This window comes from Seriola dumerili, unplaced genomic scaffold (genome assembly GCF_002260705.1).
Source record: "Seriola dumerili isolate Sdu_G_001 unplaced genomic scaffold, Sdu_1.0 BDQW01000025.1, whole genome shotgun sequence".
NCBI classification, from domain to species: Eukaryota; Metazoa; Chordata; class Actinopteri; order Carangiformes; family Carangidae; genus Seriola; species Seriola dumerili.
Window position 1 is genome coordinate 5,789,673 of NW_019174280.1, and position 72,089 is coordinate 5,861,761.

Consider the following 72,089-nt stretch of genomic DNA (forward strand, 5'->3'; position numbering starts at 1 on the left):
TACACAATCAGTCAGAAATGCAAAAGGTGAGTTTCCCTCAGGCCAAGTCTTTGACAGCTTCAACTCTCACTGCTATCAAAATACATTGGCTTTTCCTGGGCCAACGGCTAAACACAGACAAAGTCGCCCAGACTCCTGCATGAAACATTATACAATAGCCAATAAATTCTGAACCTAAGCCTTGGCCTTAAAACCTTAACGCATAAATGTAAAACGACCTCACTTGTCAGGAAACACCCTTTTAGCACCGACGGGATGAAGTGGGTGGGTGGGAAGGAGTTGTTGAAGTCAATCAAATAGACTTGCCAAGGATCAGGCCTTTCTACAGAGGAAAACAGTTGGTCTGCTTGGTGTTCATTAAGATGTGGGTCAGTCAGTCTAAAGCTTTAGTGCTGTGCTAATGTCTAGTTATGTAAATCTAGTGACTCAGAACATTATATTAAGTACAAAAACAAACACTTATCAAAAGCTTAGGTTAGTTTGGAGTGACAAGAGCTGGATCTATCAACCATTTATGCTTTTACCATCTATTACTTTTAGCAACTGTTTTTCCAATACTTTTACCTAACTATTTTAACTGTTTATCCATAGCTTTTAGTTAACTTTTCAATGGTTTATCCATTGCGTTTAGCTAACTTCAACTGTTTATCAAACTAGCTAATTATTTCAAAAGTTTATCCATAGCTAACAATTTCAACTGTTTACATTTAGTTAACTATTTTTACTGTTTATCCAATACTTTTAGCTATTTATTTCAACTTCATCATTGACGGTAACTGGCCGTTTCAGTTGTTTATGTATTAAGTTGAACAAATAATTTCAACTATGAATCTTTTTTTGGCTAATACTTTCAAATATTTATCCTCTGTATTTAAACCACTTATACATTATTTTGGCTAACTATTTCACCTTCTGTCCTTACTTGCTAAATAGTTTTCATGCCATCTCTATTGTAACATGTGGCTTTAAGGCAATGGGAAATGTCAGGTTAGTAAGAGGTGTGTAGTACCTACTGCAGCTGGTAGCTTACTGGTTATTCTGACAATATGAGTAGCATCACACCAATTCGTAATCGTATTTGGATGTATTTTTCTCCCAAAGAAAATAACATGGAGATTTTTTTTAATCTAAGCATAATTCTTATTTTGTCTAACAAGCTGAGTTACTCCAAAATATTTCCACGTACCCCCTGGCAGCTGCAAAAGTACCCCCTTGAGTATCCCTGGTTGGGAATCACTAATCTTTCCACCAACTGAGCAAACTGAAACTGACTCGTAGCTTCATCCTCTGGGAAATCGGCGAACAGCAATAGACATCAAATCACTTCATGCCACATGTTCTATGAACTGACACCACTGATTGGTTTATAAGACACAGGCGTCCTTTAAGACTCTAATATGGGAGTGGTGCAGTGGTATACTGCCACAGGGCACCGTTCACTATGTGTGAACAGCAACAATAAATCAGCTGCCAACTCTTTATCTCTGCACTGCCACAGCCGTTAACAGGATTGGAGAGTGACAAATTCCATGTAGCATAATTACATCAATCTGATTACAAATTATGTTAATCCTATTACAAAAAGTGGTAATGGAGTAAAAATGGAGATACTTCATGACATTCATTTAACGCATTTGAAGAGCTAAAGGCACACTGATTGTGATCTTTCATGGTTGCAAATATTGACAAAACTATTCTGATTACAGTCTGAAAATTGTGATGATAAATCTATTTGCCGTTTTGGACAATTTTCTGTTCAGACTACCTGCTCAAATAGGATTAATCTAACACTCCTCATCTGAAATGGTCTAATAATCCTGGTACCATGTAATGTTTAAGCAGGTAGTAGCGCTAAATTTCATTCTGAGAGTGACCTTGCCCTGTTTCGGCCCAGCAGCTGCTCAGTCTGTCAGGCTTCTCTCCCTGTGCCACAGCAGCAGCTGAGGAGCCATTTTGAGGCCTGATGCATTCAACAGCTGGTGGTGCCAAGCCCAGGGTGGGCGTGGGGGGGGGGGGCGAGGTCGACTGTCTATCGAGCCGTGGAAGCATGGGACACAGAGCATGTCGGACGACAGGCACACAGCCAAATGGCAAAACAATGTTTGCAGGAGGCACAGGATCAGCACTTCACTCTCATCGCTCTTCCTAAGATACAAGGCTGACCTAAAATCACATTTAGCCTAAACTGCAGCTATAAACATGCCATCACTGAAACTACTGTGTGATGCATGCAATGAGAACACTGCATGTAACACATATGCCGCATGTTTCAGGAACAAAAGCCTCTCGTTCACAGCACTTTTGGCCAGGTATGCACGTGTGCGTGTGGACATGGTGCATTTCTGAGACATGAGCATGACTTGGATGGATGGTATTCCGTTTTTCTTACTTTCCCAGGATGTGTTTACATAAAATCAACCTTAGCGGTGTCAGGTAATGGAAAAATCTCTGCAGCTTTGAATGCTTACAGACACGAGAGGATATGAGAAAGGGAGTCGTTTAGCAAATGACCTTTGTCTTGAAATATCTCAAACCTCTAGCTGCACTTCACTGCAACTCACTCACTCTGTAATGACGATACTCATCCATAGCCAGATGTTCAAAGCACTACCCCCCTTCTTTTCTGTTGCTGTTTGGAGTGTTGCGGTGTGCACGGAGCATCGGTTTGGTTAAAATGAAGCAGAGAGAACGCCACATGAAGGTGGAGTTTCCTGTAAAGTTGTTTTTCTCAAATGTAAATCATCCTGCATCTCTGAAGTGACACACAGGGAAGAATTTCACTCTGGCCTTTATGTTTCTCTCAATCATGCAACCTGCTGTGTGTGTTAGAGTTTCTCTCTCGCCCTCAAAATTATGCACTCTGTGTACTCTTTGTGCAGTCTGTGAGTGTGTGTTTTAAGGAGAGTCTGCAGAGATGACAAGACAGCTGAACAAATGAAGAAAGAGATAAACATTTGGAAAGGACGCACCAGGTGGATGGTGAGTTGTATCCAGGCGGCACTGGGACGAATCAGACTGTGAAATATTGATACAGTTTGATACAGATCTCACAGGATAAACTTGTTTGAATTGGAGTCGATGCAATTAAGGATTTTAAGGAAAATTCTAATTTAAGAAACCGTCAAAGTCTATCAAAACAATTTTGAGCTGTTTTTGTAAGACCATGTTTGTATCCCAACATTTAAATGTATGGTATTTGCAGGCCATGATTTTATTCCATATGTCCTTCTGTGTGGTTATGTCTTCGATCAGGGATCATGGTGAGACTGTGACAGCAAAGTCCAACAAGGAATGAGCAGCCAGACAGTCAGACAAGATTAAACAAGCTACAGTTAATCATATGATCTAAATCACTTTGATTAAAAAGGTACATAGGACACCCAAAGTGTCAGAAAAATAGGCCTTTTATTGCAGACAATTTCACTTATAGCCAGGCCCACCAGAAGATGATTTTTTAAGTTACCCCAACCCATACAAATACAACATAGGCCTACAACAATACTACTACACACATACACACACACCAAAAAAAAAAGCAGCAGCAACAACAGCAGCAGCCAAGTCTGTAAAAAGGACTGAGTAATTCTATTACGCAAATATCTCACAATAATGCCATAACATTGCAATACACATGTCCAAAAGCCCATTGCGCACGGCACTCAAGTACATATCCAGATATGCACATTTTTTCAACAAAGGTATATCAGTGTGCTGTTAAAAGTAATTGACAGCTGAATATTAAACTGCTCGGCGGCAGCTTATAATAAACCAAATAACTTACCTTGAGCTGCAGACAATGTGCTCCAGTAGTTATAATGATCCAGATGTGGCCTTGCGTTCAGGTGTTGTGGAAAGCCTCTCATCAGGGCATGGATGTCCAATGAGTTCAAAATGTCAGGATGGACATGCATCAGGGAAAGGTGAGTCCGTCTCTTCCGGGTCATGGTGTTGCTGTAGCCATGTTTTCATGATGCAGGTGGAGAAGGTCTGCTCGGGTGAGGCCACAGAGATGAGCAGGCACAGACATAACTACGAGTTTTTCAGCTTCTGTAAACAGAGCTCTAGTTTGTGGATGGAGCTTAGCTAGACATGTTGCTTCATCTTAAACTGTGACACGAGACTCTCTGGTGGCGTGGCCTAGCATGTTGAGCTGGAGATCAGAGCGGCCTGGGTCCAGCTCCTCGGGAAGATGAAGGGGCACCAAATCAACAGGTGTCCCTCTGCTGCCTCTTCACGCAAGCAAAACACACAACCCGACCACACTCCGCCACATAATGAGGCCACTTCCATTTAGCAAACCAAGTTGGTGTAAATGAACGGCGGAAAGTTTCTTTCCCAAAACATCTGGCCGGAAAATTGAAGTTGGGTGGCTGGAGAGGCTCCTCAAATGCCGCCAAGTGTGTCCTAGCCTGACACCTGTTAGCAGCAGACCAACCAATGATGGCTGTGCTAGCGCTGATAGTATGGCGGGTGCCTGCGGCATCAGTCTCCGTCTCCGCGGAAAAAAAACTACAACCAAACGTAAACGATACAGGTGGAGCTGCTCTCCTGGAAAGGCTGGACTTCCTCTGTGCACTCTTTAGCTGGTGGTTTGCCAAAGACAATCTGCGATACGCTTTTTCTCCGTTGTGATTTTATCCTTCGATTAGCTACCAATGCTACAGCAGCCGGATGTGAACTTTCGAACCCTACTATTGACCTTTTGCATCTGACGTCACAATGTCTGTGCGGTTATACATTGTTGTACTACTGTCTCACTATCTTACTCCATGTATTTTATTTCATTGATTTTACTCTCTTCCTTATGACAATGAATTATTTTTCACCACATAGCCTTATACAATTCATGCGAACCCAACGTTGATAGGCAGCTCCTTATGGAAAGCAGTGATTACAGCAAAAAGCTATCACTATTCTAATTAACTAGAAACCAAACTTTTATTCATGAACCCTTGAATAAAAAAACTGCAGCTCCTCCGTTTATTCCGGTTTGTTTACACATCAATTATCTGTATTTTCAGTTTGCAAATAAAAACACCTGAGTGGAAAACAAAACAAATCAAAATATGGCAAAAAGGTTTTAGGTTCTGTGGCTAAGGTGGAAAAGAAGATGTGAAAGAAAATGTACAATGGAAACAGACTTAGTGAATGAATCATGATGTGCATAAAGCATGTGCCCAGGTCTCTATTTTACACTTTTCCAGCGTTGTATTTGAAGTGTTGATATCAATAAGAAGATATATTGGGAACCAAAAATCATCTCAATGTAGTCTTACATCTCCTCTCTCAGGCTTCTCTCTGGAGCTCTAGTAACGAGGCTCTGAGCCTCTCTTCTGATTGGCTGACCGTTTTCTGGGTGATCAGGTAAAATAGAGAAACCAAATTCTGAAGGTTGCATAGTTCCAGGTGGGCGGGGCTTGGGGCAGAGAGCTGAGAGCAGTTACTGCTTTGTTGTGACATCACAAAGTTACAGAAGTCCTGACGGCGGGTTTTAAGGCTCAGTTTCTGAATACAGGCTGTGTGCATTTCTCTGTGGACTGAGGCTTTGATACTTTCACAGTATTAATATAATATAATATATATAATATAACCTACACCTGCTTTATAATCAAACAACACATGGACATCTACCTTTATACAGTTTACTGTACAATGTCATGGAAGAGAGGAAAATACAAGATATAGCTTATATATCAACCAATGAGGAGACTGACACCATATTGCTGTGCTTTCTTCTTCAGCAATGGTTTATTGGCACCCATCAAGAGAATCAGTGACCTAATTTTGCATAACCATATGCATTAATTCACATTTCCTTTTACAAGTTTTCTGGGAAGCTGATTCAGATTATGGTACATTTAGAAGGACACTTGTGTAGTTAACCTTTTAACCTTCTGATTGCTTGTGTTACCTTCAAACTTCTTTCAGTGATGGTACTTTGTTTCCTCAAAGACTCAGAAATGAACTTGCTTGAGTACAAAAATAGGTGATATAAAACAAGAATATCCTTCCAAGGAAAGAAGAAGTCAGTATTCTGCGCTGTTCTTTAGAAAAACTGTACAGATTTTCTTCACAGATACAGGGACCTCACACTTAACTGTGCTTTTGTGCGTATTAGAGATAAGCATACAATATGTGCTTGAGTCATAGCCAACAAATAAAACACAATTTTACTTCAATCCCTGAATGATAAATAATATTCAGTCACAGAGATATGTATATTCAGTGGGTTTTGTTATAGCTCCTTTTACATGTAGCTTGAATGGAGGAGAGGACATATCCAGTAGTTAAGGGGGAAAAATAATGAGTGCAATAGTAGCTAGTTGGAGGCAAGGTCTGCTTCACCCTCTCTCTAATTAGTAAGTAAAACCAAACAGTGGATGTTGGCCTTATAAAACATGCAGTACCTATTTTAGAGTACCTATGGTGTATATTTGTATGAACTACCCAAGTGCTCCTAAAGGAAATTCTTAAATCTTAAGTGCTGTGAAAGGTGTTTTTCTGAATATGCATCTTCAACATATTCCTTTCCGTTTCCTTCATTTGAACTGATACACAGTCGAGGCTCAGTTTTTTACGATGATTCGCCGCGATTAGCTTTCATTTCCAAGGGGTTAGACGAACACTGCTGCCGTATCTTTATATGACACATTATACCACCTCTCTGGTGCACCCGAGGTGTGCCAATGAATATTTCAGCAAGTCAAAATGGATATTACTCCTGAGTCAGACGTGCTGGCACAGGCTGCGGCGCTACAGGTGGGGCATTAGTGCCATGCATGCTCAGACCACGGGGGTAATGTGCCTGGGTCACTTCTTTTCTTTTTTTTTCCTGTTCTGATAAGAGAAGGTCGCATGTGGGAGATTTAGCTGCAGTTACAGAGGAGTTCAAAGGGAAACGCAAACAGATGTAACAGCTTTTGACATTTGTTAAAGTTTCAGATGAGTTCAGATCTCAACATTGTGCTAACACTAGCATGAAGTTTCTTTGCATTTACAAGTTTGGTTCCCTCTTAAGGATTGTGCAGACATAAATTGCTTCATCTAAACACAGATGTTTCCTCCTTTGAGCACTCGAAATCACACCCATTCATGCACCTGCTTGTATATGATTTACATGTGGTATAGAGATCATGCTAACACTTAAACTTAAAGCTAGATTTCAGGTTTCTCAGAATCTAGCTTCAGCTGCTTATGTGTCATCCTCAGGGTTTAAGGCAATAGAGTCCTCACATGGCTCATCAAAAGATACGCTCCTCTTACAATTCTTGTATTTCAGCTGAGACCTCTCTTCCTACAATTATAAAGCTGAGCACAGGAATTGCCTTTAACCAGTCACTGTACAAATACTTTGACGTAAACCACGCATGAAAGAGCTTCTTCCCCCAGCAGTATTTAATGAAAGAGAATGCACAAGAGGAAACGTGACACTGTGCTTTTATATAAACCCCTGAAATCTATGCAGGCTTAACAAGTGATAACATTGGACTTGGTAAACTGTGTAGCCAGGATCTTATAAGGATGTGCAAAGCACAGCAGCCATTATTTGGACATAAGAGGCACATTATCCTTGGCTGCCGGCTCTGAATTTGCAAGAGGCACTTTGACTGCAGCTACAAAGGGGCTATGAGCCCTAATCAGGGTTTTACTCATCCCTTTCACTCTTATTCATGACAATACATCTTATCGTCGAGTATCCATCCCCTTTCATGTCTCTCCTCAGGGACCAAACCAGTATCATAAGTGATATTCCATGCATCAAGTGTGGTTCTGCCAATTTATTTTCTATAAGACTGTGTCAGTCAGGCTCAAAAGTAATCAGCCAGCGCCTCTGGTACAGACATTTGCAAAGTAAATAGAGCCTCCTTTCTGACACCACAAATGTGTGCCTATGACTGCTGTCGCCATGGTGCCGCCTGTCAGCATCGTTGTCACCGGTGTCGTCATGGCAGTGTGGGCTGATGTTAATATTTTGGCGTGGATGTGGCAGTCTGTGGTCGGGCAGAGTGGGAACTCCAGCAGGGGTGTGGTAAATGTGTCAGTCAGCTCCTGTTTGGGCAAAGAACCAGAATGAAGACGAAGAATGAATTTGAAAGAGAAATCTTAATCCATTTATTTGTCTTACTTTGATTTACAAACATGTTGTTTCTTCTACTGTTCAAGCTGTATGTTTTAGTTTTTAACCAATTTAGCAGCGTTTGACCTCGACTGAAATATCTCAACAACTGTTGACTTCCTGCCATAAAACTTCCTGCAGACATTCATTGTTCACTGAGGATGAATTCTAATGACTTTGGTGATTTTTCTTCTTGCATCATCAACATGTAAACATTTCAGTTATCCAGTAAAATATCTAAAAATCTACTGGATGGATTGGCCTAAATTTTTGGAGACATTCATGGTTCCCAGAGGATAATTCTTACTGACGTTGGTGATCACCTCACCACACTGACTTTTGAAAAAGAAATTTTCAATACTTTGGTGTATGACCTAATACTTTACAAAGCTAATGACATTCCCATCACCTTCAGCTGCACTTTGTGTTTAGTGCAAAACACACAACGTGAATGTTGCATCAACATATTAAAATTGTCAATGTCAGTTATCTTTTAGGTTAAAGCCCCATCGTGCCTTTACAGCCTTATGGAGCAGTTAGCATGGCTGTGGACTCTCGGAGAGGCCATGAACTGATTTTATTCATCCAAAGAGATCACCAGCTACTAGAAGACAAGTCTCCCATTGACACCGGTCAGTAATATGAAAGACATTTTTCTTTTCTCCACCATTCTATTTGTTCAGTTTGGTCTGTTTCTCTCTCTTGGGGGAAGCAGACCTGAGCATGGAACACATCTGGGATTAGACAGGACTGGTCTGGTCTTGATGTACATATGTGTGTTGGATGGTGGGGTACCTGCTAGGGTAGACTGGGTGCTGGAGAGAATCACCGCTGTTTTCTTTTTCAGTAGCGTGCCCTGAGCAGGTTTACACTGTAGCTGTGCCATATGCTCTACCCAGGAAATGGGCTTTATTAATACGTTTAAAGGCACGTCAGGCTTTGGTGACTTATGGGATATGTAAGCCAGTGTGAAGGTGCATTGTCGGCAACTTTTCACAAATAAAGAAAAGGGGGGAAAAAAAGATGGAAAGAAAAACATTCTCAAGGGGCCTCTGTGGAGCAGGGGACCGGCTGGTTTCAGCCCTGTCGCGGGGGCCTCTGTGTTCCAGGTGTTGCTTTTTAATTGGCAATTCCGCAAGCAATAAAGCATTTCACTTACTTTCGCTTGTAAAGTGCTTTCATTCCATCTCCAAATGATGTAATTACCCCGCCGTCCCAGGCGAGAGGGGGCCGGGAGAGGAGAAGGCGTTTGCTCTCTGTGCAGCTCGCTCTCTCAGCAAGAAGCCTGGTGAAGGGTTTCATAGGGTATGTTTTCATTTAGGAAGCCAAACACCATAAAGTGAGTCAGTCGTTTGCACAATGAACGAACACTTTAATTTCGTTTGGAGCTCTCCCTGCTCTGTGTGTGTCTAATATTTATGAGAGCAAAAAAAAAAAAAGAAAAAGATATTAAAAAAAAAATATAGGTTCAGCGTTCTCTTTGATGTATGAAGGTCAGCGGGGGGCGTTTGTTCTTCGTTCCTGGACGCAGATGGCGATTGATTTTGTTTGTCCAAAATTAATCATGTATTGCTTTTCATAAGGCAGCAGGAGCATATTTTGTTTTCATCACAGTTTGAGATTGACTTCTTTAAGAGAATGATAGGTCTGTGTTTTGAACAGTTTTGCTTTCATTCGTGCTGCAACACATTTCTTGTTCACGACTGGTGGATCCAGGGCCAATGCAAATACGTTGGAAAACTTCACTGTTCTTCACCCTTCTAGTGGGGATTTTATTTTAGAGAAGGGCGAGGGGTTTACAATTACAAATATGCTAATGAAGTCAGCCAACCCAAGGGGTGATGTTATCATTTGAGATTTTATGGGAAGGGGAGAGTTTTAGAAAACATGTTTTCCTGTTTATGTAGTGTGGAATTCCCTCTGTGACACAAAAAGGTCAAAGCCAAAGCCAAGTGTCTGTCGGCCATGCGTGGGGAGACATGTAACACTAACCTGAAGTCATTTGACTAAAACGGATCTCATGATCCACCTGAGAATTGTGAACCCTCAAGAACAAGTTCAGCCTGTCAGCTTGTGGCATGGAGCAAGCGCTGAAACATAAACCCCACTTGATCAACATCGCCTACCGATGAAGGTGAAAAACGTTGAATTCCACTGCGCTGTATGACCAAATAACTCAGCATGGATGCAAAAACACAGTGGAGAAAGTCAAAGGGAAAACATTCTTCTCGCATAAGGCCTACCTGGCAACGTTTTTGCATATCAGACCTCCCCAGTGCCTGTCAGTATTCCAGCAGTGGCAACATTGCCAAAAAACACAAAAACAAGCTGTTCGCTATCACTGCTGTTCCCATGGGAACAGGCCCGCAGAGGGTGTGCCCGCTCCGACACTCATCTGCACAAACAGTATGCAAGCCTACTCCCCAGCATGCTACAAAAACCAGGAGGGGGGAGAGTGCCGCACAGCCTCAGCCACCTCCACCTCCACCACCCCCAGCCTCTTTTCTCCAAGAACCGGGGCCTCAAACAGAAACCCTGCTATCAGTGTAAGCGATTAGCTGGCCCCGCTTGTGAAAAGTGCCACAAGGGGAAAAAGGATCAAGATTCCTGAGATGTTGGGCCTGCAGTGCTCATTCGCACACTTCCTCTCCTTAATAAAGACCACACATTCCCAGCGGCTGGAGCAGCGCTGGGCCAGCGGAGCTGCAGTTCAAAGCCAGCCGGGGCTGCAGAGGATTGGGGGAGAAGTAAACAGCAAAGAGTCGACTGGCAAAGTAATAAACAAATAAATGCCAGGCCGCTTCAATCAGCCGCAGTTATTTTTGTTGCACTGCAGAGGGAAAGTCTTGACGATGGCATCTTGAAAAGGCATCGCTTTGTTATTTGCTTTTGTTTTTTGCAGTTGGCTTGTGTTGTCAAGTTAGCTATCGCAGGGAATTAGCAACCCCCCCCCCCACACACACACACACACACACACACACACACACACACACACACACACACACACACACACACACACACACACACACACACCTCTGCTGCACGGCCACAGGTGGCACAAACACTGTATAATTAGTAAAGATTGTACCTGCAATATATTTGCATCCCTTTTTTGGAAGCGAGTGCACCACAAAACAGGTGCCGGTGATTGTTAAGTTTTGAATGTCCTTATAAAGCTACAGCTTTAAATTATATAATCTGGTCAAAAGTTCACATTGAGAGAACATAAACTAAAAGTGGATTTTTTTTTTTGTTGCCATGGCTTTAAAGTATATATATATCCATATATATATAGATATATATATATTCATATGAGAGAGAAAAAGAAAAGTCCCATACATGTGATATACTTTATGCACACACATATATGTACATGTACCAAATTTATATATTTAAATATATATAGTATATATATATACACACACACATATATATAAACATATGTAAAAATTAACAATGCAAATTATATTAGATTAAATACTGTATGATTTTTTCATAAATAAAGTATCTATCTATCTATCTATCTATCTATCTATCTATCTATCTATCTATCTATCTATCTATCTATCTATCTATCTATCTATCTAAACCAAATCACTTTATTAACAAACTCAGTCACATAAAAAACACTGCATGGCCAACAACTGAATTAATGGCCTGGCTCATGTATGTTGTAAGAAACAACACAACACCTATAAGTTTTGATATTTCTGTCACTGAGATTCCCTCCACTCTGGTACGATGGAGGTGAATGAAAATGAGGTGCTCAAAGTGTTGAAAAATTACGTTAAAATTAAACAGCAACACCTCTTTCCAGCAACAGTGCCCCTGTTACTCTGGATAATCCACAGAGCACACTGTCAACAGTTTCCATTGGGAAAAGGCAGTTTTTACCAAATAAAGCCCCTGTGAAAACTGTTAACAGCGTGTTCAACACTTCTCTGACTCAGTTACAACAAACACTTCTGCCAGTCTTTTTTAGATCCGACTAGCTAAAGTCAACGGTCTTATACAAAAGCCCTGCAATAATGTTCAGTACATTCACCTTTAAGGTCATTCTGTGGGCTGTAGTTTGTGATGTACAGTAAACTGAGAGGTGATTCTAATATTTAGTTCACCCCATTTGTATTAATGAGGACAATCTGAATTTTGGAAACATTACTCAGTATAATGCACTTCAGACACACTGCACTCACACTAGCCTCTAGCTTTATGTAGCTTAACATGGCTACAGACGCTAAGCTAAACTTGGATTTCCATCTAGTATTATAGATTGCTGCAGCAACGAGCCCTAAACTCGTAAATTAGTTATCATTTTAGAACATCCAGTGCACGTGTACTGAAGTCGATGGGTCTTTGAATGGGTTTTTGGTTAAATGCCTGAAATAAGGTCTGTGGTTAAAACATCAGTATTCAATACCCCAGTCGCTAGTTTTTAAGCTCTTACATGTCTTAAAAAAGGTGATTGCTAACAAGTGGCCAAAAGAGACTACTGAGGTTGTCTGGGATGTTAAACATCATTACACCGAAAATCAATCTACTCACCAGTCCTCCTTTACAGCCTTGTTGTGTTTATACTCAAGCTTCTGCAAACTATTACTAACTGAGAGGACCGCCTTATGTAGAAGAAGTAACGGTGCTGGCGGTGCTCAAGTCATGTGACCATCGAGTAGTCGGTTTATAGCTTAACATTAGCTTTTTACCTCTGGTGATTGTATTTAGGCTTCAAAATTAATAAAAGTGGTTCATTTGTGAAGATTATCTTTCTGAACAAAACGTGTGAGTATCATAAACTCTTGTTTGTCACGAACCTTATTTTCTGCACTAATCCAAAATCCAATAGAAAAATCCCACTGTTTTTTCGTCAGGGTGACGCTAACTCCACTGTCAAAGGAAAAGAGCCGGTGTTAACAGAAAAAGCCCGCTGGTTATTTCGGAGGTACCTTGGCAGTGTTATGATTCTGGAAATGTCCTACAGAGAAAGACGCACAACTATTGTGAACAGCAGGAAAAGTGTAACTGGTTACTGTACTGAAAGGTGAGGGGGCAGAACGTGCTTTACTGAAGACTAAGATTGTAAAATACAAACAGTGTGAAAAATAAAAATATGATGAAACCAAAATGAACCGGATAAGACCTCATAACAGGGTCCCTCACTGCCTGTCTGCCTGTTCAGAACATCTAGAAAACCTCTCTTTTGCTTCCTGCTTTTTGGTCCATGTACTTTTTCTGTGGTTGAAAACCTTGACACAGTCTTGCTTTTATTAACAGTCTATTCCTTTAAAAAAAAAAAGTCATTTAATGTCATTATTTCCATTTTTTTTTTGCTGTTTTTTTTTAAATCATTTTTGTAAAGCACCTGGTCACAAGTGGTACTAAACGTATTTTACATAAATAAAAGTATTATTATTTTTGTGATTGTGGTCACTCTATTTATGTACTTCATTTTACTACATAATACACATCCCTATAGGAGTCTAAACTCTGCTGCAATGTGAAAAAAGCAGCTCCACAAAAGTGAAAAAAAAAAAAAAAAAGAAAGTTTTTTCCCCTGAGGAAAACACCCCACTCTCTAAGTGAGCAATAAATCTGGCACTTAGGAGAGGTTGTCCGTGTGTGTGTGTGTATTTGTAGCGTGTAAATGTACTGAGTGTCCTCAAGTCCATAGCCTCCAGAGCTGTCAAATGTTGTCTGGCCCCACAACATCCGTAGCCCGTGACCCCTGTAACTCCTGTTTTGTTCTCGGCACTCCAGGCCCCTCAGATATCCCCCTACTGGAACTCCCCCCAGATGACAGACACCGCTCTCTCCTCCCGTTCCTCCACACTACCCCAGTAGCCTTTGACCTCCCCGGCACCTCTGCCTCTCTCTGCGCGGCTGCCCTCGCATTCCAGTAAAGGCGCTGAAACCTGAGCCCGCGGTGAGCTCATCGCCGGGCCACGGGAATCAAGAGTTAAATGATACCAAAAAACAGAGAGAGGAGAGAAAACGGAGACAGAAGGGGGAGAGGCAGCCGCTGGTGCAGGACAGGTCTGGAACTGGTTCTGTGTGTCTGCTCGCCGGGGCTCCTCGGTGGGGTTAAGTTACACCAGAGAAAGCGAGGAGGAAGAGGAAGGAGAAACTGCTGGCGTCTTTGAATTCTCTCTCTGCTTTTGTCTGTCTCTCCGCGGCCTGAGCGACTGGTGCCTGCAGCTTCCTCTTGACACACTCCAGCGAGCCCGCCGACCTCCATCCGCGCTTTCAAGTTAACGAGCCCCGTCGGTCTCGTCCTCGTGTCTGGGAGCCGGGCTGAGATGTGAGTGTAATGCAGCGAGGTCGTGCTCTCCACTCTCTCCGAGTCTCTCCTCTTCTCTGACCCTGCCATGACCACCAAGTGTCCAAAGACAGTAAGTGTCCCCCTTTAAATTGTCTTCCAGTGTGCGTGTACGTGTGCGTGTTCGTGTGTGTGTGTGTGTGTGTGTGTGTGTGTGTGCCTGCCTGTGTGCTTTGGGGCTGGTGTTAAGTGTTAGTAACAGAAAAAGAAAAAAAGGAAACCTTACTCTGAATGTCACATCTCAGACTGATTGTGATTCATGGCTCATATTGTGATGAGCACCACTAAGATGCTTAATCACTGCAAACATAATTAAACCAATCCTTGTCTCTCTCAAGCTGAGTTGGGAGGATGACTGCACTAGGTTGGAGAAAGGAGCTTTTTAGCCAAGAGCATCTCCAGCAGGAAGTAGACATGAACTTTTAAAACTTTCAAGAGTGCCATTAGATAAACCTTTCATCCATGCATTATTCATGGCTGCCATGTTTCTTTCTAGTTCACTGCCTGTTGTTCGTCGTGTCTCTCCGTGACCTCGCGCTCTTGTCTTGTCAACCTCTGGGGTGACAAATCCCTCTGAAGCAAACTTTTAAACAGGGTTGATGATTTTAATGGGTGCCCTACAGGAGACACTAAATAAAAGGTTGAGTACACATTTTTTTTTTTTTTTTTTAAAGCATAATAAAAGAGCGCATTCACATCCTCTCTCTCAGGGACTGTTTTAAAAATTCAGAACAGTGTAAGGTTTACATTCTGGAGTCTGCCACCTGCTCTTCCTCTCCTAGCAGAAAGTAATTTAAAATAATTGTGAGCGTTGCCAGCAATAACTTTAAAAATGTCTGAGGTGAAACAGTAACAATTATCTCTCGCATCTTTTGCAATGGTCTCATTATTTAAATGGGTGTGAAGTGCTCCATTGCTCCTCACAGGTAAACACACTACGCTTCCTGGGAAATAATGACATCTCCATGATCAAAAACCTTTTTGTTTTTTATTATTATTATTATTTATTATTTATTTTTTGCCAGGGAAAGCTGCCCTGAATGCACTCAATTTGAAAAGCTGCTTTATTCACAGGTTTTATTTAACACACCGCTGGCCAGCACACCAAATCCCAGACCATGACTGCCAATGGATCTGATTAATGAGTAAACATTATAACTTCTGGAGAATAACAGCACATCATACATCAACATACAACCCAACATTCAATTATCCTAATAATACAGTTATTCTGTATTTTACAGAGGTGTCATGGGTATTTGCTGTAGCTGGTGCTTTTTTTTCCCAGCATCAGCTATTGCTCGGAAAACAAGGTCCTATTTACACTTTGCCTGTGTTTTATTTGAAGTGTTGATCCATGAAAAGATATATTTGTGGTTTTAAGGACCAAAAACCATCTCAGTGTGGTTTTACATCTCTCTCAGGCTTCTGAGTTAGTGAACAGGTCAATGAGCCAATCAGAAGAGAGGAGGCTCAGAGGCTGACTGGTTTTCTCTGGTGGTGGTGACTGGTGATCAAATAAAAATATAGCAGATTTCAGTCAGAGAAACCAAATCCTGAAAGGTTGGACAGTGGGTCTGGGTGGGCGGGCCTTGGGGCATGGCTGAGGGTGGTGACTGCTTTGTTGTGACATCACAAAGTTATAGAAGTCTTGACGGCTCGTTTTAAGGCTCAGTTTCTGAATACAGGCTGTGTGCATTTCTCTGTGGACTGAGGCTTTGATACTTTCACAGTGTTAATATACAACCTAGACCTGCTTTATAATCAAAGAAGACATGGACATCTACCTTTATGCTATATAGGACCTTTAATAGACTTCATTTCCAAAATGATCCATGATGTGTATTATTATTATTTGTGTACATACATAGTAATCAAACAGAAAACAAGTCAAAGCTCAGAGCTATATCACACCAGTGGGCCTCATCCATATTCCACATATATTTATTTCAATTGATTTAAAGTGGATAAAAAGCATTATATGAAACATAAAATATGTTTTTAATACTGTTTTTCAATAGTTGTAGTTGGTTAAGTTAAGTTTTCAGGTACCACTTGGAGTGGTAAGAGCTGGATGTTCCAACAGTTTTTCCATTACTTTTAGCTTTCAGATGTTTTTCCTGCCTTAACTAACAGTTCAAACCATTTATCCATCACTTCTAGCTACATTTTTTGACTTCTTTTCTCACTTGCTAACTAGCTTTCATGCTGTCGCTGTGGCAACATGTGGCTTTAAGGTGCTACACTGACTCAGTCTGGTAGGAGGTGTGTACTGTGCAGTCATCCTATTGTAGCTGGTAGCTTTGTGATTTTTACATTTACTAAAGAGCAGTGTCACACAACCTTTGCTTACTTAAAAGTAGCAACACAGCGATGTGAAAATACTCCCACTACAACTCCTGTATTCAAAGTGTCACTGAAGTGAAAGTATGTAGCTAAATGGACTCAAAGTATTGACAGTAAAGTATTACTGATGGATCAATATATAAGCGGCACCTTAATGTTGCAGCTGGTGGAGGTGGAGCTATTTTTACTTTATCCATTTGCAGTTAGTCGCCGTATTTCAAGCAGAATGTCAAACTGCTGCTTTCCTGTTTTATATGATTGTAAATTAATTACATTTGTTTTATTGGACTGTTGCTCAGACAGAACAAGACATTTGAAGACCTCAAATCGTGTATGTAATACTTGAAATAATAGATTAATTAAAGGAATTATTGTTAGATTAAATGACATGGAAAGTCACAGCACTCCTTTGTGAGACGAAACCCTAACCCTAACCCTGCATACGGAATGCTAATCTATAAAGTTACAAGTAACTATAGCTTTCAGATGGCTGTGGTGGAGTAGAGCTAGCGTGAGGTGACATTTCAAAATCTTTCAAACTCAACTACAAATTTCAGGCATCAGCTCTGAAAATATGTCACTAATGTGTCAGTACAGCTGACAGCTCAACATGCACCTTCTGGAGTGCAGGGGTTGAGGTGCTGAAAGTAAACTCTTTCACCTATAATTGCTTTAGGCGACAGGCAGGTAGTCAAAAATGGTTTTATACAGAGGGACATGAATGAACATATTTGACAGCTGGAATGTGTTTTTGTACAGTGCAGAGGGAAGAAAGAGGCAAGGCTCTGTTTCAAACTGTCCATTTCAAGTCATTTAGTAGCAGGAATTAAAATCATTTGACATTATTTTGACAGTAGGAATAATATGATATGTCTGGATATATTATATTCTGTATATATATATAATGGTATAGGATACGTTAGGGATAAAAAACACTGTCTTTTTTGATAGAATTTCTGTCCTTTAATTATTCAACTGTTCTCTTAAATTACTTTCTTCTTCAGGCTAGCATACAGTACAATAGAATTGATCAGTGTCCTGGTAGGATATGGAATCAATCCTCAACAATCCGAGTCTTATTGTACTATAGAGTCAGCTGACCGCAGCAGCCAACTGAAGGCATGAATCAGACGTTGTCTGGCGCTGGACATGGCCCCGGGGCAGAGCTCAGATATGCAGCGAGGGAGCAGAAGGAGAGAGCTAAAAAGAGAGCATGAGGAGAGCATTGAGAAAGACCCGAAAGAGAGAGGGAGGGCAGACCATAGACTGGTTCCCTGGCCAACTGGGAAATACAGCACAAGGAGAAGCTTGTTCTTGCACCACCGCACCGTTCTCTGGGCATGTAGCGGGAGGACATGGCCTCTCTTGGATGAAAGAAAAATAGAGTCAAATACCAGAGGATAATGTGATTACAGGCAAATAGGAGAATGAAGGTTAATTGGAGTTAAGTGTCCATAAAAAACGACCCTATATATACATCTGAAAGTCAACCTATATTCTGCCAGCAGGGCTTGGATTCTTACTGCTGCCTTTAAAATAAACACATAATTCAATAGTTTAGAAAGAATGTTGTGAATGTATATTTTCTGAAGATAATACCTGGATATATGAGGTCCAATCATTAGATTATAGTCAATGGCGTAGATATGTGATTAGAATAACATGAAGTCTTATGTGAAAAACATTACGCCGCTGCAGTGACCTCACTACGAGTGCCTCACATGTCTGGAGGTCGAGCAGAAAACGAAGCGACACCGCCCGTGATAAATCCCACCTATAGCTGTTTTCATCAAACACTCATAATCTTCCACTTGTGACCATTCGTGCCCCGTTTATTTGGGACCTGTCATTCACAGAGACAGACCTCGGAAAGATAAAAATGCCTCACCACAGAATACAACCTTGACCTTTAAAACTCGCCCTGAGCTAAACATGTGGAGAAGAAACAACTTACTTTTGTCATACCTCAGCCTGTTTTGGCACATACATTGACATTCACGCTATTATAGTAAATCCACCTCAGAATGACAAAAGTTTTTTTGTTTTTTTTTTTCTCTTTCCCCAAATGAATCAGGCAGCAGTCAGGTACCTGATTGTTCTTTACAGAGCAGTATAAACGGAAAATCACAGTTCTGATTACTGCAGTAACAATGTTCTGAAAAGACCTGTAATTCAAACCGACTGGGACGAAGGAACCCCAGAAACACAACATGCCCTCCTCTGCATCCATTGTGGAAATAACAAATGACATCATTACACTGGCACGTAACTGGGTTTCTTCATTAGTAAGGTTTACAGCAACATTAATGGTAAACATGACTAGAACATACGAGTCTATCAGTCAAACTATTCTTATTTATCATTCAGCCATGATAGTGTCCCCTACATTAGGGTTCTCCACGGGGTTTGATTTTTTTGTTTTAGTTGCCGTCATTTTATTGCTGCATTATCTGTGTGGCACTTAAAATAGTTTGTAATATTTCATTTCCTACACCTATACCTTTTTGGATTAGCTGTAGCTTTGAGTTTACCTCTATTCAGGATAACTGGATCAAAGATGGCTTCCCAGTCATTCCTATGAAAGTTACTCACTGAGCACATGCGCAGAAGAACTCCCTGCAGGTTTGCTTATGCTTCCACATTTTTGGACGCACAGAGCCTGAGCACTACAGTCCTACGCCAGCCAAGCTGGTGGAGCATGTGTGTTCGGGACCTCTGCAGGCAGACTAATTTCCTGTTGGCTGCCTGCACACAAATGAATTATTAAATCATACAGTTGTTTGAGACAGATAAGTCATATTCGAGTGTTTGTTGCGTCCAGAAAAAATTATTCACCATTTCATATCTTCACAATGCTTCTCGGGTCGGTGTGTGTGTGACATGATGCAGTATCGAGTGTGGCCACCACGTCACAATCACCTCACAGCCCCGCGAGGGTCTTGGGGGCTTCGTCTGAACCCATGAAATAAATACAGCAAATTCTAGCCAGACCCTGCTCTTCTCTGTAATGGTGGATGAACACAGCAGTGAGTGGGAGCTGCCAATGACTCGGCAGGTGTTGAAATAAATCTTAAAGTAGTGGGAATCATTATTTCTAATTTTAACAAGCTTGGTTGACTAGCTTCCACTTTCTGAGTGGAGCTACATACTGTAGTTTTCTCATTTCCACTTTTCAAGTCATTTAACAGCCCAACGGCTCCTCCAAGATGTTATGATGTTATAAAGAGACTGAAATCATGCTGTTTCCATGTTTGTAGGCTATGATGAGCTCCAGTCACTAGTGTACAACGGTTGGCAGTGCATCTCCTAGCAATACCGACTCTCAAATGTCAGTCAACAGCTGCCGTGGGAAACGCCCACCCAGAGGCTTGAAGCTTAGACTTTGTTTCCACAAATATATCAGAAGATTTCACTGTCATTAACGATTAATCGCTCTTTGAAAAATGGAAAAATGTGCACAATAGCTGCAGCATCAGCATAGTTTTGTTGTTAAAAAAAAAAAAAAGTGAGAAAGATTCCAATTTTAGCATGATTTAAAAAAAAAAATCTTAAATATAACTTCTGTATTATCATAGTTTGAATTCACATGAATATTTTGTATCCGCTTGAGAACAAAACATAAACACCTTTCTGCCATTTTGTCAAGAGCAGTGCTGTGTGTGATTGAGGAGGCTGACCCACAAGTTTTACGGCCTGTAAGCGAGGCCGTTCCTGTTTGCTTTGGAGCCTTCTGAAAGCGGCCAAAAAGGCATCTGTGAATGCCAGAGAAAGCGGCTGCCAGCAGGCGTACAGCACACAACACAGAGCCCCGCTCCTTGGTTTTCTGCTCCAACCGCACTGAACTTTTAGCAGGCTTTTCATGCTGATGACGCATTTCGAACTCAGCCACACTTACCACCCCCGCCCTCACCTCTACCCTCATCTCCCACCCTTATCTTAGATTTTATGCTCACACCTCATAAAAACTCAATTTGCTGCTCAAAGTCGATCTTTAAAACCGAAATCATTGTTGTCGTTTACAAACGATGCTGCTCTCCGTGTTCGGGCGCCGTAAAGCTATCAGCTTTAAGTCTTTGAGGGTAACGACACGGAGCATTTTTCAGGAGTGAAACCAAAACAGCGCGATGCAGATTAGATGAAGAATGGAGATGTCTATCAGTTGTTACCAGCTTCAACGAAGACTGCTGAGTGGAGTGGAGAAAAGGCCAAAAAAAAAAAAAAAACAGCAGAAACTTGTTTTTTTTTTAAAAATCTTACTTAGACACTAAAAATCACTGGATCAATAAAGTTAGCTTTCAGCAGTTACCTTTACTCAGTACACAGTGGAGAAAACCACCTAATAAAACCATGAGTTCAAACTGTTACAGTCTATTCTCTTTTTGAATTTCCATGCCACTATGCGTTAGTTAATAATATATCCATTGTGGTTTTGAATGCCAAATGCATATTCATTTTACAAGTAATAATACAGTTGTGACAGGTTTTCAGGTTTTGTTGTCTTGAACAGTCAAAATAATCCAATTTTAGATTGATGAAAAACGAGGCAGAAAAGAAACTCCCACTCATTGTCAACACCTACGATTACTATTATAACGGGGTCAGCCCTATGTTCCCACATTTCTAAGAATGTTTTGAAAATTAGGCCCTATTTTCCCACAGTCTTATATGTTCCCATAAGCCCATGTCCACACTAACCCGGGTAATATTTATCCGGTTAGCCCTTCCGTCCACATTAGAACGGTGAATTCCGAAACTGAAAACGATGCTTTACAAAAACGATCGCTGAGGTGGATAAATGTAAAGACGCCGTGGAACGTGGATGCAAAGCGTTCTGAAAACGATTAGTGTAGATGGAAATCGTACTTACTAATCGTATTTACCCGGGTTAATGTGGACAAGGCCTAAGATTTTTCTCAAAAGGAACATAGGGCTGTGAGAACATAGACACGCTCCAATTATAACTAAGTTTGCGCCAAGTGACGTTCATCAGCCATTTCACACAGCAAATAAAAACAAGTCTGTCTACAAATACATACAACCACGCATTCACAGCAACATCAACCAAATCCCAGGAACCGAGAGGAACATGAGAAGGAGCGAATTTGGGAAAATGTTAACAACAACTAACTACAACAAGTAGATTTAGCTGATAAAATTTCTGTTCTATTTTCAAAGCAGGACTTGAATATTTATACGTGGTACTTTTACTTAGGGATCTTAAGAGTACTTCTTACACGGCTGTGCGGCAGTCATGGCCAGATGTGATGTCACCATCATGTGTTCTGGGTTACGCTCTGCGAGTGACGTAAAGGACAGTCTGAAATCTGATTTGAGTGGCTATGGCTAAGTCATTTAAAATTTGATTGGAATCAGATTTCAAACCACCTACAGTATGACTTCTACGTGTTTGCTGCCATCCACACTCGATAAAAGCAATCTGATTCCAATCTGGATACACTGAGAATCAGATTTAGGCTGCCAGTCTGAAGCCCAGCGCCTGTCTTTACCCATATTCTCTGTTTCTCTTATCCCCCTTTTCTCTCTTTTTTTTTTTTAATCTCTCTGTGTTTCAAGGTTTCCTCACTCTTTCTCTCACCAGACGTGGTGACATCACCCCTCACTTTTTTGTTCTTTCAGTACCCAAACGTATGACTCAGAGACGCGAGTTGGATCAAAGGTCTCGTCAACACAATGCTTCTCTTCCAAACTAAACACCACGCAGACATCATGCAACTCCCTGGCCCTCCTGTTATTGCTCACCTTAAAGTTTTTCTTTATTAAACATTCATACCCACAATGAAAAAAAAAATACAGCATCATTTCACGAAATGAAGTAATCCTTTCATATGGGAACACATTTAATCATTTTGTTTATATGTGTTGCTTTAATACGAACTGATAACATGATTCACTCTCAATAAAACTCTTCTGAACATACCTGTGGAGACGGAGGCTTCTCTACCCGTCCAGCTTTCAATCACACCGGCTCCGCTTTGACAGTCCTCACTGTAGAGTGTGAATACGCGTGTGGATGTTCACTTCTCTTTGGATGTGTGTCTTTTTGTTTGTATATGTTCCTCTCACCTGTCTACATAAATTAGTTTTTTCAGGCATCTATGTCTTGCCTTCTTCGTCTTGTTTATTTTATGCCTCCGCATTGAACGGACGCTCTTCACTTCTGGCACTCTACACCATTATTTTCCTATTTTGCATGTCACTTGCTGAGTTAGCTCATGTTGTCAGCTGCCTGCTGAGTGATGCATTCCCCTCTATCTCAAAAGCGTCACGGTAATTGCCGGGTAATTGTTTGTCCAGTAATGCAGCATGCCAAAGCCCAGTCTCTCATTATGTGTGTTGAGTTTTGTCAAAACAATATAACGTCAAAAAAAAAAAAAAAAAAGTAAAAAAGAGACGTCTAAGATCTCTGCGACGCGGCAAAAATATTGTCACATTTTTAAAAACCCAATTATTCAAATAACCTGGACTGTATTGGAACAGGGAGGAATAATCCCTCCCAGGTGGCGTACAGTTTTCACTTTGTTTTAAGAAAAATAAGCTTTCTTGACTGAAAACAGCCTCTGGCAAACATCCAGCTCGGCCACATTCCACTTTCACATGACCTTCTCGCAGACCTGGCCCCAAGCAAGAGCTGCACCGTCCGTCCCTGACCATACCTCCGTTTGACTGGCCTAGATAATTCAGGGCCTGCTTATCTTTTCTTCTTCTGCCTCCCTCCTCCTCCCCTTCACAGTTTACAAGCTTGACTCAACTCCAGAGATGCAATTGACTTGTAAATTTCATTTACAGTTTTGTTTTACAAGGACAGATACATCCCCTCTCAAACACTTAAAGCCTTTGTGGCAGGCAATGGTCTATCTGTCTGTACAAGCAGGCGCTATGTTCGGACAGCGCTAATGTTAGCAATCAATCAACTAGTCCTGAAACAACCATTGCATTTTTTAAATTGATTAGTTGCTTAAAGGTAATGTATTTTACACTTTGCCTGTGTTTTATTTGAAGTATTGATCCATAAAAAGTTACTTTTGTAGTTTTAAGTACCAAAAATCATCTAATTATAGTTTTACATCTCCTCTCTCAGGCTTCTTTCTAAAGATCTAGTACCAACAGGCCAATCAGAAGGCTCTGAGCCTCTCTTCTGATTGGTTTTCTGGGTGATAGAATAAAAATTCAGCAAATTTCTTGTAAACACTCACAGAGAAACCGAATCCTCCGACACTAAATGGTGGGTCCAGGTGGGCTGGGCTTGAAGCGTTGACTGCTTTGTTGTAACATCACAAAGTTACAGAAGTCCTGACGGCTTGTTTTGAGGCTCAGTTTCTGAATACAGGCTGTGTGCGTTTCTCTGTGGACTGAGCACTTTGATACTTTGACAGTATTAATACAGCACTGACCTGCTTTATAATCAAAGAAGACATGGAAATCTACCTTTATACAACATGGGACCTTTAAAGGATTAGCGTGACATTTTAGAAGATACACACACTCACCTTCTTGCTGAGAGTTTGATGACACCACTCTGTCTGTTAAACATGAAGCTAACATCAGGAGCTGATAAGCTTTGCTACAGTTAGCAGTTTGTTAGCTTGGCAGAAATGCTGAAGAAACGGCTAACCTGGCTTTGTCTAAAAGTAAAAATAATACACCTACAAGTAACTCTAGCTAATTAACTTATTATATTTCGTTGATTTAACATAAAAATAACAGTAGTCATAGTAATCACATTTTTTCTCTCACAGTTTCCAGTTTTTATGCTAAGCTAAGCTACCTGGCTGCAGGCATTAGCTTCATATTTACAGATGAATCTTTTCACCTGACTCTTGGCAAGTGAATAAGTGTCCTTTGCTAAATGTCAAACTCTTCTTTTAAGGGATTCATGAGACAAAAAGACTTTAGCTTCTCAAATGTGAGGTTTTAAAAATTAAATACCTTATTCTGTCGGACATAAAACAGACAATTTGAAGACTTCACTTTCATCTCTTGACATTCAAAAGATTAAACGGTTTAGTGGAAACATTATTCAGTAGATTAATAGTTGATGAAAATGATCATTATATGCAAACTTACAACGAATGCCGAATGCACCGCTAACCTCCTGTCAACTCTGCAGCTCCTGATCTCACTTTTCATTTATTTTCTGAATAACAGAGGACACATGTGAAGCTAGCTTCAGAAACAGGAAATAGAATTGGCTTTTGCAAATGATGGTGCATGTGTGTTTCCATTAAGGAGTCAGAGAGACAGAGCCACGCATCGCTTTAATATCCCCAATAACGTTTGAGAGACGGGGCATCTGTTTGAGAATCCCACATCAAACGAGACGGCATGTCAGCGGAGGGTTATGCATATATTTCCCTTGTTCTTCTCTTCCAACAGGAACAGACGAGCGCACAAATACAGCTGATGAATGGAAGGAGATACTGTTTTGATCAAGGCTAGAAAGTGAGGATAGACAAAACCAAACAGAGAGCATACATGGCTAAATACATACAGCCGGGTCCCATTCAAGCGGACGGGGGAAAGTGGTCTCAGACTTTTGGACCTCGTAGATACAAAACAACTACAGAGTCAAAACAAGTATAACAGAAAAGCAAATCAATTATGTTACCAATGTCCGCCGTGCTGTTCTTGTTCTGTGGCGGTGCAGGGAAGAGATGTTGTTTTCCTGTGAGGGCATCTGGAGGAGATTAGGGTCCAACCTGACACTGCGGCCCTGGTGAAACATGACTCAGGGATGAATAGAGGCTTTTAGACCAGTGTCTGTCTTCCCACACGTTGTTCTGCTATTCTTTATTTGTCCGTCACCCAATAAAACACGCACGGCGTTATCTGATACCCACACACTCTGCGAGCAAACAAGGCTCTGCCAATCTCATTCTGCTTCTCTGCCTTTTTTTTTTTTTTCAAACAAGCCTTTATTAGCACTGAAATGTTTTTTTTTTTATTTTTTTTTTTTTATGTAAAAAAGCCACGGGAAAACAAGATGTCACTGTCGATATATTATTAGTTTCAAATCAGCTGTCTGCGTAGACTACACATCATTGTAAGAGAATGTAATTTTTGAGGTCAGCAAATACTTTTTCTCTCGTAAAAGCACCGAACCAGAGCAAGACGGAGCAGAGAACAGGGAGCGTGAGGGAATGTAACAGAATAACACGGGTTTAGGCCCAGCCGAGACCAAATTAACTGCGCGGAGTAGTCCGTACTCAGAGCCCCTTGTTTTGATACAGTCTACATCGCTGTGGGTTGGACTCGTATTAGATTCGGCCTGCGTTTTCCACTTGTGGCTCGGATGGGGCCCTCATCCCGACGGCCTTCATCCAGTTACGTCTGGGGGTCCGGGGAGCTCACATTTGCTCTGCCGTTACAGGGGCAGAGTGGGGGGGGGCGACTAATGCATGTCACTGATGCCACCTGCAGTTAGAGCTAACAGAGCTGACCACTACGCAGCTGGGCACTAATGCAGCAGAAAGAGAGGAGACATTAGAGCATTAGGGCTGTATTACCACATCCACTGACCCAGGTCACTTAGCTGAGGATATGTCTATACATATATATTGTATGTATAATACTGTAAGGACTTCCTGTGGCTGCTTTATACTGCAGGAAGACTTCCATATTTCTCTCTGAAAGCTGTTTTGTTGCCTCCCTAATTGCCCAACTAGATGCTGCTGTTGTCAGTTGTATTTTTTTTTTTTTTATTGTGAGAAAATATGCGAGCCACCGTAGCAACTTGACACATTAACGTAGAGGCATATCTGCTCAGCCTTCGTGCTCAGCCGTTTTCGGTGTGTGTGTGTGTGTGTGTGTGTGAGTGAGAGAGAGAGAGAAAGAGAGAAATTCAGCAATTGTACGTTGTTTGAGTTCCTTCAACCAGTCAAAGGGAAGACTATATGGCGCTGTTCTCTTTGAGACCGTGCCACTGTCCCTGCATGGGTTTAAATTTCAACCCCCTCAGCACCTCAGCGATGCAATTGCTTCCTACTGCAATTTATTACAGGCAAATTGAAAGATTCCAAGGTGTGAGTCAGTTTGTGTTGGCTCTGAATGTGCCGGCCGGTTACTTACACTCCTTTTTTCTCCTAGTCTTTACATGGCCAGAGCTCGGGCTCGTCACCCATCTGGGTTTGTGAGAGCTGAAGTTATTGTAACCAAGTCCTCAGGAAAGAGAAAGAGAAAAAAAAAAAGAGAGAGAGAGAGAGAAGGAATTGCTGCTTTTCCAAAGCAAAGAGGGAAGATGGCAGTGGTCCCATTAGTTGACCCCCAGGCGAGCTCTCTTGAGGCATATAGGCTTACCAGCGTCAAAGCATAAGAATATGCACCGGGCAGCATCAAAGCGCAGCACCGGGGCAGCTGATAGCTTGTGTGGACAGAGCACTCTCCGCCATCACTACCGTGGATCCCTCACATCGTCTATTTATAATCAATTTTCCATTCTGAAACACGCTGCATATCTGTCTCCCATATGGTGTCGAAGAAAGAAGGCAGGAGAGATGGGGGGTGGGGGGGCAGGGAGCTGGTCGAGTATTGCTAACACGGGGGAGAAATGATACAACGGGGACTGTTCACATAAATGGACCCAGACGTGTAAAAGTAACAGCGGTTTAGTGAGGCCATTTCTTTAAAACCAGAGCTCAGACGAGGAATAAAAACCACTCAGTTCCCACTGGGTCAAACTTCAGAATGGTCCCCTTTTTAAATTGACTCATAAACTGTGGAAAGCCACATCATTATTTGTGACAAAAGGGCCTCATTTACATACACCAATCCAAGCAGCCAGTGGATGAGTAAGCATTGTTCTGCTGCATCCATCCTCCTTCTATTTATTATCAGGGGATTTTTCTACACTCTGATTATTCTGGGTGTTGTTTTACACATTTTTTTTTTCTTTTTTTTGTGTGTGAGCGCACTGAAGACGCACTCATGAGTGGAATTTGTTTTGCTTTGGTTAAATGTCAAAGGAGACACACTGTCAAGGGAAGAACGCTGCTAAGACATGCACATCTTTGTATGCCCAGAAGAAAAACAGAAATGTAGCTGTGTTTGTGTGTGTCTATGTGTGTGTGTGTGTGTGTGTGTGTGTGTGTGTGTGCGCGTGTCTCTACTCCCTTCCTGAAAGGAAGGCAGCATTTTTTGATGGGGGTGATGAACCCACGTTGCGGTGACATTGCAAGTGTGTGCTCCTGTGTGCCTGTGCTGTTATGATTTGTGTCTGACACACTGCCATGCTAAAGGAAATGGAGTTTAGCTCAGGCCCATGACTGTGACAGGAAAATGTGACCAAACACAGAGACAATAGAGGTCAAGTGCTCCTTATTTTCCTTGCATTCTAATACATAACACCCATTCAGGGACACATGGATGAGGTTCCTGGCCTTGTGGAGCCACTTTACACCCGCCTCCCCTGCGGCGCCTGTAATAAGGCTGGGAGTGTAACCACTTTCAGAATTGATGCAGGTTAAGGGAAATGAATTGTGGGACTGACCTTTTTGTTAATCTCTCTCATTTTTCTGCTGCTTCAGGTCCGCTGACACCATCAGACATGTGGTTCAAAGTGGCATTACCGTGCCCTCTGATGCTTGTAACATTTAAATCATGTTAAAGTAATAATCTGTGACGTGCTGTACATTTTGCTGCTCTGTTTTGCATAGAGCTTTTCCTGCTGATGTAAACACAGTGAGACAAGAAGGCCTTAATGTGGTGATGCTTGTTATGTCTATGACTTATTGGATGTGTTACAGTGACACATACAACTTTACCTTTTAAAGCAAACAACAATGGTAGTTCTAGCAAAAACCAGTGGGTCAGTTAATCAGGTAGTGGATCAAAATGAACCTACAGCTCCTCTGACAACGTCTCTGACGTCTCAATTGTTATGTTTCAAGATGTCGACCATTCGCTGATTCCAGCTCCTCTAATGTGAAGGTTTGCTGTTTTTCTTCGTCTAGTGCAGTGGTTCTCAAACTTTTTCACATCTAGGACCCCTGACACAAATGAGACCACAGACCCCCATTTGTCAGCATTTTGTCCCAGGATCCTCATCTGATAAGGTTTTTGCTTCAAGATGTTTTATTAGAGAAAGTGTTTGAAACCCATGACTAAAATAGTCATACGTTCTGTCATTGTGTTACCCAGACCCCCAGGGGTCCTTGAAGGGGTTCCCGGGGGTCCCTCGACCCCACTTTGAGGAGCATTGCTGTAGTGTGACAGTAACATGAATGTTTTTGGTTTTTGGGCTGTTGATTGGGCGAAATAAGGCATTTGAATAAGTCACTTTTGGCTCTGGAAAATATTACAAGACATTTTTTTTTTACACAAAACAATTAATTGTTAATCTGTGAAAATAATTGGCAGATTCATTGATATTAAAAAATAATCATTCATTGTAGCTCTAATAATAGTTAAATGATAATCAAAAAGACTTTTCTAAGTAATAACTACCAAAAGTTAGGAAAGTTTACATCTGCTCACTGCTGAAAAGTTGCAGTTGAGACACTTGAAATAGATGAAATGAAAGGATTGAAAGGTATGTGAGGATCTGACACCTGAGCATCAGCTGTCAGATGTACACATTTATTAAAATGAGATGAAATGTTGCTCCTGGAGTGTCATCACTAAAGGCAGATGAAATGAAAATACAATGGAAAAATATAATTAGTACTTATTAGTAATGAAAACATGGCATCTATCTATCTGTCTATCTATCTATCTATCAATCTATCTGGAGAAGAACAAGAGCTGATGTGGCTGAGAAGAGTGGTGATGACAACCATGGAACAGACAAAATAATGAAACAACACAAAATACAAAACTCCGTCAGAAACACAAAATCCAAGGAGAAAAGACGCAGACACACCAAGACACAGTATTGGACACACATGATTGATTGACAAGCGTTCTCCGGGGTATTGCAGCGTTTCTTCAAAGATATTACTAAAATAAAAACACAAAAACAAAAACAAGGATCATTATTTTAGAAATTGTGTCAGAATCCATCAGACGTCTCATTGACAGGCACTGTCAATGCAGCGCCATGGTCCATTGTTTAAAACTGAGCACAACTTTGATGGCTGTTACATCTGCGTTAGTTTTGAGACCAAACCAAACATAAATCAAAGTGAACAGTGTCCTGAAATGAATCACCGAACACTTCTGCTCTGCCTCACTTTAATTTAAAGACTGGACGGCTTTGTGATAAAGAAAGTCGCACAACAGAAAAAGAGAGGGAAATATCACACGAACTTTAAACAAGAGCGAAAATGATTTAAATGACAAACTAAATGTTTCTGCGGTTATGCAGCATTGTTGCAGGTGCAAACTGCTGGAAGAAAATTTAGAGAGTAATCGGGTGCTAAATCTAGCAAGACTAGATCTTCTTTAAGAAATTAATCACTGGACCTGGCAGAATGAAGACATCCACCTCGCTTTACCTCTCTGAAAAATATTAGAAAGCTTTGAGGTTACTTAATAAGGCAGGACAGCTTCACCATTAATTACTCAATTAAAGGGGATCATTAATATTTTTGACACGGCATTCATTATTCAGGGATCACATTAGCATTAACATGTGAAAACCTGGTAAACTGGCAAAGCCTGTTTTCCTTTGAATCTGCCCCTCAGGAGTATCATCAGGCTGTAGGTCAAAATGTTCAAAAATAATCATTAAAGGTAGTAATGAGTGGACTTGATAAACATGATGAAGCTTTAAAAACGTTCGGCCCAACGAGGTGTCTGACTTCTCACAGAGATGAGTTGAGCATAAAGGGAGAAAGAATAGAAGAAAAAAAAAAAAAATCAAATCAGCATGGACTCCATCTGCTAACACTCGGCTGGGCTTCCTGGACTCAGAGGCCCCACACGCTCTGCCTACGCTCCAGAATTATGTGACTGGTTGGTGAGTAGTTGTGTCGAGTTGGAAGGTCCTTGGCGAGGGGCCTTGGGCTTCACTGGAAGACTATCAGAGTGCGGCGTCATTAGAAATCCCTCATTCTCACTCCGCTGTGTAAACGGCCCAGCGGCCTCCATCTGAATGAGTCCCGGGGAAGGATCACCTCTGTCGGCCTGAAATTGGATCGTGCACAGAGGAGGGGAGCTGTGGGAGCAGAGCGGGGGGGAAAAAAACGAAGTTAGTGTTCCTATTTATTGACTCGGCTGCAGAGAGATCACTAAACTGTTTCAAGGGAGAATAAAGTTTGGGGAGTTTTTTCCCATAAGCACTACAGGCATTAGGGAGTGAGAATTTGCCTTTATAAAAGCCTTAAATTACCATGGAGAAGAGAACTTGATTGGAGTCGTACTTAAACAAACATAAGGTTGATGATTCATTCATCTTTGTTTTTTTTGTTTTTATACCCCTATAGAAGACTATCTGTGCTGTTGGAATAATTAAAATGCTACGTAGTTTTACACAGATGTTAAACCTCATTACACATGATTTCTTTTTTAGCTTAATTCCATCACTCGAGCTTCTGTCTTTCCCTTCTGTCTTTAAATAGCCCTCAAATAATTAAAAACATGAATATAATATTTCATATTTCTGAAACCAGTACCAGATTGCTTCAGAGGAAGTTGACAGAAAACTCTTATTCACATAAGGAAAGGAAGTTAGAAACAGATTTTTATCAAATATCTTTGCTGTCACAACAAGGACTGAGACATGTCCCTGTTAGGATAACACCTCTGCTAAATAACTCAGCCTCAAAACTCAGTAGCTTGACTCTTCCATACTGAGACCAGATGTCCTGGTTTGTCTGGAATTGTCCTGGTTTCAAGCTGGGAGTCCTGACAGAAAATCTGTAAAACTAAAATGTCCCAGTTTTCATCACCAGTATAAAAAGATAAACAATGCACCGCACGTCTGAATTCAACACTGATTGGTCTGCGCGCGCGTCAATCAATCAGTGTGTCGTTGTCAAGGCTGTTGCTAACCTATGAGTCACAGGCGAGCATCAAAGGCTGTGACGCTGGCGGCTCTCTTACTGACAGAACCGGTCAGTGTCAGGCTGAAGGGACGGTCAGTCTTTTCAGCACAGCTCCAGGAGGCTTACTCCTGTCTCCATGGTGTTGAAAGGTGCGCTCGTACACTGAAGTAATTGTCCCGCAGCCTGATGTGAAAACACATAGTACATACACGTGCACGTATGTGGACATGTGGTTCACTAACATCACGCTGAGTGTCTTCATATTTCCCATCCTTTCCCCTCCGACAGCATGCACCCAGGGAAACAACACCAAATGAACAAAGACAAATATACATACATACGCATACACATCAACATATATATATATATATATATATATAGGCCTACGGTGTACATATATACACATACTCAAGTATACCGTCACTAGAAAAGTTTTCTAACCTAGAAAATAACAGGGACCAGACAGAACTGAAACTGGAATAAGCAGAAACTGTGTAATTGCCTCCCACTCAGTGTTTCATTCTACCTCTTCACTCAAAGTACTGAAAGTGCGTTTCGTAAAAAAAAGTGCTCAGTAATGGAAGAAGTGAAAATAGTCCCTCGTTAAACAGGATAATGAGTTGCATGATTAAAAAAATGAGGAAAAAAATAAATAAAAAACACAATACATGTGTTGTTTAAAAAACGATAGGGTGCGTTAGTCACGGCAGCAGTGTGCTTTATGATCTGCAAGCTGTTTTCAATAGATTTCTGAAAACAACAGGATCCTGTGACTTCCGGGATGTGAAGCAAAAAGCAGCAGCTGAACAAGCTTCTGACAGTGGCAAACACATGGCAGAGCTTTTAGACTTTTCCAGCAATAACAGTGAGTTTGGGGGCCGGGGGGGGGGGGGCCTTAACACCTTGCCTCCACACAGACCTGTGCTCTTTGTTTAGTTACGTGACAGGGAGCGTGAGTAATGCGGCACTTGGCCTTGGCACTACATGAGAGTGGGAGCTTTATTTTACACACGCCGTATACGCGTGTTTGTGTTCGCGTGTGTTTGTACTGTATGTGTGCCGCAGCCCGAGCTAGAAAAACCAAGGCCTTTTTGCTGGCACGAGTGAAGGGGTGTAATTTCAGTGGAAGAGGAAGTATGAGAGGCGGAAAGCAAAGGACAAAAACAGAAAGAGAAGAGACAAGTACCTAATGCTGTTTGTAATTGAATTCTGCCAAAAAGCCTTTTCATTTATGTAGGCCACATTGAGAGATTAGCAGGAGAGGGGATGACTGGGCACTGCACTGTGTTTGCTCTGCTTCACCCCGGAGTCGGCAGGAGCAGCAGCCAAGGAGGTGACGGCGCTCCTGTCTCGTCCCGTTTTTACTCCTGTTGCTCCCATCAGCCGTCATCCCGGCCATCACACGCCTTGTACACAGGTATAAAAATAGCCTGATATTTGTACTTAATGTGGCACATCGCCAATCATGTCGCAATCTCTCATTGTAATCCGTGGGAGACTTTCACTGCCTCCTCCCAGGCTAATGTAAGCACCACCCTAAAAAAAAAAAAAAATCCACCCTGCGGCCTTAAAGCTGCGCTACACGTTTGGGCCTCTTTCAGCTCATTGTTTTGGTTTTACAAACAGCAAAACTCCACTGTGCTTTGGTCTCACCACCGCTGTCCTCAAGCCTTGTTTCCGGCAGCAGCTGTTTTCAGTGAGAAATCTGCGATAATCCCCCATGTGCACAACCTTTCCAGCACCAAATGGCATACAGATGCAGTTAACGACTGGATGGTGAACGTAATGGAGCATTTAGCAGCTAAAGAGCCAGATATATCACTCAGGAGCTGACGGAAAGCCAAACTGAGCTAAAGGGAGAATGCTGAATATTTAATATTGAATGAATGAATATTGGACTGTACATTAGACCAGGTGGCCAGAAGCAGGACTCTAAAGGAATGCTAATGTCTGCTGGATGTCCAAATAAGCAACAGTTTGCTAACACTTGAAGTTGAAGTTCACCATATCAACTTTATAGAGTGATTATAGGTTAGTCCCATGATCACATTTCCTTGCAGTGACCCTGTTAATGCAGGTTTTAGTCTTGTGTTTTAGCATGCATGTGATTGAGTAGATAAAAGAGAATAGTGAAAATAAATGCTTAATTCTTGCCAATTATTTAGTGGTAATGATTAAGAATTACATTTATTAATGCATTCACCTCATGGCACATGCTTTTTTTTTTTTACCTACATCACAGCACATGAGCCATTTCTTATTATAAAAAGTATTATTATCACTGATGTTGGCTGTGGTATTACTCTGTGTCTAATCAAGACTAAATTCTGTGGTGTCTTCCACCCCTAGTATTTTTTACTTTTGAATTAAATACACGGGGAACTGTAAACACACCTACCGTGACACCACTGGCGCACACCCATACCTACATACACAAATCACCCGCATCGCTCTCTCCCCTCCAACCCCCCTTTCTCTTTCCTTTCCCCTCTTTTTTGCATAATTCCTCCTGGTTGAAAGATTCAGTTTCCTCTTACAAGGCATAATAACAAGTGGGCAGTGTGTGTGTGTGTGTGTGTGTGTGTGTGTGAGGTGCTGCGATGAGGATCTGGAAGGGCATTCCTGATGTCAACACTGCCTTTGTACCCATAGGCTATGTGTGTGTGTGTGTGTGTGTGTGTGTGTGTGTGTGTGTGTGTGTGTGTGTGTGTGTATGAGTCTTTCTACCCATCTGTGTGTGTTTATTGGTCTCTGAGACTGGTTTATGTGCATGTCTATTGGTTAGTGAGTGTGTTTGCATTCGGGGGTGTGTGTGCTTGTCTGTCAGTCGATTGTGTGTAGATGTGTGTCTGTCTGTGATTTTATTGGAATGTTTGATGTTTGCGTTTCTGTCTCTTTCTCTAGTCTGTGTGTCTGTTGATGTTTCAGTGTGTGTGTGTGTGTGTGTGTGTGTGTGTGTACAGCAGGAATAAAGCACCCCATTGATAAGAACAAGTTCTTCTTGTTAACGTATCAGTAGAGCTGGTCTTGAGCCAGAGCTGAATTCCCAGGGGCGTATTTCTATACAACCCCTGCTATGACACGGCAGTTACTATTCTGCAGCACCAGACACACACACGCACACACACACACGCACACACACACAGGGCTAGATAGCCCAGGAACGTCACATGTGTTAACACTCTCTTTCCAAGAGATACATTGAAGAGGACATTGAGCAATGTTTCGTCTTACATCTCTCTAGTGGCCGCCTGCTCTGCAGTCGTCTAAAATGCTTCCATGTGCAGTCTCCGCATTCCAGCTACGTTTCTGAGGCATTTTGAGACTCACCCTGAAGATACCCGATACCCAGGGGAAAGCAGATAGTCATGAGAAATACCTGCTAGCTCTAACCAGTTTTAAATAACAAGAGGGGGAATTTTTGCCATTCCCTTGGTCTTCATTTTTTTTTGCACATGTGCCAGCTATTGTTTTCCTCCTCTTATACACCAGGGAGATGGAGCCAAGGTTGTTTTATGACAGTCATAATCACCACCCCTGGCGGCTGCATAGGGACATCATCTCCAATCGGCTGTTGCGGGGCACACCTCGTTGTCACATAAAAGTGTCTAGATGAAGGTCGGCGGGAGAACAAAGAGGTTCAGTGTGCGGAGTAAGCACCTACAAAACGCCACCGCTCCAGCATGTGTGCACGCTCTGCGTCTCGTCGGGTGTGTTTAACCGCTGCAGACCACTGCGAGCGCTGGGCGTGAGCTTCAGAGCCAGTCGGCCCGCTCCTTCTTTGACAGCAGGGACTATGACAGTAAATCTGTGCAGAACCGCACAATTAATCACAACAGTGGGTCGAACAAGTGGCTTGGCGTGACAAATGCATGTGGGCAGTGCATGCTGGGAGCCAAAACATAGCATTTAGTGTGGAAATTAATCATATACATCAAGGCTGTATTTAATAAAATACAGGTCAGCATTTAAATGTGAGGCCACGGCACACCAGAAAGCACTCGTAAAGAGCCGTGTTGTTACCATCTGTTTTCGTACATAGATCAGGAAATGCGAGGGCGTTCGGGGGGTGAACACGACCACGGAGACAGACGAGGGTTTAGTTTACTGCATCCGAATTTTAACGTCATCATCCTCAAACCATTTGAAGTGCAATCACATAGAACATTTGCATGAACTGATTTACTAACTTGCTCTCCCTCAACACAGGATGTAATGTGGAAATTCAAGACGCGGGATTTAAAGAGCACGAACGAGCTTTTTAAAAGACAAGCTGGGGACTTTTATTTTCCAGATGGCTTTGATACAATTCATAGCAATGTCACCACCAAAGCATGCTTTCCCGTTATTACGACTGTTTAAAAGGTTTACCTTTAAAGTAAATGCGAAGTGACAAATCCAAAAGGGCTGAGACAAAGAAGGGGGTAGATCTTACAAATGGAATTGTCCCCATGGGCAAACCACATAATATTCATATCAAACCTGATACATCTACCCCTTGGATTTCTAACCATGCAATCAGGGGCTCTGCCAAGTTAGTGAGTACACCCTGATCAGTCAACGATAAGAGGGGACCAACGGGGCACTGTGGCTTTGTGAAATGCTGCATTCTGGTTAACTATCAGACGTCTTGAGGCAGGACTGGATATTAGCTCATAGCCTGTAAACGCCTCCTGTGTTGCCCAAAATCTCATTTGACGGGAACAAAGTATTCTCACGAGTGGTACAAAGTCCACTCTCCTCTCTCTGTAATGGTCTTCTCATGCGTTCGGAAGAGCACATTTTGAGTCGTGATGTCTTGCTGAAAAATTACCTTTTCTGTGGCGTCCTTCCAGGAAGTTAGTGGCAGAAAATTCTAACTGTTAGCTTAGCTTCTTTATGGTGGAGTTCTTATATGTAAAAGGGATGGAGGCGTCAGGCTGTAGCTGCACCACTTTAGTGGAGGCTGAAAAACTGTTGGATGGATTGCCATTAAATTTTGTGCAGGTATTCGTGATCCCCAGAGGATAGATCTGACAACCCCCAACCCCCCCCTCCCCCCAAAAAAAGAAGAAGAAAGAAACGTCTGATAGGTTTTTAGAAACTTAATAAAAATATATATTTTCTTGTTTAAATCAATCAATCAGTAATAGTTTGCAGAAACAATGATAAAAAATAAAAAAATCTAGTTTTACAAATAATACACTGCATATCATATGATATTTTTAATGGTTATTATGACTTTTACTTTTTCCCTTTATTTACCGTTTAAAAATCCATGTCAATAGTTTTATTTCTTTACACATTCCCCTTGTGCATAAAGAAAGATGGGCAATTTAAAATCTCACTTTAATTCAGAAAACTCTATAAGGGTTGCTGAAGGTGTAACTGTATTTCTAAATCTGAAATGTTTACATGATGCTCATAGTTACAGAAGTGTGGTCAGCTGAAAGAGAAATAAGATAGTTGTTTGGTTTCGTGCCCCCTAGAAGAACTAGACCTTGTTCCATGGCTGTTTTCTGTGTGGGACCATTAAAGAGCTACAACAAATCATATCAAGATTCATTACGACGAACAAATCTTCCTCATGTGTGTTGCTTTCACTGCTTCAACTATGTATGATGTTTTCATGGCAACCACACTGTGTCGACATGACAACCTGACGGAGCTGCCTGGCCTGACATTGTAGTTAATGTCACTATGATCAACATTCATCACTCTCATATATTTCTACCTTGTGGGTGTTGGTGCCAAAAACGTCGTTAGCGAGTGTTCGCTCTGTCTCCTTCTTTTAGTGCTGTTATTCTGGGCAGTGGGTCTTATAAATAACTAATAAAGACCAAAGCTATGACGCATTCATCTTAATGCTAGGTGGCATCAGGGACAGGTGCGCTGGCTTATTCCTACCTTTTGTACGACAGCGCAATTAATCTGCTTTGTACCAAGTTAAGAGCAAAGAGTGGACTGTGGAAAGAGACAAATGAAAAACCAAAAGGGAAAGTCATGAATTTTACAGTGAACTCAAAGCCACACCTGACCATGGCTACCGTTACACTCTCTCTTTCCTGTTTCTCTTTTGTGTTGAGCTGTACTTCCTTAAAAAAAACCAAACAAGGAAAGAGGCATGATTGAAGTCATCTGTTCCCAAAATAGAAAACAAATGAGGAAAGGTGAGGCTAGCGTGCGCTGGAGAGGGGAAAGTGGGGAGATATTAGCCATATGTGATTCATTTACAACAGCATGCTTCAATTAATCTGGGCAGGGTGGCAGGCGCCAGGGTTGGGCCCCATGCCACCTGAGCGAGAGAGGAAGAGTGAGCTGCTGCTGGGTGAGGGATGAGCAATGAAAACAGATCCCTCTGAACTGATACGACTTATATTGCTGCTCGCAACCAAACTCATCCCCCTGACTTCCCCTCTCCTCATCCTCTCTTCCTCTCCAAGCCTCTTTGTTCTCCCTTTTCATGGAACATAAAGATGAGGCCAATAAAGGCTGAACAAGGCGTTCTGATTCATCAGGCGTCCCTGAAGCACCCGGAGAGGAGCTGTAATTCTCATGTAGGCGTCCACCTAGAGGCACCCTCAGGATGTTTTGTGAGACTATTCTCAAACTGGGGCGGCATGCTGCGGCAGTAAGTGAAAGCAAAGGGGGTGGGGGGGGGGCACACTGGTGAGGGGCAAAAACCACAGTGCCCAGATGGAACCGCAGATTGTTTTAAAGGGGCTACTGCCTCAGCAAAACCATATGGGGCAAAAATGCTATTTATCGAAATCTCATTTATGTTTTTCACGACATGGTGAGCAGCACTGGAGGATCTTGTAAACAAAAGATAAAGTACTAACGCTGTCAACGCATGATGGGGGGGGGGGGGGATAAAATAAAAAATCCAACTGCCTCATCTGCATCTGCATATCTCCGGGGTGTGTTGTGGTGAGAAGTTTTATTTCAACTTGTGAGGAATATTCCAAAATAAGAGCAAATGAACACATGCCAGGCTTTAATGTCGTAATGCATTAAGTTACAGTCGAGCTTGCCAAGGCTAACACAGTGATTGTTGTAGAATAAATAACATTGAAAAAAAAAAAAAAAAAAATGTTGATGATGATGAATTAACCAGAGGAAAGACACGCGTATTAAGACACAGGATAAGAATATGAAATTACGTCACTTAATAGTTAAAAAACAAGCAATGGCATCAGTATGGCAAACGATTAAACACTGTAGCTTAGCGGTGTCTGACGGCATAATTATATTTTCATCCGTCTGTTTCGTGAGCTGTTTCACCTGGCTTCTGATGTAATCTGGATTTATCCAAATTCCTGCCTCATGCATCAGGGGGATTTTTCACATTGAAAAGACAAAGCGAGGGCTGAAATAGATAATAAGAAGCCTTTCAAACATCCACTACAATGTATGCTTTCAGACAAACTGCGAGCTAAAACTCCTCTTTGCTTCCCAGGCAATTAAAATTTTCCACGAGGAATAGAGATTGGCATAGCATTTAATCTGAAAGTGAAGACACAGGAGTATAGAAGAAGAGTGAAAATGAACAACCTCCATGCCTCATCTTCAGAGTGTGTGTGTGTGTGTGTGTTTTAGATAATCTAAGTCACTAAATTAAAAAGCGACGATAATAATAATTATCTCCTCTTTATTGTATTCAGTGTTTAGTAAATAAGCAAGATTTACAATTATATCGGTCCATATGAAATTACATTATATGCACTATATTGTAATTATCTCTGATTAAAATATAGTAATTAATAAGTGTCTCAGGTCATGTGTGTGTAAATTGCTGTGAGACATTCTCCACTCAGCACTAATTTGAAATTGTGCAATAATAAATCAGCTGCAGGGAGGAGCTGTCAGAGAGGAAAAGGTTCAGGGGACCGTGGTGTTTTGGTATTTCAGGGCTTAGTTAATTAGTTGGAGGGGAAAGCCGAAGATAAACACAGATTGTCATTCAAGCACAGGAAGAGGCTTTAAACAGCTGTCCACAGCTGTGAGGTCCTGATCAAATCAAGCTGGTGGCTTGTCGGACAGAACACTGCAAAGTTGGGACAAACTTTTTTTAGTTTTTTTTTTTATAAAGAAGCGAAAGTCTTATTATTATACCACCCATTTCTCAGCCTTTGTTTACTTTACATCATCTGTTCTGTCTTATTTGTCCTGTCCACCTAATTGATGTTTTTTTAAATGTAAAACACAGGCTCTATAAAAAATGAACCTGAAGCTTTAATTCATGTGGAATATTCTTAGAAATAAAACAAACAAATAAGAGAAACACTTGATAGTCTCTATGTTCACATGTTTGAAAGTTTTACTGATCTGTCAAGCCTCTTTTGACTAAATAGTAATTGAAGGAACTTCTTTAGGAGCTTGGAAACCTTACCTGCCGCCCCACCTCAACCAAATAGATTTGGTTCAGTATGGCAAAAAAGAATTTTTAAAGTGCCATTAAACTGGCCAGAATAATTGTAATATTTATTTTACACAATATTCAATTTACAACATCTAATATTGAATTAAATTAAATCACATTTTATCATCATTGTAAAACATGAATACTTGTGTTTTTAAAGTTCTAATAAGTCATTCAGTGGTTTTAACAAATTAGTTTAGTTGTAGTTTCCAAGCTCTTTCTACCTTTGTGATTTAGTATTACATTTCCATAAAACTGAGAGACTTACAAAAAACACATTTTTGAAAAAGAATGATTGGAATCAAAGCTAAGGCTAAGATATTACAACTTTTAGCCTGTAGCATGGGCCAAACAAAAAAACAGTGGACCCTACAATTCCCACAATGCAATTCAATACAATAATTCATTAGAACACCCCTGTCTTTCAAATTCTATGCCTCAACAATGTAACCCAGGCTTTCTATTAAACACAACAGACCTAAGCTGAGAAAACCCTGATGACATCATCAGGGTTACATGAGAAAAACTCCTTCAGTGGCCACAGACGACATTATACAGCTGTTTTACTCTTCACAACGTATGAACTGATACTCTGTAAAATCAGTGGAGTGTGACTTTAATACTACTGAACTCCAGCAGACGTGTATCAAAGGTTTATGGTGTCATTTAATTGGTCAAAATGATCATAATACAGATACATTAATATATAATTACAACTGTGTGTTACAAGTGTATGTGAATGAGGTGGATTTTCTCATCTTACAGTTTTATTTTGAAATGTTTCAGGCCCCAAGAAGTAAAACTAGAAAGTGAAAATAACAAAAAGGTAACGATTAAAAAAAGGTTTAGAAAAATACTTTTGTGTTATTATTTTTTGATGGACCGCTCATGGCCTCTTACATTCATCTCACGACCCCACATGGGGAAACTGACCCCCAGGTTGGGGACCTCTGAACTAAAGCCTATTCAGAAGTGAATGTAATCAGCAGAATAATGTGTAGTTTCTACAATACTTAATGGCAAGACTGTCGTGACCTCTGTGTTTAATTAAATCAGTGTTGCACCTTTATCTATGTATGCGCAGTCATATCTGAGCTGGTGCGATAGTTTTATTTTTAGATTCAAACTGATTATGGTCTGACCCCTTGAGGATTGATTCATCTTAGTCAAAACATACCTTTGCCCGCATGTGTGTGAATGACTGATAGCAGTAGTCACCATGATGAGCTCTGAATCAGGGTCTGGATATATGTTTGTTCAGTTCCTGCTTTAGTGACTCATAGATCTACAGTATTTGTACAGTTTAGCCTGGGAGGCAGGAGCGGCCCTGAGCCCCCTTCCACCCACCCAGAAGACTTCCTCTTAGCTCAAGTCAGGAGGGGAAATTTAGCCCAGATGTGACTTCAAACAAAAGAAAAGATGCAGGGATTGGAGGTGGGATTAAGCCCATCTTTCGCCTGACCCCAAGACCTGCTCCTTCCTGGCATCTGTCTATTTTTCTCCTTCTCTCCTCCGTCTCTGATGATCTCCTCTAAGTTTCTGTCTCGCGGGTCCTCTTACTTCTTCTCCTAAAGAGCACGGCTGTTTTTCAACAAGTCAGAGCGGCGTCATTTTTTTTACTTCGGCTGTGTGTTGGTTATCCAGCGCTGTGCATGACAATGATAAGGAAATCCTGTGTAGCAGCACATTCTCACCAAATAAGGTGAAAAAAAACAGGGATTTGTAAGGTTCTCACAACACGCACGTTTAAACCTTTTAAGTACTTCACAGCTTTTCAGCCTCGTTTTGTAGCTTTTTCTCATAAGCATCTGACCAGCTGTAGACAACATGATGACACAGCACTTTTTCCAGGAGAAGCTTCGGTGAAGATTAAGATGAAAATATGAAGCTATAAATATCAGGAGTAATTAAACAGAATTAAAATTCAACAGCTTCTTTTCTAGTTTTGCATAATTACACAGGTAGACGCATATTTGCATATTTGTGTTTGATATACAAATGTTGAGGACATTTTTCTTTGATTTGAACAATCAGGCGTGGTACGACAACTCTTTTACTTTTCCCTCCTCCTCCTCCCTCACACATATAGGTCTACACCACACATATCTAGTCCCAAGAAAATGTAAAATGTCACTCCTGGAAATATAGAAAATGATACTGATCGAAAGCGTAAATGACAGCACTCGACTTAACCCCAGTTTGTGCCTCTAATACCTCACTCTTACATTTGACAATTTTCAAACTGAATATTTTTTTGAAGAGGTTGTTTAAAAAGAGTTCCCATTGTTCTGAAGGCATTTCCAAAATGCTCAGTCTTCACACCATATCAAAAATGGTCCATTGGTTACAAGATAAAATCAATGTTTTTACCCGCTTCCCAAGTTGTGTCTGTGTTTTTCCTAATCCAGCCATCCCATACAAATGTAACTGCCTGTAAATTCTTTATTGTTTGGCTCACATCGTGAATGTTAAGCAAGGAGCTACTATTTACCATCCAGCTGCCATTATCTTTGCTTAGATCAGGAACATGACCGAAGCTTCGTCTCAATTCGCGAACTTCCGTACTTAACGTTTGCTGTTTTGAGTGCACGAGTGCATTTACACTGACAAGTATGGCAACATGTAGTGCACTAGAAGTACATAAGTTGATTTGAGACTACACTACCCTGTGCTGACTGGAATATCCAATCTGACAGTCTACAGCCATGTTAGCAGTGAGGCTGTGTGTTGCTTAGAGCTAAATGCTAATGGATTGGAGTTTAGCATTTGCAGTTAATCTGGTTGTAAACCACAGTTTTGTTTAAATCTAATAGTTCTCAAGAAATTAAAAAAACAAAAATGTCAGCCTGCTGGTGGTGCTCGAGGAAACAGCAGGCAATGTCGTCATGGTTGATCTTCTGGGGGCCTTGAACATCTGTAAAAAAAAAAAAAAATTCCAGCTAAATCTATCCAGTAGCTGATGAGCTAATTGTGTTTGGACCAAACCTGTGAACTGAACATCTGACAGACCGACGAGGCAACTCAAGAAAAACGTCATGAATCTTTATTGTGCAACAGACAGTCATTTTTCATCCTCACGGTTAGAGGAGTCTTTGAGGATTTTGGAACAACAAAGAAGCGCTAAGTGTTGTTAAACGACTTTCTGGGTTTTTCGCCAGATTTTTATTTTCATAAAGTCACACAGCTCTGAGACCGAAATGTAAAGATGATAAATGAAAAGCACAAACTGGCTTTAACACTTAACACTTGATAATATACTCGCTCTAAACATCCCAGAATGACGGTGCGAAATAAAGTAAGACCTTGCAGTAAGGGTAGATTGCGCCTTTAAAGCTGTATTATTTTTCATAGCAGAGAGCAGCACATGTCAGCACAAAATGGCCACCACATATATTAACAATTGCTAAGCAGTTGTCCGAGGTATTAAATCTCAGGAGGGCGAGGGTGACGGAGCAGCCAAATGTCAAAAACAGCAGTGATCCACAGTGCCTCTCTCCTTCTTCCTCTCCTTTTTTTTTTTTTTTAGTGATTTCAAACCTCTCTATCTCTTTTCTTCTATCTCTGTCTCCTCCTGCCCTCCTCCTCCTGCTTCTCTCTCGCTCTCTCTCTTTCTCTCTCTCTCTCTCTCACCCCATCCCTCCCTCAGCAGAACTACAGGGGCTTGCTTGTTGTCAAGTCAGTGTTTTTACAGCCTGGCATTAGCACAGGGCAGCATTCAGTCAGGACCCTGCATTCACTTTGCCTCCCCTATAATTCACATGCTCATGTGAGAGCGCGTTGCCCGTGCTGCTACTCACGGAACGACTGTGATTAAGTGTCGCTGGCCTTTTGACAGCTCGACAGACCATTTTACTCTTCTTATAAAAGCAACTTCAAGCCTTACAAATAAATCTTTTATACATTTTAAATGCCACATATAACACCCCACATGACATTAGGGAGGCTCAGATGGATGGATGCGGTGCTGGATTGAGTTGTTTTACGGGACAGTCGGGGTGGGGTGGGGGGGGGTTCGGCTTTGAGAAGGAGGAGAAGGTGGGGAGGTGAAATGTTGTTTATCACGACTCTGCCATCCAATTACACTGATATTTCATTATGTAGGAGATAGCAAATGATGAAATAACAGTCTTACAATGGCGTGTTGTTGTATGGACTGTATATTGTATATTTCATTGTCTGTCTGTCATGTTGTGCTTGCGCAGAGACAGCAGTGAAAAAAAAAAAGCAGAGGAAAAAAATGAATTTTGGTCTAGAGGGGCTCAGGAGCTGGTGCAATCCTCTGACTCCCTCGTCTCCTCTCAGCTCACTCCTTGAGTAAAATATACAGTATGTGCTGTTGGCTGACTCGTTTCCTCAGCTGTGGAAATGCGTTCTCTTCTGGGAGCTATGCTGTGACATTAGATGCATGTAGATTGATAATCGACGGGGGTAAACATAATTACATCGCCTTAGAAATTAATGAACGCATTGATCGCCCACTCTAAACATAATCAGCATATTTTTCTTTAAGCCACTGAAATCTCAAGCGACGGGCCTGATTATATCACGGCTTCGGCGATTTGCAATATTACTGCGGTTTCCCACAGTTAGTTCTTTCACAGATCTTGCCAATACTTGTGGGGAGGTTTTTAAACACTGATGTTGTTGGCACCTTTGAAGTGCCTTTCAGTGTCCAGATGTAAATTCATGCAGGGAGAAATGTGATAAGCTAATGATGTCTCCAGGGACTGGAGTGAATATAACCAAGGGATAAACATATCTGCATATCTGAGTGGACTTTTTTTTTTTCTCCCCCTCCCCCCCCCCTCCCCTCTACCCTCCTTTAGTTCTGTTTGGGGTCTGAACAGGAGCGAATGGACAGAGGAGGCTTTGATGTGCTCTGGGGTCATGTGTATCTGCAGAGTTATCAAGGTACACAAGCGTGCAGAGTAAATATGCCACACCAAAAACTGTGGGAAGGTCTCTGGGTAAGGCGGAGAAGGGGAATTTCCACTTCAGGAGAGCGTGTAGACTGAAATATTTCTCTGCCTTTATGCAATATAGACCGTTAATATGTACAGTATATCCTCACCAAACCTCCAGAGGAAGGCACATGACAGATATTTTACTTCTTCACTTACAAAGGCTTAAAATCAATTCAATTAAGCTTCATTTTTAAAGTCACTTTTGATTGAATGCAATCAATAGTTTCCAGCTATTTTACGTGTGACTCCTGCACAGTTATTTTGCAGGACAACAATGAGTAAATCAAATTAACATGCAGTATGAAGGCTTTATCTGCCTATAGCCCCCCCCCCCATGCGCCCGTTTCATTGTCTGTCATTTTATCCCCAAAAAGAAGGAGACACTCCACAATGCTGCGCCAACCAGGAACAGAGTACACTACTGCAAAACATGTCCATCAAGGAGAAAATAAAAATAGGCTGTTTCCTCTAAATTCACTCAATCAATAATTCATACCGTGCACAGAAGCTTGATTTATGACAGAATTAAATGTTGTGGACTGGGCCTCGGAACGGCCGTCCATCTCCGGGACGTGGCAGCTGAAATTAAACATGAAAGGCAAACACTGAGCACAACCAAACCATCTCGCAACGAGTTGACGTATTAGAAGGCTTAGATGGCACACGCAGCGCACGGCACGATTTGGGTAAAACAACGCTGGTGATTTAAAAGGAGCTACGTAATTTGTTGGGAGAGTTTTGGTTGAGTTATGTGTGTTCGAGCGGGTCACCGGGAGTCAAAGAGTGACATTAAAACTATTTGGCAACCGAAGGCAGAGATCAAAGGCAGATGTGCACCTGCTGACCTGTTGGGATCTCCTGTGACTCCTGCCTGCCTTTATGACCCTTTGGCTTTGGCTATAAACTAACATGGAAAACACAGAACATGACAGTTTTAGTATTTCTTTGGTCAAGCTGAAATTTGAAATCTCCTCTCCTCTGTCAGTAATTTATATCAGCTTTCCTGTGTGAGGAAGCATAAACGATAGCGATACATATATAAGATAAATATATGTACAAATACATATGTAAAAAACATGTACAATACCTCTTGTACATTCTGTAGTTTTCAAGATTTTAACAGGATAAAACTGTTTTTGAACATATTTTGGGGAAACAGCGTTGAAGCGTCTGCGTGGGCATTTGCCATGGCAACATTTGACAGACATTTGATAGTCAGAAATGTCAACTATTGTGGTGCACTGACTGGAGCAGGTCATAGCCCTGTATAGCCTACAAACACTGATATAATTAATTTTCACCTCTTTTTAACTAGCACACTTAATGTCAACTATCAGGTGACTGTCCCATTACGTTTCAACATTTGTTTGTGTTTCACTAGGGAAGGGGAAACTAGCAAGCTAATGGAAGCTAGTCAGTCTAGCTTTGTTGCTTTAGCCGCAGCACGTAAGTTGATACAAATTCAATTCCTTGGAGAACTGGCGCTATCGCTACTATAAATAAATACTGTCAAAACAGAAATTTATACTTTTTTGTTGATTTTCGACCAATTACACAAGTCACAACATCAAACACCAAAAATGCACTGATTTCTAAGTAAAAGTTAATTTTGAATTGAGTAAGAGCGTGTAACTTAATGTCAGATGTAGAGCAGTATCTGTTGCAAGTTTGCAAACATTAGCAAACATTAGCAAACATTAGCAAACATTAGCTACCATATTCAGCTACTGGTCAGTCCAGACACAGTAGACTGTAACAGCAATACCGCGAGTGTTTTAGTGAGTGAGGCTTTGACTTATTACTTCTGCCATGTTGGTTTGTGTTTTTGATTGTTTGTCAGTTTATGCAAAAAGTATTCTGAACCAATTGGCACCAAACTTGGCGGAGGGATGGTACACGGGCCGGGGAAGATCACATTACATTTTGGTGTCAGACTGGCTGAGGGATGGATCCAGGACTTTTTCATTACTTTCCTTAACATTGTTAGGTTTTGGGGGCATTTTTCAACATTTTGCTCAGTTTCTCTGAAAATAATGTTTGGATCTTGATGCAAAAAAATATTTATGATATTGAGAACTATGACTTTGCACAGGATGATGCACATGGATTAGGTGGAAGAAAGGAAGAAAATGTTGGTGGAGGTACGGCTCTAGTGAGTGTCATTCTAATTGTTTATGAATTAAGTTTTTATTTCTAAGAGTAAAACTGGGATGTTTTTTTTCTTACAAACTTTTAGAAGGTTTGTACCTGTGAGAGACAGAGAGGTGATATGTTTCAGTGGTAATCTCCTATATGTGTGTGTGTGTGTGTGTGTGTGTGTCTGACTGAGCGTGCGTATTTTTAGTTGTGTTAAAGAAATGTTTGCGCGCTCAGGGAGATGTGAGAAGAGCATAGATACAACTAGATGCAGGCAAATGTGTGCGCGCGCGCGCTCGGAGGTGAGCGCGTGAGCGGCTTGGAGTGTGGGCAGAGCAGCAGTGCCCTGCTGAATCAGTATTAGCGCGTAGAAGCGGTGTAGTCAGATGAAATTACTTTGGCTGTCAGCGTGTGTCTAAATGCTTCAAATCACTAGAAGAACGTACGGGAAGTAAAGATGAGATTGTGCTTTTCACTGGGGGCTAATTAACCAGCAGTAATTAAAAAAAGAGAAAACCCTTCTGAAAAGAAATGGGGCTATAGTGGTCATTAAAAAAAAAATCTTACAGCAGGCTGAAGAATATTCCTACACGGCCACAGCTGATAAAACCCTTCACAGACACGTTGTGACCCCGAGGATAGACTCGAGCTAGTCCCACAGTAACTAACTCTGGGAATATTAAAGGAATGTGCCCTGTGGTGATTTTTCATTGAGAATGCCACTGCTGGATTTTGTGATTAAAATGCAAATGGAAGCTCAGACGTCGTCGCGGGGTAAAAGACAGGCCCGGCAAATAGCATGTATGCACGGGCAAAGTGTGTTGAGAGACAAACTATTTTCTGCAGTGTGAGGGCAGCAGGGAGGATCTGTGGCTTACAGCCATCACGGAGCTGCTGGAGGAGATGCATTCTTTATTCTGAGGAGGGGAGGAGGGAGACAGGAGGGGAGAGAGAGAGAGAGAGAGAGAGAGAGAGGTGAGCAGAGCACATACGTAGCACTATCAACTGAATCCATCTAAGAAAACAACTCGCAGGGAGTCCGGGTCTGAGCTGCGCAGACACTAAAGGCAAGTTTGAGCTCCCCACTAAAGAGCGCGCAGGACGGACGCAGCTGGCCGTCATGGCCCGTGGCGGAACAGGCAGCGGACACTTCGGGTGCGAGTGCGTCCTCAGCGTTCGGGCAGAGTGTGGAAGGGGAGAAGTGGACGCTGCGATCACCCTGCCGCCGCTTTCTTCGCTCCTCATGCGCTGCAGACGGTGTTGAGTTCAAGCGCAGGGGCTCCGTTGTGAAGCGCCCGGGAGCTGGAAAACAGAAAAAAGAAAATAAAAAAAAGTGCGGACAGCGGTGCGGACGGACGCTCAGCACACAACCGGAGGGGGGGGGGGACCCATGCAGGCAAATATGCTGTTCTGTAGACTCACCGGGTTCACGCTGCTGATCGGAACCGAATCGCATCAGCGTTACCGAGCGGACCTTTACGCACGGTCATACAGCAGGACCGCCTGAACGGAGGCGTGAAGGAAGGGGAAAAGTTGAACGCGGTAACGGGTTTTGTAATGGATAAAGGCTCGACAAAGGTACAGTGGATGTTTCTTAATAACCCTGGACAGACTTGGAGAGAAATAAGGAAAAATTCAAGGTTTAGCTCAGGCCTAAGTTGTATATGAATCGACTACTTTTCTCATTAAATGAGGATGATTATATATATATATATATATATATATATATATATATCTTAACACAAGTCAGATCTACTAATATGTTTTCATCTATGACAGCCCCGAGCAGTCTGNTATATATATATATAAAATATGCACCTTTTATTTATCTTAACACAAGTCAGATCTACTAATATGTTTTCATCTATGACAGCCCCGAGCAGTCTGCAGGCAAAAACAGTCATAAACTGACACTGATTCTCCAATTCCCACTGACTTTTAAAGATGAATTAAAATTGTTGGCCAGTTTATTTGTAGGTTAATCAGATAGGCGTTTCATCCTGTTTAAGAATACAGCACCACAAAGCGCAACGCTCCACATTTTCACCCCGGTGAAAGCCTGACTTTTTTTTCTTTCTTTCTCTTAGAGGGGCTTTCACTCTCAATGCACTGCACGGTTTTCAATTCCCCCCTTTGAAATAATTCATTCAAATGAACACCGCTCACTGGGCAGGCTTTGAAGTATACCTGATCCGCCTCTTATCGCCTCTTAAATACCCTATCCATTTTAAACTTTTAATTGCGTTTCTGTCGCTAAATCCAGTTCTAATCGGATTGTCCTGGCCACATATCACAGCCTTCATCTGCTGGTGAGAAACTGTGCTCCCTCGGCTGGAAATTAAATCAAAAGAAAAGAGGAAAAAAAAAAGTCTTTCCATCAGTTTTCCCTCCTTGATCTATCCGTGTCCACAGTTTATCAGTGCTGACAAGTGCAGACCGACTTCATATCGTGCTTCTTTTTGAGGTTCGCCTATTATTTGGATTCTCAGTGATTTTTTATTTATTTATGCAGCAATAATAATCTTGATGCTGCTGCCTTCTGCTGTTGATTCTGCTGCTGTGGCAGCACATTTTATTGCCTCATGTGGTTGCTTATTTCCCCCCCCCTTAGCTTATTTGATTAAATTTAGCTCTTTCAATTTAGAAAAGTAGATCACAGATGTGTGTCAAAGGATTGTTTCTCCATCTCTGCCACAAAGAGCCCATGCATGCAGGATCCATCTCCTCAACAGGGTAGGCAGGTAGATAGAGTTTTGTTTTATAATAACTTTCTTAATTTAGTATCTTGTTCTTTTCTTCACAAAATATAGCCTGCCATGGCTGCCTGACATTACACATTTGAAATGTAGCTTAAAAAAAAAGACCAGAAATAACAAGAATTGGATGTATTTTTTGGAATTACGTGGCTGACTGGCTTCTCCTGCTCCTGGCAAACCCTGCAGGACACCTTAATCCACGCTTCCATTCAACCCATGGTTCCCAGCTTCAGTTAAGCTAAAAGCTACCGATGACAACAGCTGTCTTTCAATCATGTAGGGGAAGAGGTAGGGGAAAAAATGTTTGATGGATCATAAAACTTGGAATAATAGATTGGGTGTGTGTGTGTGTGTGTGTGTGTGTGTGTGGGGGGGGTTTCTACTGTAATCCAGTGGCCTTGTGCTTTACTACGAGCCTCCCCATGGTGGAAAATGGACTTGTATTGATCATTTATCGCAGGTGGAGGAACTAAATTATTTTCCAATCCCATCTCATGTGACATCTTGAGTGTGTCGCTCTAGAGAGAGGAGGAGCTGATAACGCAGGGGTGTCTGTTCCTCGACTGCCTCCTCCTTTGTTTTCTAATTCCACTCTTTAAATCTTTGAGTTTGATGATGCGGTGTGTTCAAGCCGGCACGTAATAACGAACTCCTCCTTGGGCCACCAGCAAGACAATTGGCTCTGTTTACTGTAAGCACTTGTGTGTTTACTCGTGCACCTCTGCCCACAAGACAGTTGTAACTTGTTCTCTGTTCTGTTTTTTTTCTCTTTTTTTTTTCTCCAGGAAATATCTTATGCACCCACGTTGCCACACAAAGAGCTGATGTCGTATTAGTCTTATCTCTTTTTTAGCATGTTTTCCATTAAGAAACACTGATGTTGCTCAGAACCTCTGAGAATCTATGAGTGTGTGTCCTTGCAGTGGTCCATTCCCTCTTTTGATAGAGCGGAAGGGATAAAAGCCTCCTTTATGTCTGTGAAACCGGATGTGCAGAGAGCTGTTCTGAATATTTATCAGATGGTTTGACTCTTTTTTTAAATAGCCAGCGCATAATGTGAAATCGGCAGTGAACGGTATGTTTTGTGACTGTCTTTCTGTTTGGGAGAGAAGGAAAGAGTGAGAGAGAGGGAAAGACAGTGTGTGTGTGTGTGAGGATGTTTGTATGTCAAATAAAGAGACAGAGGAGACGGGGAAAGAGAGGCCCTTTTTTCCGAGAACAGGCCACCCCCGAAAACACTAATCTAGCATTTCTTTGTTTTCCCACAGGTCTCTAGATCCAAATGTCACCCCCCTTGGACTCTGCCCCGGTCGGGGACCAGCAGTGTGTGACGGACAGGCGAGTGGAGCCTGTGGTGGCTCTCTACTGTGTGGCTTCAAATTGGCCCTGGCTGAGCACTGCATGGAGCTACGAGTGAAGAGTCCTGCTATGGTCTGATGTCTCAGCATGGATGGAGTCAGTCAGAGGACTGGCCACCACTAATGAGACCATCGCTCTTCAGCTGAGGACTAGCATTTACAGGATTACTCCCACGGTTTCCTGCTCTTTTCCCAGCTAACTGCATCATTTCTGAACTCCCCTAGGTGGACTTTTCATGAGTCTAGTTTTTTGTGGATATATTACGTCACTGCCTTTCTGATTTTCATATTTGTTTTTTCCCAACCCAGTTTTTTTTATTGTTGGTTTCCATTTTCCCGTTTTGCTTTTCCACTATGGAGTTTCTGGCTGGACCTTGGAATAAAGATTGGGCTTCATTCTTGCAATTTTGGTTGACTGTCATCCTAAGCCTCCAAATGCAATTCAGCCCGGGTGCCTCTTGCCCGGAAGAGTGTCGTTGTGACAAATTGTTTGTGTACTGCAATGAACGCAGCCTGACATCAGTGCCTCTGGGGATAGAGGAGGGCTACAAGGTCCTCTACCTACATAACAACCAGATCAACAGTGCTGGCTTCCCTGTGGAACTTCACAATCTGGCCTCTGTGGAGACGGTCTTTCTCTACGGCAACCAGCTGGACGAGTTCCCCGTTAATCTGCCCAAAAACACCAGGGTCCTGCATCTCCAGGAGAACAATATCCAAACAATCTCTAAGGCAGCCCTGGCCCAGCTGACTCAATTAGAGGAGCTGCACCTTGATGATAACTCCATCTCCACAGTGGGGGTGGAGGAAGGGGCCTTTAGGGAGGCAGTAAGCCTCAAACTCCTCTTCCTCACCAAGAACCACTTAAGCAGCGTTCCCATTGGTCTTCCCGAGGACCTGAAGGAGCTGCGGTTGGATGAGAACCGCATCGCTGTCATTGCAGAGGAGGCCTTTCAGAATGTGACACGTCTGCAGCGCCTCCTGCTGGACGGGAACCTGCTGACGGATGAGGGCATTGCGCCAGGGACCTTCCAGGACCTTGCCAACCTCCGTGAGCTGGCCCTGGCCCGCAATTCGCTCACCTTCCCCCCTCCCCTCCTGCCCAGCCAGTCGCTGGTCAAACTCAGCCTGCAGGAGAACCAGATCGACCAGATCCCTGTGGCCGCCTTCGCCGGCCTAAACAGGCTGGAAAAACTGGATATCTCAAGCAACCAGCTTCAGACTCTGACACAGGGTGTGTTCGATGGCCTGTCGAGCCTAAGGCATCTCATGGTGCGCAATAACCCGTGGCGCTGTGACTGTGCGGTGAAGTGGGTGGTGGTGTGGCTCAAGTCTCTGCCTTCCTCCATCAACGCCCGAGGCTTCGTGTGCCTGAGTCCAGACAAGGTGCGTGGCATGGCAATCAGAGAGCTCACGCTGGATATTATCGAGTGTCCGGTTGATGTCGATCAGCCGCCCTGGCCCACCCTCCGCTCTACACCCCCTCCCCCGCCCACCACCACCCCTGTCACCACCATGATCTCTACCGTCATCACCACATCCATCCCTTACTACTTTGACTCACCCTCCCCTCCCTTACCCCCAATCCATAACAACCCTCCTGGGCCCCTGCCTCCATACGAGGACCCCCTTCAGATCTCCTTCAACGTGGTCAACTCCACCAACATCGAGGTGAGCTGGGATTCCTATTTCACCGTCACAGCTTACAAGGTCACTTGGGTCAAAAGGGGCCAAACCCAAATAAACGAAGGAATGCGGGAGCGGACGGTGAGCGGTGGCCGGCGGCACATCAGCCTCACCAACCTGGAGCCCCGGTCCATGTATCGGATCTGCGTGCACGTTCTGGACACCCTTAACTCCTACAGGCCCGGAGAGGATACTATATGCTCCGAGGCCAGGACCAAGCCTGCCTTGTCTACTAAGCCCCCCGGCAGAGACCAAGCTCCTCAGGAGAGCATCAACTCCACACTGCTCATGGCTGGGATCATAGGTGGGGCAGTTCTTCTCATCCTGGTAACGCTGCTCAGCTTGTTCTGCTGGCACATGCACAGGAAGAGCCGGTCGTCTTCGACAAAGTGGAAATACAACCGGGGCAGGAGAAAAGACGACTACTGTGAGGCTGGAACCAAGAAGGATAACTCCATTCTGGAGATGACTGAGACCAGTTTCCAGATAGTGGCGCTGAACAATGAGCAGCTGCTCAAGGGAGATTTCCGCATTCAGCCCATCTACACGCCCAACGGGGGCATTGGATTTAGAGACTGTCACCTCAGTAACAACAGTATAGCCTACTGCAAGAGCAGCAACGTGCCCAGTACAGAGTTCTGCCACACGTGATGCAGCAGCAAACAGTACAGCGGCATTTATACATACACACACACACACACACACACACACGCGCACACACACACACACCAGACACAATACATGCATAAATACACACACATACACTGTTTGTGTAGACAACAAAAAACATAAAAGTTCTAGTGAAATATAACTGTACTATATATATTTCCAAGTTCTGTCTACAATGTAATTTATACTGTGGATAATAATGTGGGATTCTCTGCTATCTTTTTTATTCTTAGGAAAAAGAGATACAAATGTTTCTTTTTTTATATTCAGCAGGGTTTTGAAAGTTGTTTTAATGGTCAGTACTGTACATGAACATGGATTTGTACAATCACGGCACCCTGGGTGTAGCTTCTGACGAACGCTGTCAGCCTTGGAAACGTTGGGGCGCTTAGAGGGCTGGGATCCTTTGCTAACCACAGAAGCAAAAATATGGCCTTTTTTGACACACTGCAAACACTCCCCAGTACAACAGAACAGTGGTAAAGACAACACAGCACAGGGGAAATCCAAACACTGCTGATTAGAGCGCTGTGGAAATAAAGCACTGCTTCACTGGTGGCATGTTGTAAAAAAGAATTGAAGTGCACTTTCTTATTAATGGAAGCAAGGCAGGAAATGAACAGAGGTGGTGATCACGTGCGAGGGATTGCGGCCGGTTGTGTAGGGGGAATGTCGTTGGCTGAGATTTCCCAAAAGTGCCTTAACACTAAAAGCACCTTTGTTCTGTTGTTTACAGTGGAACAAAGGTGGGCTTAGTCAAGAGACGCTTTTGGAAAACTCTGGAAAAAGGATATGTCATTTTCACCACACTTGTTTTCTGTAGTGATGAGGTGCAATTATTAACATGAGCCTGAAAAGCAACAAAGGATTATTGTCCCTAATGAGGTGCGTGGATGTGCTGAGACATGCAGATCCTTTTGGAAGAAATTCCCTAATTTGTTCTGCTTCTTTTGCCTTTTTTTTTTTTTGCCTGTTTTCCCTGTTTTGGCGAGTGAGGCCACAAGGGGGCAGTTTCCCTCAGCGTCATGTGTGGGACAGAGGAACAGAGGGCAAGACAGAGAGATCACTTTACCACCACCATTCCCCTGGAGTCTATTACCCAGACGACATTACTCATGCCCAAGCAGCATTGTTTTAGAGTATTATTGCTCATCGACCAACCTGATGATGTGGAATCATTTAAAACTAACGGTGTTTTCTGTGTTTGGTGGCTAAATTGTATGGATTTTTCACCACTGTGGTCTATCATGGGGGGAGGTCTCTGCTCCTCTGTGTGTGTGTGTGTGTGTGTGTGTGTGTGTTGAGAGCATGATGAATTTTGAGAAGACACACACATTATGCTAATTATACACCCACTTATTTCAGCCTTGTCCCAGCGTTCATTAGGCTTTTTGATAAATTAGAAAATTACAACAATAAGATCGCGCTCCGCCCATGATCCTCGCGGTGCACAGTCGTGACTGAGCGGCTCATCTCGCATCTCATCATTTATCCTTTTGTCTACGTTTAGGACGCCGTCTCCTTCATTTACCGTTTGCGCACCTGAATAATGCACCTGCTCACTTCGCGACATTAGTTTCCACGGCGATGATCCTCACCCCCGCTCCCCTCTCTTTCGGTGTCTTTCTGTCCCCTGTCCGTCTCACCGTCTCCCTGTCTGTCCCTGCACCTCTTGATCCCTGCATGGGCTCAATTAAAACACTTTTCCTGCCCTTCAGCTCACCGGCCGTGGTGGCAGCTCTTTGCATGTGAGGTGCCAGTGAGAGGTCTTCATTATGCACTTCTTAAGGAGACTTTATTTGATTTGACAAGATTTTATTTTGAGGGGCCAGGCTTAAAGAATTCCCACCGCCGACCCCTCCGCTCCCCCTTTTTTCTTTTCCCCCCTCTCTTCATAATCCTCGACCAAAAAAGGGAGAAAAATATGTAGTCCTTATTTTCACTTGGCTGCGTGGAGCTCATGCTGGGAAGGAGAGTGTGTTAACTCTTTGTGAGGCGTGCAAGTTTCAGCTGCTTGGACGTACGCAGCAAAGGCCGAACATTTACAGTCAAACGATTTGTAAGGGCTTGTACTTGAGTTATTCCGGAGTGTCGAGATTATCTCTTGAGAGGATTTACCTCTACTTTTGAGGTACTGTGGAGTATATCAGAAGTAACTGCACTTACTGTAATTCCAGCAATAGCTCAGCTCACGACCACATGGACTTTAATTTGAGGGGATGCAGAGACGTCCTCAGCCCCAACGTTTAAACGATTAAACGAGCCAACAAACAGTGAATTAGTTAAATCTTCTGTCTTAACTGTAATTTTATGTCTTAAAATCTTGTTTCTAATAAGACAACTGACATATTTTTTTTCACCCAGTTTTTGGAGATGGATTTATTTAAATGGCAGTATATCAAAAAAAAAAAACACAAAATCTCTGTTATCCAGGAAACTATTAAAGCAATAGTTTGTCATTTTTGGAAATGCTTTCATTCACTTTCTTACTGAGAAGATGAGCAAATGGATACCACTCTCATGTCTGTATGCTTAATATAGCCAGCCAGGTATCTTAGCATAAAGCCTGGAAATAGAAGGAAGCAGCGAGGCTGGCTCTGCTTTAAAGGTAAGAAAACTCTCTGTAAAACCATGTGTCAGCTTTACACTTTGGTTTTTGTATGGATTTGTCAGTTTTAAAAATGCTAGTCGGTAGATGTTGTTTCCTCTTTGACAGAGCCTGGTTAGCTAAACTAGCTGTCTCATGGCTAACAGCTTCATATTTACCATACAGACATGAGAGTGGAATCACTTTTCTCTCAACTCTTGGCAAAAAGTGAATGTGTCTGGGTTTTTTTTTTTTTTTTTGCAAAATGTCAAACTGTTTCTTGAAGTGAAAAAAAAAAATCCTAAAATAAATTAATTTGCATTGCAACAAAATTAATGATCTCATTCCCCTAGTAAATTATGAACATTTGTTTGAAGCAAAAGAAGGTTTTAAGACTAAACACTTTATTACATGACTTGTTTGGATGGAATTTTTTCATGTTGGGTTTTATTAGTACTGAGATCCTCTGTGGTTATCAAAGCATCTCCACTTTTTTTATTCTACTAATATCCACATATCAGCACACCCACTACTCACAGATGCACCAGGCTGCCCTGACCTGCGCTTTGATCTACCCTGCTTAACAATCATGAAGCCGACTGATTGAGCATCTATAACCTACCGACAGTTCATCATGTGTGTGGTTTGCTACATGCTGCACCAGCTGACCATGACCCCTCCCCCCAAACCCCACGCCGAAACACTTGAACATTTACATCAGATATTGTTTAGACTTTGGTTTTTGTTTTGTTTTTTTTTGCTATAGATGAAAGCCCTATCTTTAGGTCACATGCTGACAAGTCAGGTCAAAACTATTGCAACATATAGTATCTCCCCTGTCTGTGAATGTGTAATGGAGACAGATATTTGCCTTACCTTTTATGCTGGACTGAATGATTATCTAGTGAGGAGGAGGAGGAGGAGGAGGTGGAGCAGCGGAAAAGACGAGACACAAGGAGACAGCAGAACAGAAAGCACATATCTCCAACAGATTGCAGCCACGGCAGCAACAATAACAGTATTAACAGGGAGAACAACACTAAGCATGACACACAGTAGCTAATGAGAGACTGTTCATCCATGGTGCCAGACTTTAAGAGGTGCACGGATAATGATTCAACCAAGACTGGGGAAGGAGCTTTGCAGCGTACATTACTCTTAATTTTCTACTTGCTTGATGAAAGAATGCGGCTGCAGCGCCGTGACCAATGGAATTACACAAAATGTATTACAGACTGCTAGCGTCAGTTTATTACTGTTTCAGGGTGCCGAGAAGTAATTTCCCTTAAAGCTCATTGATTCCCATTGAAATAATTATGTTTAATCACTGAGATCCAATTCAGACAAAAACACACGAACGAGAGGTTGAAACTGAATACGTTCAAAAGTCATCTTTTCTTCCTGTAGGCAAAACCTTCACGGCAAATAGCTCTTAGCCAGTGACACTCATTCAAGGTTTTTTGCATGTACTGTATTTAGCTTAGTAGCCTTTTTTTTTTTTCTTTTTTTTTTTTCTTTTTTTCACACCAGGTTTTGGACTTTAACGTAGTCTTTTTTTCCCAGGCAATCACCCCATGTGGTGGTTGAGATACAGTATGAGCAACCATGGCAGAAAGGTTCTCATTTGGTTTAGAGGAAGTAGGCAGGAAATTTACAGTGCATGTAAAACAGCTGTGTTGGGATACTTTGCCATTCTGGCTCCTCCATTGAAACACCTCGCAGTGTTACATTAGCCATCCACACCAGGACGTTTTCTTAGGAACCAAAGTTAAATTTCTGTTCTCATGATGAAATATTGATGTTGTTCCATGTATGTGCCTTGAGGTTGAACTTACAATGTAAAGTCCTTGAAACCTTTAAATGTTTTTGCACAAACTGTAAATACTTAAGTGAAGCTTTTTGAAAATAAAAGAGCCATTGGATTTGAGCGATTACTCCTTTTCATTTAAAGAAAAATCCCTTAACAAAGAAATGAAAGTTTGTACTTCTGTTTTCTCCGATGAATGATTCGACATTCCTTGTCTTTAAAAGTAGTTTTGTGTGCTGGCGTAAGCCGTCAAGCTATCTAAGGAGAGAGTTTGTCCAGAAACACGGGCCTAGCTAAATCTATTTTGGGTCAGACACTGGTAATTCTGGGTCAAAGATTTGTGCTGCACCACACCGTTCCAAGTTATCCTCTTACTTCTATATGGGAAGCTTGAGACATCTTAGTGTAGCCACCACAGCTTAGTGCTCGGCTGGGGAAAATCCAGGATACTCTTTCATTCAACATGTATGGCACAACTAAATCCCAGAATGGGTTCTTTCTCTAAATCCCTGTGTTCTACCAAAGTCCAACTTTTTTGCCTCCTCATGACCACATCCCGATGTTGCCTTTGCAACCTCCAGCCCGCTAAATAACCCTCACTAGCCCAAACTTAATTCACTATGACAATTAACCACATGTATTCAGCTGAAACACAAGAGGGTGTGCCATTCTGGTATTTTGAGCAGGAAATTGGTATTTTTCTCAAAAAACCCAAATGTCAAAATGTGATTTGTTATTGCAGAATTGTAGGGCTTTCTGGGGCAGGCCAGAGTGAATGAGGTGAAATGAGGCTTTGGCACAAAGAAATCAGCTACTCTGCTATTCCCTGCTCCTTGTGTGTTGTGTAACCAGTAGCTACCATGAAAGATTCAGAATGTGATCTCACCCATGTGCATTCATCAGGATTGGGCTGTAACTCCATCATTTAGTTTGTGTGTAAACCTTCTTCACAATGATCCACTCAGCTTTTGTGCACCATTAAAACTTGTGAAATGTCTTACTGGGTTTAATTTGTGGATAGGAAATATCTTAAACACGGATGTAAACAGGAAGCCAGTGTAGCAGCACAAACTGTAGCTCACTTGTAACTTCCAAAAGGGGGAAAATATATATATATATATATTAAACATATTACCTATCAATGTAGTAAATGTAGGCTTTATTTGTAAATGCATAGCTGGAGAAATGTGTGTTTCAGACTTTTTCAGTTTAGAAAGAATGGAAAATATCTGATTAAGATAACCTAGATTAAATTATTAGCTAATTCTTAGTTGTTTTTTTTTTGTTGTGAAATTTAAGCAAAATATTTGCAGCTTATATCATAACTAATCAGCATTTCATCAAATGTCAGGTCAGATTTATCAACCATAATTTATATGAGCCCTTTAATTGTTTTAATTTAATGCGTCATGTTAGCAAGCTAATGATTGTTTTGTCAGTTACATTAGTCAGTGACACAGCAGTCTGCAAATATTTAGTAACAACCAGTGGTGGAAAGTACCTGGACTTTCTGAACTGTTTACATCTACTCCACTGTATTTCTTTGACAGCCATAGTTAGTCATAACAAATTACATTTTTACATACAAAACATGGATGCACTGGGATAGATTAAACTTCCCATCAGTAAAAAAAACAAACTAGCTACACCTCAACCAACTGCAACAGTGAAATGTCTCTTATATTATCAACAGCAGTAATGATAATCCATTAATATAACTGTAAAACGTTCTGCATTATAAGTGCTTTTCTTTTTGATGCTTTAAGTACATTTTGCTCCATATAGTATATACTTCTACTTAGTACTACTTTAGTAATGGTGTGGTATTGCTACTTTTATTTTATTTTTCTGTAAGGGATCAGGTAATATTTCTTACATATTTCTATGTAAGTGCTAGTTGGTTCGGTGCAACCAGTTTTAAATTAATGATGTTTATTGCATAAACAATGAAGTTATAACGAGGCAGATTTTTAACTTCAAACTATTGCAGTTGGCTTCAGGACACTAAGTAAATTGTAATCACGCTGAAGAACAGAATCTGCAGCTGCAGTGCGCTGCTGTTTTCTATCACATTTTATGTTCACTTTTGTGGATGTTGCGATTCATCTAAAAGAAAGTGGCTGTGTTTGTCATATTCCGTATGCCAGGAGCTAATGAAATGTGGATTTCTGCCTTTGAAATGTTCACTGAACAGGTGTTAGCTTTTTTTTTTTTTATTTTTTTTTTTTTTTTATCTTTCTCTGCCAAAAGAACATTCAATTCTCTTCTGGTTACATATTCTCTAACAGCTTCACTTTGTGATTCTCATTTAAGCGCCTTCTAATCAGCCACAATATGGAGGAGAAGTCATTAAAGGATGCAATTTAAAGCAATCTTATTCCAGGTATTACAAACATCGACATCTGGTAGACTTAACATTGAACTGGCAGGTTTAAAGCTGCGTTCTGTTGTTATTCCCATCTTTCATTGCCCTCAGTAGCCTTTAATTAAAGACTGAATGCAGGTGAGGCCTTTGCCTCCTTCACAGTACGTCAGGTTAATGTGTGTCAGGATGGGTCACTGGATTTCTGCCCATTTGCTGCAAAGAGTGAAAGCCCTGAACATTAAGTTAAAGCCAACTAAATCCATTTAGGAGCCTCTTCCTCTGCTTGATTATATGAAAAACTAAATGAATTGAAAATTGCTCAAAACGAGCAGCATGCTCTGCTTTTATTCCTGTGTGATGGGTGAAAGAAAACTCTCTTTTCTCTTTTCTCGAGCGCTGCTGTTTACTGAAGGTGCTTACTCTATTTGATGCCAGTCATTAAAATTTGATGTTATGACTTGAAAGAGACCAAAACACAGGCTGTATAGAAATCCCCCCGACAGCATTTAAAACATTGAACACAGGATATTTTAAGCAGGCATCGATGAGGGGACTGGCTTGAGATGCAAATTAAATTTGTCCTCCCAATTTTAGATGACTGAGCCAACGATTACACATGTGAGAGGAAAATGCAAACTGAATTATTGTCTGTTTTTCTGTTTCAGCAGCAGAGAAAATTTGACATAAGCAAGATATTTTCTCTACCAAAATGAATACTCTAAATCCTGCCTGACAAGTCTTTAGTGTCCGCTCTTCAAACAGCAAAACCACAGCACTTTATTTAAAAAAATGTACACAACACACACAGTTTTCTCCCCTTTTACAACTTAAGAGAAGTGTCCAGCTGTACAGATTTCCTAATTGGTGACACAATGAGTTGAGTTTTACACTGAAAACTGCTGCCTAACTGCCCGAAATCCTCTCAGGCCCGGGAGGCAATCACAGGTGTCTACGCAATAAAAGCAACCTTGCTGTTTACAGTATGATGCAAGCCGCTAACACGGTCCTGCAACAATTACGACCACTGTGAAGCGTGCGGTGGTCAGTTTGTGTCGCTGTGTTCTGGAGGCTCTCATGCAACTGTCTGGATTGCAGTGTACCCTGTGGTCTCACCTCAGACTAAACCCCCCCCCTACACACACATACACACACACACCACCTGACACACACATCACTGTTTTACTTTGACACTGAGGAAAACTTAAAAATCCTCAGGCAAGCTCTGGAGTTATAAATAGAACCCCTTTTCTGTCTTTTTCTAAGCTGATTTATGGACATTTATTCACAGAGTGTAATTGAAAATATGTGTATCATAGTGGTGTGTTCAGATTTGACTGAGTTCTAACTGGAATTAGGATGGAAATTGCTGCAATTGCAATTGTGGGGCAAGGGTTTTTAAAGTGCTGCTGCTCACTGTGCTGGTGCAGGGCGAACGACAATGACTAACTTCCTGTTCTTTTAAAGTCACCGGCATGAACCTGTTCCCGTCACCTTGTGCAGTTTCCTCCCTCCGCCTCCAGCTGAGGTCACCACACAGTTTGAAAACCTAAGGTTAACCTAATATTTAGCGTCGAGGGTACGAAAGAATTTGTGCCCTTTTTAATATCATGTAATCAAATAGAGCTGAATCAGCATCATCCACTCACTGTATTTTAATCACCTAACTTCACTTTTGACAAACTACATTATGCCAATTTGTTAAGAAGCTCAGTCAGGTACATACATTTATTATCCTCCAGACGTATTTGCGTAAGATTTCTGCTTTAAGAAGCCTGTGTGTGAATGAACCTGCTGGTCTAGTCTTAACAATAGACTCTTCACTTCCTGCAGTGTAGATACAGACTGAGATAATAATGTGAAGTGAAGCAGTGGTGGAAGTACATAGTCAGATCTTTTACTTAAGTGAAAATAATAATATGAGTCTATAAACACTCAAGTCCTGCATTCAAAATCTTACTTAGGTAAAAGTACAGATGTATTATGATTTTAATGTATTCAAAATGCAAGTAAAAGTAAATGAAAAATGGCTCCAGTGCTTTATAGTTATCAGTTGTTGGATTGTTAATACTGATTCATTCATGTGTAAAAAGTATTTTAAGTATTGTTTTTTCTAATTGGTGAAGATGAGGCTAATCTTAACTACCTAACATGCTGTTAAAATCTCAATCTGCCAAATAACCTGTAACCTCAGTTGTCAGATAAATGTGGTGGAGTAAAAAGTACAACATAGTCCCTCTGGAAGTTTAGTGGAAATTAGCATAAAATGAAAACACTCAAGTAAACTGCAAGCACCTCAAAAAGCCTATTCAAGCAAATGTACCAAGTTGGTTTCCATTGGTTTGTAGCGAGAACATTATACAGTCAAAACAATCTGCTTTACAAGAAATACAGTGATTCCCTTAAAAAAAAAACAAAAAAAAAACATTGTTCTAAATACACAACCATATGGTCAGCTTTAAATATGCATTATAAATTCCCATTATTATAAATGTGTGTGGTGCTTGTCATGCCTGAGAGATAACAGAGCAGGACTGTTACAGTGTGTGGAAATCAAGCTGTAACTGTTACAATGCACAGATTGTACTGTAACTGTAACAATGCAATATAATATTGCATAATTTCCCTCATCTGTATAGGGCTTTAATTATATGGATCCATAACGGAGTCATACTGAGGCTGAGCAGACCCGGTTCATAAACTATCAAACGTCAAAAAGTTTCGAACTTGCACATCGTCACTGTCTCCGACACATTTCTTTCTTTGGTGTAAAATCCAGATTGAGTTGTTTGCACATGAAGCTGCACAAAGAGAAGTTTGTGCATCCTTGTGTATGTTAATTGGTGATTTCTCTGTCTGGCATATTGCAGTGTTGGGTGCCTCAGAGAGGTTGTTATCATGCGCAAGGTGATTTCTCCAAGCACATCAATACAGACAAATAATTGGTATGGATCTAAACATCACTTCCTCATTGTCTGTTTTCCTTGATTGAAAGGAAATGTGCTTCCACCAACAGCCACTTGAATTTTCAAACATATACAATATTAATGTTGTGGAGGGGCGAGCTGGATGAGATGCTTAATAGGGAGGATGTTTATGCACGCACAGAACATAACAGCACAATAGGGAGAAAGGCAGAAACGCTCAAAATTACACACTTGCAGTATGGCTCCGACTGCAAGTTGTTCTTGATGAAAAAGTCTTTCATGGCTAAACTAAATATGAACCGAGCATTTTCAATAATTAAAACACCACCTGTCAGGGAAACTTAGAGTTAATTCCCCAGTAGCTGGCTAGATTAAAGTTTAACTTTCTCCCCTGGACCACATGGAGCATGGCAGCACCTCCATATGCCTGGCCAGTGGGTCAGAGGAGTCTCAATTCCAGGTGGGACAGAGCAGCTGTGACCTTGAGCGAGACTCGCCGTCTGGTAAGGCCCGTAATGAATGAAGACGGTGATGAATAGTGAAGGCAAAAGGCTCACGGCTTTCTGGAGGTGACCAGGAGGAAACTGAGAAAATGGTTTCTCCTTTTCTTATGTTCAAAACACATTCAAAGTGTGCAAAGCTTCAGCCCAGAAATATATCAAAAACTCTGCAGAGGCACAAGCAGAAAGAGAAGGAGGGTTACTCTTAGGGAAAAAAAGAGAAAATTTCAAGTCTTAAGATGAAATAATTTGCTTGTTTCGGTGCTTTTTTGTCCAAATGAAAACATTTTCAAAAAGCTGGAGAGTAAAAAGATAAAAACTAGATGGCAACAAGCTCACCAAAACATGACAAAAAAGTTTCAAATTGAACCTCCTGAATACATAATGCAATTATTTGGGATGTCAGTCAAAACAAATTCATGTCACAACAAGGCCTCATGGGATGTATTTATGACACCGACAATGACTTGCTCATTGAGGGTCAAGTTTTCCAAACGTGAGTTATGAGGAACCTTGACAAGAGACAATGAAGTCTGCACACTGTAAAACTGCCACTTTATATTCTCTGGCGTAAATAAGTAGGTGGTTATGACTTAGACATAAAAAATAAAAAAAATTCAGCATTTCAAGAAGAAGCTGAAGTTACCCTCACAGGCCTGGCTTGTGTTGTCAGCTGTGGAAAACAGGAAAGTCAACTTCTGAAGTCGACTCTGTGTTCACTTTCTGACTCCTCTGCACTGTAAAAGTTTCAGTGTCATTGGATGCATTTCAACTCAGTTCAACTTTGTGTAGATCTCCTTATCAGAAGCTGACCACATGTCCAGTTGACTTACTCATCAGATTAAATGACTAAACACCATTGTTAGCTAATTAGTGTAAAAAAAAAAAAAAATGTCAGCTTGAAATTCTTCTTTTTTTCTAATTCATACAGAAGTTGCATGTTGGAGGCTTGTTATTTATGGCTTTATGCATATGTCTCTGGAGGTTTAAAAGGTTGTTTTGTTTATTAAAATGATTGTTTTTTTTAAATTGGCTTTCCAAATGTTTTGTTTGGAAAGCCAATTGTCAGAGCTCAAGAATGTACACAGTGAGCTGTGTTGAGAAACTGTGAATACAAACATGATTGTTCATTTTTGTTAAAGGTGCCCAGCACAGTTTTCTTATAAACAAACAAAAATATGTGACAATATAAGATTACATTATATCCTAAATAATGAGTGGATATTTTATAAGAAAGACAAAGTCGTGGATATGCACTTAAATTATCCATTCTAAAATTAAAGTGAGTTTGACTTTTTCTTTGCCTTGAAAGTTTGAGTTTGTTCTGAACGTTTTCATTTTTACAGTGCAGTAAGGTGATGTAGGTCAAGGAATGCTTTCAGCTCAAGTTTCAACATTGTTCTATTGTTTCAAAATCTCTTCTGCCTCATATGAGAAACTGTGCAACCGAAATCTTAGAGCAGAGTGAGGACTGTCCCGAGTCATTAAGTCTCCGTGAGTCATGAACTCCGCGTTCACAGCTGCACTCTCTGGGCTGAAGTCAAAAACACAAACTACAGTGAAAGTAGAGTATGTGGTGCTGCAGGCCCAGAAACGGGGCTTTTTATGAGCAAAACACATTCTCCCATTTGTGATGGAAAGACATGCTGAATGTTTGTTTGTTGCCTGGCAAACATCGCCAGCTGATGTAACACTGGAAAATAGCTTTTGATGTGCACTCATTTATAGTCAGACTGAAATTAGAATTCATTTTTGCTAAGAAATCAGTGAATACATCATTGGTAGTTATTTTGATGTTGTTACCGAAAAGAAGAAATTTAAGGATAATTTATTTTTCCACCATATGTGCTCCTAACATTCCTGTTCTCTGAGGGCTGTGGACTGTGACTGACAATATTGGTACACATAATTTGATTAGTGCAATATCTGTGTCAGGGGCACTAAAAATAGTTCCTTATATCACTCACTTCCAACGGCCACACACAGGCAGTTAACCAGCTGTCAGCAGATGTTGTTAGCCGCTGCTTTTTCCCATTGCTGACTTGAGCCCTCCAATATTACTTTGCAATTCTGCATGTTAGCAACTTGCTGTGAATTTAATTATGTTGTGGTTACAGGTTTCTGCGTCTCCCTGTGAGTTTGGTCTGGTCATTTGCCACAATTGGATCCATGAAAGAGAGACCAGCTATGGCTAATCATTCCTAGCATGGCTAAACATTCACATTCCAAGTGGAGGCTAACTAGGTTCACCTTTTATCTAGACTAATACAAACACCGTACATACCAAAACACTTTCTACTTCTTAGTGAATGTATTCAGTGTTACGTAGATATAATTTTGCCTGAAAGCATTCTTGCAGTTGACATTTTTTTCTAAAACATTACAACTGTCTTCCACCCCCCTGGTTTGAAGCTAGTAAGCTTCACTTGCTAGTTACAGCGCACCTGCTAGCATGAAGCTTTGACAGTGTCTCCATAAGTAATACTGTTTTATCCTCTTATGAGAAACTCAACAATGTGCACAATAGCAGCAACACAATTAAAGCTTACATTTCCTTAAACAATAAGTGAGGAGATTTGTTTTTTTTCCCCGACTGACTTATTTCATGAATGCAATGTTAGAGGCGTTAGCTGACACTTGTGTCAATATTTTGTTGATTTTAATTCCAACTCCCATGTTTATAATTATGTTGGTTCTAAATCATGTGAACAATTATTATTCCCACATATCAACTGCAAGAGCAGCGCGATTTCTGGATGATGATTAAAGATTATTAGCTTTGTTCATTTTCTGACATGTAATTGTTATTTTTTTTCTCCCGGAGTTTGCAATATTTTCAAATGAGCTCTAAACTCTACATGATTTAATAGAATCATAGAACAGCAGGGATGTGTGTGTGTGTGTGTGTGTGTGCGCGCGTGCGTGTGTGTGAGCGTGTGTGTGTGTGCGTGCATGTGTGTGTGTGAGCGTGTGTGTGTGTGAGCGTGCGTGTGTGTGTGTGTGAGCGTGTGTGTGTGTGTGTGTGTGTGTGCGTGCGTGTGATCGCTAAAGTAAGTGTTTTTAGCACAAAATTATTAGTCTTTTAGTTCTGTCCTTGGCTGCAGGATATAAACAGGAAATATCTTATTGCTGTTTCTGCTACTCTCCTGCTGACAACCTAAAACTCTTGTTTTTGAGACTTTTTTTTTTTTTTTAATTGTCTCTTGAACTCCCTTTTCCAGTTTCATGTCTTCTCACTGAACCTCTAATGCTTTCTCTCCGAAGGAACAAAATCTTTCAGTCCCAAACAAACATTTCTGTCTAAATTGGGAGCTCATTAGAGTCTCACACAACCGCTGAGAGCACGGAAAAGCGAGACATTATGAATTGATTTTCTCTATATCTGGACGATAAAAGCCGAGTGCATTAGCATTAGAGGAGATGAACGTTGCATTTGAGATCAGCAGAGGGGTGAGAATGGTGCTGAATTAAACAGACATGTTTAACAAGCTGTTAACAACTCTCACTATCCCGCTCTCCCTCTTTCTCTGCCGTCCTCACCGTAAGCAGCGGAGACAAAAGCCAGCCGCGGCCTGAACGAGGAGTGAGATCCCACGAGAAAGCGTCGAGAGAAGGGGCCTGCCGTGGAGGGGTGGTGACAGTTCACACAGGAGAGGAGTCCATCCGAGACAAAAAGCAGAAGCCCTTTGTCTCGCAGCTGGGGAAAGTGTGGCTCAAAGCTGTTTAAATGTTATGGCGAGTTGGAATGGTTCTTACGAGCCCCGGGTCCGGAGTGCACATTACATGTTAATGACTTGGAACACAGACAGCAGAGCAGAGGCTCAAACTGCCAATTAAGCATATGCTGCAGACGCCACTGGTGTTCAGACACAACCATCTGATAGCGTTCAAGCTTGGCCTGCAGATCTGAATCTCTTCATGGGACGTGGAGGCACTCCAATGGTGAGTCATTAGCCACAGACATCCCTGAAAACCACTGAGGAGTATAAGCAGCTGCTGATTGGATATCAGTCATTCAGCTCCATCCTCTGCCGATGTTTTATTGTTTTGTTCGGGGCACCACTGTCTCTCTGTTCCCCATTCATCTGTTTAGTCTAACACTTGGTGATGATGTTGTTTGCCTGTGAACAAGTAAACAAACTATACTCCAGCGCTTTAGCACTTCAATTATTCTGTGGAAGTGGCAAGCAGCTGAGGAATGGCTTGTTATTAAAGTGGCATTAAGTTGGTAAAGTGTTATTACTGAAGTGGAAGGAATTCCACAGTTATTAAAATACCTCACTTTTTATAAGCACTGCGCTGTATATATACACGCATATATATATACATATATAAATACATTCATCCCCTTTCTGAACTTCTCATGTTCTATGGTTTTACAATCAGGGCTGAGTTTGGAAACATTTGGGACATGATTTTAAAGACGAGGAGGCACATTTGAGTATAAATGTGTTTAAAATTTAAAGCCTGGTGCTTCGCAATAATAAACTGTCGAATATTAATAGTTAATAAATGAATGCCAAACAAACAATTTTAAATATTCTAACATGAAATAATATCAATAAACAGCTGTTATTAGTAACTTCAAAGACTATAAACAGATGCAATGGGCCCCTTGACACAGACATGAAAAAGTCCCTGCACTGCTCCTACAGAGGAAGAAGACACTTGACCTGAAAGAAATGCAAAAACGCCTATAAATGACACCTTCAGACATTTGATTTGCATCTCTTTGTGGTTGTTTTACGCCTTTTTGTGGTAATTTGGTGTCTTTCAAAAGACTGGAATAATTATTAGTTTTGATTTTATTTATTCTCCCTTCTTTATTTGTAGCATCACTGTCAACTGTAATGTGACTGACCATCTCTTTACATGTATGCTGCAAGTTTGTATGCGTATACACTGTATGTACTTGTGTACGCATAAGTATATACATTTATACTTAAACTGTACTACAACATAGTCCTTGTGGCCTTGATACTAATTAGCCAGCTACCTAACAATGTGGTTGTGTTGTTTGTAGTCATTTTCCTTCTCTCTGTGGTTGTTCGACTGACTTTCCAACAAGAGAAGCTCATGGTCACTTCATACAGAGGCTTTACCTGGTAGTCCTGTACACTAATACACCCATAACACAAATAAGCCAGCCACCCATCACCCTCTGACTCCGGCATCGGGCACCTGGTGAGCCAATCAGACTCCAGAAGGAGGCTCCTGCCACCTGGCCACCACTCTGGCCCCAGCCCTGTTTTCATTATTGACTCCCCCTGTGTGTGATTAAGCTTTTTCTGATGAAAGCTAAAAAAATAAATAAAAAAAAACTCAAAGTGAAAAGGAAAATCTCTACAAATTGATCTAATTTGAAACCAAGGATGAAATACTAAACAGCTGATGGCATAATTCACCCACATTGAGTCAATATTTAGTCGAGGCACCTTCTGGCTGCAGTTGAATCTGTATGGATAGGTGTGTTTCAGTCTGCATGTCTGGACACTGCAAATTTTCCCCATTTCTCTTTGCCAAACTGCTGAAACTCTGTCAAGCTGCATGAGGTCCAGCCACAAGTTCTGGATTTGATTGAGGTCTGGGCTCTGACTTAGCTACTTCAGGACAGCAGCTTTAATGCTTGAAACGGTTCTTTTGTGGCTTTGGCTCTTTGTTTATCTTCTCAGAATGTCTCCTGCCAACTCGCGGCACATGATTTCTCTCTGTATTTTGCTGAATTCAATTGATCTTTTCCTTCACAAGCCACCCAGGGCCTTCTACAGAGAAGCATCCCCGTAGCATGGGGCTGCCACCGCCACACTTCATGGTGGGGATGGTGCTTTTGCTGACACCAGACTGAGCATTTAGTATTATTGGATGTTTTCGTTGGACCATAAAACGGTCTGTCATATGAGCTTTGTCTCTTTGCCACAATAAAAGCTGCAAATGGTGAAGACCCTGGTTATACTATGCAGTCTCTCCCATGTCACCACCATCAGACTTTTTTGTGTCTTTCGCAAGCATACACTTAATCACACTCACAACTGCGCTGACATATTATTTCCATTTTTTTCTGAATGATCTTCCTGCACTCTGAAAGATTTTCATTGTCTTAGGAAATTTCTTGCCCTCCACACATGAATGGTACTTTTTGTAAAGTTGTTGTGGGTTTGTTTGCAACGTTCATTTGTCAGTGTGATGCAGTTTTAGTCAAGAAAGTTTTGCCTATAAAAAAAAAAAAAAGAGCAACCAGTTGTTTGACCCTCTAGATAGGTGTATTTAACCAAAAATCTCTCACACACAGGTGATCACATTCAATTTACTACTTGTACTAAAAGGAGCAAATACTCATCCACTCAGTGTCTTTGATTTTTTATATTTGTAATTAAACTTATTAGCCTTAACGGGGCACTCCACTGAAGAGCAAATGGAATAAATGGACTGCATTTACATCGAGCTTTTCAATTATGATCGACCACTCAAAGCGACTTACACTACAAGTCACACACACACCGATGGCAGTGGCGCTGCCATGCAAGGTGCTCGCCTGCCATCAGGAGCAGCATCGGGTTCATCGTCTCGCACAGGGACCCAGACAGGAGGGGCTGAGGATGAGCTGCCCACATCAGTTGATAATGTCTCCTGTGGCTCTGAAAGGAGCTTTGTGAGGTCCTGAAAATGACTCAGCTTGGTAACAGTAAACAGTAATCAATAAGATGAAATTGCCAAAAGTAAAGCTTGATAACATGCATGCATCATTTCCTGTGAATCTCTTGAGTGTTGGAAGGAGATCTCACCACTAAGAATGACAACTACTCTATAGAAAGGTAATTAAAGAAATACCAACCCTAAATAGTAAAAAAGAACAAAAAAATGATTGTGTTTATAAAAATCTACTTATAAATTCTACATTTCATACAAACAGTCTTGGGAACTTTGCAGGGTTGACACAACATATCTCAAACCTCATTTGGTGTTTTGATGATGGTGTTGGAGAGCGCCGTCTAACACGCTGTTCCATTCACATCAGTTTATCCTCATTAAACCAGTCAGTGACCCCTGAGTGCATCTGTACTCATTAAATAACGTAAATGATATGATATAAATCATTAATATGGCTGAGATTCTAATCAAAAGAATTTCTGCTCTTCTGAAAAAAGTCGATCTCACTGAATCTCGGTGACAGAGACGGACGGGCAGCGAACTCATTCTCTCAGGCTACATGGGATCTTTGTTGTACAAGACACAGACCAGGACCTCATATTGTGCTATTGTTGAAAGTACATTTTCTCCCTGATATGCAGGCGACAAAATCAACAGTGACAATTCAATTTTCCACCTTCCATGACTGTTCAGCCACTCCTGAGCCTAAACCACACACATCTGCTGATAAGCGTATCCACACACCGAGGAAAGTTGGTGCCAAAAGCAGTTTGCACAGCATCTCTTTGACCTTGGCATGATTGCCTGTGAGGCACTTTAATTTAATCAGCTTCCCCAAGCTTGAAGCTGTGCTCATTGTTAAGGCGAGCAGGACCAGGGATCGCTATCCACACATGTACACACACACACACACACACACACACACACACACACACACACACACACACACACAGGCGAAGGCACATGAAGGTATACTCCTCCTTGCGCTGAGGCAAGGTTAGCGACAGACCAAAGCTCCAGGGACCTCGGCCTCACATCCACACAAAGGCCAACAGACAGAGGAGTTTGCCAGGCATCTCCATCAAACGGGCCCGTCTCTAATTATGTCATCAATCAGGGACGAGATGACGGGCAGGTACTCAATTAATGGCCATTGGAATGCAGCGCGGGGTCTTCGGGCACCGTGCCATCTCTGTCATCTTAGGCAGGCAACAGGACATACACATCAATGCACTTGGAAAATGCATGAGGCCGGGACTAGGACGAACACACGCAGCCATTGTACGAGACCCAAAGAATGTTAAGGCTGCATTCTTCTAATATTAATCTTCTACTTCTGAGGGGCACGTGTAATTGCATGTCTTTGTGATTATTAAGCCAAATTTGCTATTTAGCACAGTGATGGCCTTCTTCTTTTGCTGTCCTTGTTGCAGCAGAAATTTTTTTTTTTTTTTTTGGATGATTTATATTTGTGCCTGTCCATCTGCTCCTCAGACGTGGAGGATGGAGAGATAATGCATTGTCAGTGTTTATTAGCATTTAGAATTGGCCTAATGAAGCAGCTATGCTATTTT

The 72,089-nt window shown here is 41.6% G+C and overlaps 1 protein-coding gene across 2 annotated transcripts; it reads left to right on the forward strand.

The window, feature by feature from the left end:
- Nucleotides 1-14,381: 14,381 nt before the first annotated feature.
- LOC111239474 (leucine-rich repeat transmembrane protein FLRT2-like) lies at nt 14,382-53,741 on the forward strand. Of its 2 annotated transcripts, XM_022769364.1 has the most exons (3): nt 14,382-14,502; nt 44,942-45,026; nt 51,240-53,741. In XM_022769364.1, exon 3 carries the CDS (start codon nt 51,684-51,686, stop codon nt 53,664-53,666), a length of 1,983 nt encoding a protein of 660 aa, XP_022625085.1. In that variant the 5' UTR covers nt 14,382-14,502; nt 44,942-45,026; nt 51,240-51,683; the 3' UTR covers nt 53,667-53,741. The 2 variants fall into 2 exon arrangements, with proteins under 2 accessions (XP_022625085.1, XP_022625077.1); XM_022769356.1 differs by lacking the exons at nt 14,382-14,502; nt 44,942-45,026 and adding an exon at nt 48,547-48,793.
- The last annotated feature ends 18,348 nt before the right edge of the window (nt 53,742-72,089 follow it).

What these genes read in the sequence shown, in the direction of transcription:
- LOC111239474 (XM_022769364.1), top strand. Translation starts at nt 51,684, where the DNA reads ATGGAGTTTCTGGCTGGACCTTGGAATAAAGATTGGGCTTCATTCTTG.